The sequence below is a fragment of the Ascaphus truei genome, chromosome 9 (assembly GCF_040206685.1).
Source record: "Ascaphus truei isolate aAscTru1 chromosome 9, aAscTru1.hap1, whole genome shotgun sequence".
Classification (NCBI taxonomy): domain Eukaryota; kingdom Metazoa; phylum Chordata; class Amphibia; order Anura; family Ascaphidae; genus Ascaphus; species Ascaphus truei.
The window spans coordinates 46,271,285-46,343,373 of NC_134491.1; positions in this window are offsets into that span (position 1 = coordinate 46,271,285).

Below are 72,089 nucleotides of genomic sequence, written 5' to 3' on the forward strand. Positions count from 1 at the left end.
AGGGACAGAGAGGTATAATCACATACCTAAAATCACATGGAGGAACTGGCAGTGAGAGTTTAGATTGGGATATCCCACTTCAGAGAGCAGTTTGTAAACCACAGGACCATTAATGTGGCAAAAATGCAGGGCAATCTCACATACTCTGCAACATAACTAAGCAGCTTTAAATCTGTGTGTGTATATATATATATATATATATATATATATATATATATATATATATATATTATATATAGCCCTTGTACACCCTCCCTAAGTGATATTGGGGGTTCTGCTTCTGGGGTAAACAGGAGGGCTGAGTGCTCCGCGATGGTGTGGGGAGAGCCAGGACAGGGGTGCAGGTTACCATTGATCTTCAGGGGTGCAGTGCCTCCAGTCAGCATAGATTCTCTGCAGGGGCAGGGGATGTCCCATGCTGACACCTTGTCTTCCTTTACAGCAGCAGAAAGTAATCACACTGTTTCTGATACAACTGGTTTTATTGCAGGCAGATGGTAATAATAGAGCAAGCACAGATGTATCCATTTTCTCTCGTCTCCTATGCTGGTCAGAGCTCTGACTCAGGCATTTGGCCCCTTTCAGGCCTGTTACACTTTCTTCCCATCCCCTGGTGGGATGGAGGAAGAGGCTCCTTGCTCCACAAGTGGAGGAGAGAGATCAACCAGAACTCTTCTTCACAGTTTAGGAGAGTGTCAGAATTTATCACCTGAGATTGGGGGTTGAAACCCTGCCCCATAACAGAACAGGTTGAATACTGATTGGTTCATCCAAAAGTGAGTGATCACCAATCGGTATCCTTCTCTGAAGCTGACACTCTCTGGTGGTTGCTAGGCCTATCCTTGGATACCTGAAATGTATCCAAGTCTGCAATACACACACAGAGCCTAAAGAAGGAATTAACCCCTCCACAGCCTGCTCCTAACAGGACTGACACTGGAAGGGCCCAGGAAAAAGAAGTAGCGGCCGGGAGGCTATGCTATATATATATATATCTCACAGAACATCAGAGACATGGCTGCACTCTCACAAGGTTAGTGCCCTACAAGGCAGATTCCCTGCTTGATAAAAAGATAATTTAGAAGAAACAAATGAATACCTTAAGTAATCATAAGATCAGCACTGGGCACAAAAAGATGATTAAAGGTGTTTATCGACCCATAGCACAAATGGTTACCCGACATTCCGGTCCCCAGGGGGAATCACCTTCTTCTGTCCTGTTATAATACTATGATTACTCCGGTTTCCAATATATATATGAGTTCGAAACCAAACAAACGTCTGACATCATCAGAAGGGTGAAGAAATTAAAATGGCGGCGGACATATCGAAAGCAGAAATGACTATTGTTGGTCAAAGATGGTACAGGCATACCCCGTATTAACGTACGCAATGGGACCGGAGCATGTATGTAAAGCGAAAATGTACTTAAAGTAAAGCACTACCTTTTTTCACTTATTGGTGCATGTACTGTACTGCAAACGTCATATACGTGCATAACTGATGTAAATAACGCATTTGTAACAGGCTCTATAGCCTCCCCGCTTGCGCACAGCTTCGGTGCAGGTAGGGAGTCGGTATTGCTGTTCAAGACGTGCTGACAGGCGCATGCGCGAACTGCCGTTTGCCTATTGGGCGATATGTCCTTACTCGCAAGTGTACTTAAAGTGAGTGTCCTTAAACCGGGGTATGTCTGTACTCGACTGCATTTCAAGAAAGAGAATATATATATATATATATATATATATATATATATATATATATATATATATATATGAATTTCTTGATATTTCCATTGAAAAACTTATTAAAGACCCCTAATCGTCAGAACTTGTCATGTCAAAATGCCTTCCTTTTTAAATACAGATTTTTTTTCCTGTCAAAAAGAACATTTAATCGCCTTTACCGCCGACTATAGTTAATTACTTTTACCTCTTCTGATGTCATATTGAAGCTGTGGGATCATTAAGGTGATACCAGACATAAGATGATTATTTAAGCTAATTAATCAAATGCTTACGACCCCAACTCCCAGCACGCTTTTTTTTTTTTTTGCATCATTTTTTGCGAAAAAGTTTTTTATTGTTTTAAATCGTATTGCGCAGGTACAAACCAACTAACTCGGTTTTAAGCAACGATTGTGCTAAGTATTTTAAGGTGAGAGTGAGCGGGTCAGACGCCGCCCGCGCTAAGGAACCCAAAATGACCTGCATCACCTTTTGATTTCGTTCTTAACTCCTTCTCTGCCAGGGGCACCAGGAAGCATCGAGAAGGAGCACAATGCTGGGCGCTTTTGTGGCATACCGGGTAAGAGGCCAGAATCAGATACACATAGTGAATTAACAAGTGAAAGCACTTGCCCATGAGACAACATCTGTCATAATCAATCAAATGTATTTAATTGCTTTGCAAATTTAGGGCAGTAAAAAATAAATTACATTAACAACCATGGAATCCACATTATCTATGACATTCATTATTATTCATTATTATTATTCATTAGGGGCTGATAGCTAACTAAGGAAAACATGAATCTGCATATTCAAAGATAGGATGTTGAGAGATTAATTAAGAGACGTGCCGAAAAATGTCTTAATGAATAAATACGTTTTTATAATGGTTTTACACCAAACATTTTTTAAAATGTAAAGGACGTTGCAGACCCAGAAGTCATAGATAATACCGTATAAAGCATCCTGTGCAAAAAAACTATTGGGGCATTAATGAGACTGGAACTTCAAAGTAGTGGCGGACACAAGCATTTTACCGTCCAGGAAATAAACAAGCCAGAGCGAGGAAATATACAGCGTACCTCCAGGGCCAAAGACGGATTTCCCGGGGGCCACAGACGGATTTCCTGGGGTCCCCACACGCTGTCGGTAGCCCTGCGTACCTGGGCATCCCATATATAAGACCTCGTATGCTCATAATGTGTTGTTTTAAATGATTTTGGATGCATTGCGTCATTTTAAATAGCTGACTGATATCATTTAAATGTAAAAAAGAATTGCAGTATGTGTTTTTTTTTATGTCTAACAAATATTAGTGAGTAAAAAGGAAAACGAGTGCAAAAAAATACTGTGAATATAAATAAGGATACTTATAGTCCCGAATGAGGATATAACAGGAGTTGATGGGTGCAGCAGAGGGTAATAAGTGGGTTCTTCAACCACTGGGGGTGGCGTAGAGTAGGAGGATCCAATGCGCACTCACATCCAGATAATATGAAATAAGAGAGAGAACACAATACAGGCATACCCCGGTTTAAGGACACTCACTTTAAGTACACTCGCGAGTAAGTACATATCGCCCAATAGACAAACAGCAGCTCACGCATGCGCCTGTCAGCACATCTTGAACAGCAATACCGGCTCCCTACCTGTACCGAAGCTGTGTGCAAGTGAGGAGACTATAGAGCCTTTTACAAATGCCTTATTTACATCAGTTATGCACGTATATGACGATTGCAGTACAGTATATGCATCAATAAGTGGGGAAAAGGTAGTGCTTCACTTTAAGTACATTTTCGTTTTACATACATGCTCCGGTCCCATTGTGCACGTTAATGCGGGGTATGCCTGTAGTGTAATTCTGTATGTGATCACTATAGGTGAAGGTGGTAATGCACTCACATTTAGTAGGGTAAAACAGGCATCTCGGTTAATCAGTTTAACCAGACTTGTTGAAGAACGTCTGATGTCAGGACACTTCTTATGGTATATATAATCTCTGACGACAGGATACTCCCGATATCTCCCAGGCTCACAGGCAGCAGGATATTATGGGGATATAGAGAAATAGACACACATAGTGTAATACTGTATATGTAGATATATTCTCTAGCTATATAGTGTAGCCAGGTCCCCTTTGGCTCCCCGGTTCACCTGTGATAAGGCAGAGAGGCAGGAAGGCTCTCTAGAGGTCGCGCAGGCACAGTTAAGCATAGCGGCGACCATTACAGCTTTGCACAGGCGCAGTAAGGATTGCGCACGCGGACCCAAGTCCTGAGTGGACTACAATTCCCAGCAGCCTCTGGGGGTTGCCCTTTCACCCACATCACGTGCAGCCAGCCAGCAAATAGGGTTTTGCAGCTTCTCCTGTGGAGGAAGGCTACAATGTTGCGGGGACCACGTTTGTCAGTTGGAGCTGGGAGCAGGAAGGGGAAGGAAGGGTGTAGGGAGCAAGTGGCTCCTACACCAGGTAAGGTAGTTCCCCAGATCCCAGGCAGGCCCCAATCCCCACCAGGGTAGTGGGTAGGTACTGAGGGACGGCCCCTAGGTTAGGGACCCTGCCCTTAGGTGCGTGTGGTGTGCAGTCTTGTCAGTGTCACGGCTGTCAGTGCTGTGAGTGCTGACAAAAAGACACAGTGTGTGCAGTGTAGCTGAAGGTACTGTACCAGGTTGTGTGCAGTGGGTTGCTGCAGGTACAGTTAGTGCAGTGGGTTGCTACAGGTATTAGGGAGAAGTTAGTGAGAGGGGATCCGGGAGGTGAAGGGAGAGGTAGTGTGGGTGCAGGGGCTCAGGGACCCGCCTGCATAGGACAGTTCTTCCCCGCAGGCCCATAGGAGAATCCCTGAAGTCACCGTAGGTTGCTGTGCTGCAGGGACGCCCTATAGTGGTAGCGAGCATCACCCTTACTGAGTACCAGTTAGGGACAAAGCACAGAGTTGTGGTTGTGGCGAGTCGTTTGGAACCAGACGGCTGGACATTGAGACCCAGGAGGCAGGCCGCTGATTCGTCTGACCCTTTGCGAAGTTGTTGCCGGTCACTGCCGTGACCGGAAGGTATTATTACATCAAGTGCACAACACCGGTCAACAGGTGCTGATCCCGCCTTAGGCATAACTCTTTGGGGACACTAGCTAAGTGGCCAAAGGACTGAGCCTATACCAATATAGTACTATACATGACACGGTGTGTGGGGCACGCGGTGAGGGGACGGAGACGTTACTCCTGATGAGGGTGGCCGAGCTACTAAGGTTATATGAGCGTTAGAGTATAAGTGTGTAAGATATATGTTATGTTCAGTAAAGCCCTTTGCTATTTCACATCCAGTGTATGTGTTCATTTGAATGTGTCCTGCGAGGAACAACTCCCGCTCTGCTGGGAGCCATCGCAGGTGGAGGCGCTGCACCATATAGTAGTAGTAAGAGTAATTCACCCCAGGTTCCCCGTGGCGGAAGCTCAGCCCTCCTGGTTGCGAAACAGGTACAGCACCACACTGATAAGTAGTCAGATACACCTACCCACCTCAATCTCACTTAGGGTGGGGGTAAGAGGGCTACATAATATATCCACTCACATTGTGTGTACTGATAGTACGCCTTTAGGTTGTTAAGTAACCAACTTATGATGTCTTCTGCTCTTCAGTGGAGAAAGATCAGTAGCTACAAAAATCAGTAGCTATAAAACTGTTCATGTCGCCTGTCCCCCTTGGTAACATATCAGCAATTATGTGAAATCTTCAGAAATACCCATATAAAATAATATTTCTAAACCTTAAAAAATGTTACTTTTGTAATGCTTATTGAAGAACCGCCGTTTATTTCCGTCCGAGCCACGCCCACTTTGGCATGGCTGCAGCGTTCGATCCGCGGCTAAGTCTGCTCCGTGTACGGTAACTTCCATGGTACTTTTTGCTCGGAGGAGTTGGGGGTTTTCAGGCCTAAATCTGAAAACACTGCCTTGTTTTCCGCTCTGAAATAAACTTTGGATATGGTGTGGGAGGTGTTACATTTCACATCGTTGCAACTCCAATACATGTTGTTAACTGCACCTTTAATTGGGACGTTGGTTTGTTCACTTTGGCAGCTCTGAGTAAGAATGTATGTACATATTCAACAGGCGGGGTATATCACATTAGCATTCTATTAACCTCTTCTGTGCCAAGCTGGCCTGCAACACACTGCTGCTGTGTACACGGGTTAGCGTGTGATTTTGCTTAGGCCGGGGGTAGGCAACTCCAGTCCTCAAGGGCCACCAACAGGTCAGGTTTTCAGGATATCCCCGCTTCAGCACAGGGGGCTCAATCAGTTTCAGCTTCAGCACAGGTGAATCAATCAGTGGCTCAGTCTTCGACTGAGCCACTGATTGAGCCACCTCTGCCGAAGCTGTGATATCCTGCAAACCTGACCTGTTGGTGGCCCTTGAGGACTGGAGTCGCCCACCGCTGCTTAGGCCTTGCAGTGTCCTCTGGCAGAAAGGGGGTTGGAAGTATTGAGTGACCTCAGCCTGGCGTTTATACCGTGTGTCACAACACTGCACACATGCTCTGGGCTACAGCTGAAACCCAATCTGCGTTGGTGACGTGGCCTCAATTTGTTTCACTGTTCATTTATCACGAGCCGGAGTTACATGTAATGTTATCCGGCCTAAACGCACAGGAATGTTTTCAAAATAAACCCCCAATGCTCCCTGTTCCCCTCCAAACTCTCTCACACTGAAATATTACACCCGATTTAAACACTGGAAAAAGAAAAACCTCAATTAGGCTGGGCAAGATTTTTTGCTGGGATTTATTTATATTTACATGGTATTATAACTGCGGCCTTGTTATTGTATCCTGCGTTCAATTACCTTCCCAGCTTGGCTGGTAACTGTCGCCTGAATAAATACACAGTACCGTGGAGCAGACGGACGGAGGGTTTAGTATAGAGGTCGCCCTGTTTCAGAAGACAGATCCGTTCTCCTCAGGATTGCAGACTCTGCCGTCGCATACTTTGCTGCGTGCTCTATAACACTTCGCAAACACGGCGGATGCTTATCTGAGCAGAAACTTCCGTCACGTTGTTGCAGATAAGAGCAAACCTTGTAGCAATTACATGGGACACGCGGTATTTCTACAGCTTAACCCGGGGTCTAGGAGTCAGGAGGACACGTGCGCAACTGGGACAAAAAACAGCAGCAGCAGGTTTATCATAGAACGTAGCCTCGCTACTGACAAGTTGAGTAAATCTGGTGCTGTTTTGCTGCAGCGTTGCACCTGTTCTTCAACTAGGAAGTCAAACAAGGAAAATATCCCTAACCATGCTGGAAGTTACGGGGTTAATAACTCAGCTGCCACCGCAGATTTCAATAGCCACGCTCTCCTAAGAGTGGTGATCTCCCTCTTGCACATGTCAGACGTTACAGTGGCACTCCTGGTGAAGCAGGGGGTCTCTGGAGCTGTACGGTGTTTATTTGAGCTCCGGGGATCCCCTGCGTCTCGAGATACTTACCTTGGAAGGGGGTGTAGGTAGCAGCCCAGATGGGGCTATCGAAATGGCGGCTTTAAATGTCCCGTGTTCTGCTGGCCAATAGGAAGCCGTGACTTCATCCCTTGTGGCTTCCTATTGGCCCACGTGATGCGGGGTATTTAAACTGCGCAGAGATTAGTAAATATTTCAGGAAGGAGGGGGTATCCGGAGCTGGAATCAACACGCTCCAGCTCAGGAGACCCCCTGCTTCAAACCTATATAAAAAAAACATAATGTGTTCCCGGGAGGGCTATTAATAGCATCCTGCTTTTAAAAGTCAGGCTACTTTTCGATATAAATACAGAAAAAATACCACATTCAAACAATTCTGTCTTAATTATGGTTTTTATTTCATAAAAATAAACTGCTTCTCCCCCAAAGAGCCTTTAACGCTATTTAATAAGAATGCATATCCTCGGTGAGCAGTTAAGAGACAGATTTTTTTGGCAGCGGTAGCAGATTTCTGATTTAAAAGGGTAATTATTCGAGTCTTACTTAGGAAATGGATCGGGTGTGAAGAGCGAGTTGTGGGTGATCCTCTCCAGCGATCAGTCCACTTAAACGCCACATTTCTCATTTTAAAAACCCTGTACAATATGCTGCAAAGACGCCTCCCCGTGCTGGAAAAGGATTCAGCTCCATGGGACCAAATTCTTCTCTTTATATCGTACTAAACAGGCGCCTATGGATGAGAGGGTTGGGATAACATCGAAGTCATTGATGTGTGTAAGTGTGCAAGCCCTTTGCAGTCTCTGGGTACCGCTGACGTGTAAGAGGGTTATGGTCAGAGTTGAGCAAATTTTGGGGACAGATTTGGACCCGCAGAGAATCGTCCGGTTCCTTTGGTCCGTGGATTTTAGCGGCTCAATCTGAAAAAAGGCGAGTCACGTTTTTGCAGATTTTTTATTATTATTACCAATACAAGTGGTCCTCGGTCCATTTCCCATCGAATGGCTTCCCGCGTGGTGCAGAAAACAGGAAAAAAGTTCCCGCGTGGTGCAGTCCGCTGGACGCATTATCCGAAGTCGGAACCACTTACCCGATGCTCATCGCCACGGATTAACAAGGACCGCCTGTACACTCCACGGTTACTGCAACCCGTGGACAGATTTGCAGAATCCAATCTGCGGATCCAGCAATCCAGCCGCAGCTTGTGTCCAATTGTGGTTTTTCATGAATCCACGAGGATTGAAACCGCTCACAACTCCATTTGCGGATTTAACACCACTTTTGGGGGTAACATCAGCGAAAATCTGGGAAACGGATTTTGGCGGATTGGACCATTTCTAGTTATGGAATTGAAGTTTATTAGGGAAACGTTCTGATTGCTTTAACACCGTGTTACGGGAGACTGCCTAACCCGTGTTGTCTACTTTTATTTAATGTATTTGTCACGTGCAAAATGCACAATAACAATATTCAAGGCAGCATATCAATTGCAATTATCCTCTGTCTAATTTTAAAGCCTGTGACCAATAATTGTCCAATAATCTCCACGGGGTGTTGATATTGTTTAGGGAATAAATCAAATCAGATATGCCTACTGGAGTCAGAACTCACGAAATCAATGATATCGCCCTTAGAGTCAATGGCAATAAACAATTAGAAAATGATGACTTATTGTTTTTTGAAACAGAAGAAAAAAAAGTGAACAAGCTGCAGAATACACAACACACAACACACAATGTGTGTTTCCACTTAGGAAGTATGCAAACACGGGAGGAATAAAATACTTTCTTGTTCACTCTTTGCACAGGAAATTCTGACACACGATTCCAACTCTTTACAAGAGAACCTTCAACGTGCTGTTAGCGTTTCTTCTTCTAATTTAGTGCTTATTGGACTTCCCAAAATGATGCAAACACAATACTGCACCGACACACTTTATTCGAGCAAATACCCGGTATGTACCTGGCAGATACCTGGAATGCGCCGCTCCTCACCTCTGACAAGCCCCGTTGCGTTTGCCTTCCCAGCCTGGGTTCATGCCTGGCTGACGGGCGGCTGATCTGTTAAATGATAATGATTAGGATTTAATAGGCTGCAATGCTTCGCGTGTCTACCAGATGGCATAAATTCATGAATTGTAATGCAGTATATATATATATATACTGTGCAGTATTGCAGCCAGCGGGAATAAAATGCTTCAATCCCTGCCTGGAAAATAACTCAATGCACTCGGGCAGAAAACAGTCACAAACCTCAATACACCCGGGTATACCCGAATTCGTGGGACTAGCCAAGCTCGAATAAAGTGTGTCGCCAGTGTACACCGGGCTATAGGGGACCTTCCGGTGGAATGGGAGAATTGCTTGTGGTCGTCTCCCTGCGATCAAATGACGGCTGGAGTTTGGCCGCAGACGGACACCCGGGGAACCCAAGGGTTGAAAAACACTGATGAGCTTCCAGGTAATATGAAACGTCTTAGCGAATGCGCCTCATTCTTTTCCGTGTCTTCATTAGAATTAGACACATACTATAGCTAACGTCTTGATGTTCCTGTCATTCTGCACTCCCTGTAGCAGCATGAATCTCTGCCCTGCGAGGGCATCTTTAATAACTTGCTTCTAGCTAAAGATTTATTGAGTATCCTTCTCCTCCACAGGGATTGGGGACTTATAATTAATTTTAGCAGCACTTTTGCATTCAGTGAGGGAAGTTCACTCATCACTGTAGGAGTATGAAGGCCTGCATATGACTTTCAACATGAAATGGATATACCAGTTTCATCTCTGCTGCTGTCTACAAGGGATAGGATGGGAGTTTGCTTGGAGCTCATAACAATACCTTGTCCTCTGTATTAAAAGTTTGATTTATCCATATTCTAGATCTCATAAAAGTTAACCCTGTAACAGCTAAACACACACACAGCGTTTCTTAGGTGCTGCAGAAGGTGCAAAGATGAAGTGATCAGGGATCGAGGGGTGAGAGCTGTTTACTTGTTCTTAGAAAGTTGACACTGAGGTTGTAACAATAAATATTTGAAAAGCATGGAAAGTAAACCTGAAGGTAATTTGTGAAAAATACACACCGTACTATATCAATATTTTCTGGATTAAGCGAGACGGCTCCATTAAAAAGATGTTAATATTAAACGTTCAATCCCTCCCAAAAGTGTTTGTTTAAAAAAAAAAAAAAAAACACCTCAGGAGAACAGCCTATTATTTACAATATCTGTTTTTTTAACCTTTCTTCTGTTTTGTCTTTTTCCACAAATGTTAGCTTCCTTTGTTATGATGTAGCAGAGATAAGAATCAGGACTGGTGAATGATGATAACAAAAGTGTTTTTTGCATACCACAATACCATGGATTGTACTTTTACCCCCGCAGTACACAATACACCTCACACACTACACACCTCACGCACAACACGCCTCACACACTACACGCCTCACACACATCACATCATGCTAGATGTATCAGTGGAGTTCTCTGTCTTTTGTTTATACATTACACGCCTTTCTGCCACTCAAGGGTTAACAGGCATTTTGTCCGGATTTTCACGGATACATCTGCTGTTTTTAATTATCTCATCACTACTAGTGTAAACATTTCCTGTCTGGGATGTACAGGGGAAATATTACAGCAGAGTTATATGCCATGGGGAAAATGATGGATCTAAGCGGGACTCTAGACCTCTTAAGGGCTATGTGAAGAAAAAGCTGCCTACCTAGCCTGACCCATGCTCCCCACCCAAACATCAACAAAAGCCCTGCATTTTGGGGGGAAAGGTCCACAGCTTTTATTGATCACCACTGTTAGCAGAATCAATAAACGGGGGGCTTGCCAGGCTAGGTCAAACCGAACCCGAGCCCAGGTATACTTTGGCTCCCACCTGATCACCACTGCAGACCCAACCAGAGACAACGTCATTATCCCAACGGATGACCAACCCCAACAGGGGAAAGAACCCTTCGGGCCAGGGGACCCAGACAGACCCGGAGCCCTTTCCCAGTTCATATCCCTAAGATCCTGCCAAGTTGAACATAGACCTTAAAGGTCTGCTCCACCCCAACTACCGCCCCAAACAGCAGCTGTGACAGACATCTCTACTGTACCACCCAAACCAACCCTCAGCTCAACCACACTGAGACAAACAATAAACAACCTTCAAAACCCTTGTTTCACTTTCTCTTTTTTCCTTTTAGTTGTTTCTTTCAACTTTTTAATATATTTTTTTTTATAAAGGCGTGTACAATATATTACAACAAAATTATCCAAACACAAACCATGAGGGAGGGAATTACTGCAGGGGGCACAAAGGAAAGGTGAGAGCTTACTCCCACACACTTCCTGTTATTCCCTCGCTTTACTAAACTCTCCCCCCTTCCCTTGCCAAGGACAGTCGCCACAGCCTTCCTGACACACACCTAACCCTTAACCTAGTGTTTTACAAAAGGGGGTTCCTAGGAAGTAGGACCCCATGGGTTCCTCGAGCGTCCCTAACGGTCCCTAAACCTAACGGTTTAATATTGTACCAAATACCGAAGAACATGTATCTGATCTCAAACGCTATTAGATCAGGTTGGGGTTCCTTACAATGTATCTGATCTCAGACGCGCTATTAGAGAGGGTTGGGGTTCCTTACACTGCATCTTATCTCGGACACTATTAGAGAGGGTTGGGGTTCCTTACACTGCATCTGATCTCGGACACTCTATTAGAGAGGGTTGGGGTTCCTTACACTGCATCTGATCTCGGACACTCTATTAGAGAGGGTTGGGGTTCCTTACACTGCATCTGATCTCGGACACTCTATTAGAGAGGGTTGGGGTTCCTTACACTGCATCTGATCTCAGACGCACTATTTCAGAGGGTTGGGGTTCCTTACACTACTTCTGGCCATAGTTATATGCCCTTTGCCTACAGTTTCAGGGGCTTCTCATTGCTGTAAAACGCTGTAAAATGACATCATGAAATATGAATTAACTTTAGTCCAATGATTTACAAGACCCTCCAACAAAGCAAGATATTAAAGCGCAGTTTTTATACTAATATCTGTGTTACAAAATGCAGTTTGTGAATGATTAGTAACAGTAGGAATCTTATATTAGACACCAGAGGCAATGAAAAGTTAAACCAGCAATTTCAATTAGTAAATAGAAAACTCAAAACAAAAATGAATTAGAGCATCTTCCAAAAACACATCTTAATGCAGAGTTAATGTAGCAAAAAATGAGTAAACAGCAATTGGTATTAGAATTATTATTGCTATTTTTTAAAGCTTGGGGTTCAACCGCTGATTGCCTCTTTACATCAATCTTTTTTTAACATGCCTCATTGCATAGAAAATCCTTACATTAACATCTAATTTCTCCCAATAAGTAGTGATCAATATATATGTATGTATTCACTCATCTGTTTATATTCTACAGTGTGAACACAAAAAGCAGAGGCTGCTATGAGAAGCTGGTTCTAGTTAACCCCACGAAGCCCCAGCGATGCATTGCAAATAAATCCTTGCCATGAATACACTGTCAGACGAGTATTGTGAAGAGACAGCTCATGTTCGCTGGAAATTGTGAGAACAAAGCAGTTGGGTTTCATGTATGATTTTCTGCTAGAAATATGACTTCGGTTTGCCTTCGTTTTAACCCGTTCTATGCTGGAAGGGCCTGAAACACATTGCTGACTGCTGGATAAGCAGAAGACAATCATTCCATCTAGAGACTAGGAAACATGACATGGGGGGAGGGGGGGGTGCGATGAAGCCCCTTCCTTCTTTACCAGAACCCACACATACAAATAACGACAGACTCGGTCTGGGGGTATTAAAGGGCTGCGGCTTTGTTTATTATATAATAATAGCGTAACTGCTAGTCCCTACCAGAATGCTCGCTTAATAGGTTAAGTGAAGGGTCAGACGGGCCTTGACCTGCTGGCCCCGCCGTCGCCGTATCCCATTGAGCCGGCCGTTGTGGCGCGAGGGCTCCCGGAAGTTACGTCCCGGTGACCCCGCCCACTCGCCTCTACCCCGGGGCTTTATCAGCCCCGAGCCCCTTCTGGCAAGGACAAGCATTTATCCCCCAACTGCCCCCGCGACAGAGGCAAACTGGTCAGACTGACCCCTCCCTTAGGAAATTCAGTACTTTCTGTTTGTAAAAAGTATTTTCGGGTTCACCCTGAAAATAAAAAGGTACAAATGAACAGTACTCACAAGCAATATCAATAGCCCACAACCATAACGGTTTCTTCGACACGTTGACAAAACGTTTGCCAAAGACTAGTGTTGTTCCGGGTACAGTTTAAACAAAAAAACAAAAAACGGGTAACGGGTATCCGGCCAAAATCTAAAGGTCGACCCGGCCAGGTACCCGTCATCCGGTTGGCACTTACCTGCAGGGTGGAGGAAGACGTCCTGGTGCGGTGGCAGCATCCGAACTGTCTGCAGCCGACGTGGAAGCGGCGCGGATCCATTCCACAGCAGCAGGTAAGCAGTCAGTGTCAGTGTGAGACTTCTGCCACGTGACGGGAGCGGGAGCGTTTCTATTGGACAGACGTCATCACTCCTGGCTATGTCTTTTACCTCCACAGCTCCTCCCCTTCCCACTCCCGGCCGCGTCCGCGGCCAATCAGCTGCGAGGGAGGCATTGTCCCCTGCTGATGGCAGCCCGTCGCTGCTTGCTGAGTCATTTAGCAGTCAATGTAAGAAATATGGTAACCACCTTCATTGAGTTGGACCCAGCTTTGTTTCCCAAGAAGGATTCTGCCTTTTTCTGACCCAGTTTAATCTTTGTCTCAGAATGAAGGGAGAAAGATTATGGGCATTATGAAATGGGCACCCTATTTATTACCGGTCCAAGTCACGAGATGATTGTAGGAGTAACATACACCGGTGTAAGAGATACATACTGTCTGTGCTCACCAACCCCACCAGTCACAGCATCAGTCACTATGTAATCAGCTGCCTAATCTTCTTTACATGGTGACGGACACAAGTAGCCAAAACTCTGACACAGGCCTGCACAATTTGTTAAGTGAGAAGGGCCAAACTGCTCCAATGAAAAAAGATTTGGGCCGCACGGGTAAAATCATCATCATTATCATCATCTCTTCTCCAGCACCTCTCATCATCACCATCATCATCATATCACCCCCAGCACCCATCATCATCATCCTCATATATCTCTCCAAGCACCCCTCATCATATATTTCCCCCAGAACCCCTCATTATCAACCTTTGCGAGGCTCCCCATCTATCTCTCATACCCCCATCTCTCCCCCTCACCCACACAAATAATACTCCCCCTCCACATCAAACATAATACCCCTCTGCACACCACACACATGCCACCCCCCTGAACCTCAGATCCCTCTCCCCGCATGCACCTCACATACATCCCTCCCCCCTGCACCTCACATCACTCTCCCCCCTGCACCTAACATTACTCACCCCCCTGCATCTCACATCACTCTCCCCCCTGCACCTCACATCACTCTCCCCCCTGCACATCACATCACTCTCCCCCCTGCACATCACATCACTCTCCCCCCCTCGCATCTCACATCACTCTCCTCCCCCTGCACCTCAAATCACCACCCCTGCACCTCAAATCACCCCCCTGCACTCCAAATCACCCCCCCTGCACTTCAAATCATCCCTCTGCACTTGAAATCACCCCCCCTGCACCTCGAATCAACCTCCCCTGCACTTCAAATCACCCCCCCCTGCACCTCAAATCACCCTCCTCTGCACTTCAAATTGCCCCCCCTGCACTTCAAATCACACTCCACCCCCCCCCCCCCCCCTCCCTTTCCTACCTCGGTTTGCGATAGAGGAGGCGGCGGCAGAGCAGGCAGGACAGCATGCACGCTCTAGCAAGCAGCAGGCACGGAAGTGCCTCAATGCTTGAGCGCGCTGCTACCCTGCGAGGGGGAGAGCGGGCTCGCGGGGGTGGAGAGCGGGCTCACGGGGGGGGGGGAGAGCGGGCTCACGGGGGGGGGGGGAGAGCGGGCTCGCGGGGGAGAGCGGACTTGGGAGGGAGGGGGAGAGCAGAAAGCCGCTGCGAGCTGCACAGTGAGTGCAGGGGGCCGTATGTTGTGCAGGCCTGCTCTAACACACTTTCCCTGTTATTGCCCAGCTTAATCATGTCATTGTACATCTTGGACACTTTGTTTTCTGCATTTAAATGTACCATGTAATTATTTCTTAGGTTACAGTTTTATTCTGTTGTATCCCTGTCATTTTCTTTATATTTTAGGACAATTAACAATCGCTGGCTTACCTTAGCAAACACACAAAGAGAACACAATGCATTGTCCCTACAGTATTTAAATAAACACCGACATGCATGAGAGGCGGAGTGGGGGCAGAATAGTGCAGAACACAGACATTATAGCACCGCCATGTGTGACAATAAAAAAAACCTGGTGAAATGTTCAATATTTTGGGGTACATTGAGCTGTTAATTAGAGATTCTATCAGCTGTTTTCTGAGGATCACCAGAGGGAGGAAAGCCTGGAGTTTATTCTGTGTTTACACTGTCACTGCAGGGTATTAACAGGGCAGCAGAAAGGGATGTGTTTGCCCCAAAAGGAGCTGGAGGTGCATTACTGTTCGTTATATTGCCCGGTCTGTAATAATGTCAGTGACAGAGCCTCTGCTGGATTTACAGGGGCAAAAAAGGCTGTATCTGTTTATTGTCTGAACTGATTGCGCTTTTAAGACATCACAGTTTATAATTATGCATTTCACCCTTACCTAAGGGCTGGTCCCCGCTGGCTACTGCAATGCCCGCTGTGGCGGACGCTGCAGGGATGAGAGCCCTCCCCTCAATGCGCCGGGCCCGCTGCGAGGGGGGGCCGCAGCGCTGTGGCGCGAGTTGCTCCTGCTCTCAATAGAATTGAGAGCAGGACTCGCTACGGAGCGCTAAGTCACGCCCCCCGCGGTTCAGCCAATAAGGGTGAACCTGCCGGGTGATGTCATGGCCGCACCCCCGTCACTCCCCCGCCACGCCCACCCCGGTCTTTTGGTCTGCAGCTCCCTGCAGACCGGGGAATCGGCAGCACGCGCCGCCAGTCTTGCGGGCGCGCGTGCAGCGGAGGTACTGGGGCCTCAGCCTAAGGATTGTGCTTTGTTAGTGAAAGCCCAACAAGGGTGTTTAACCCCTCCAGTGCTGATTATATTAGCAGGGCTATGCAGCTGCAGTGTATTAACCCATTGATAACTATATACAAATATATTCGGGGACAGTACAAGGAGCTTTCAAAAGAACTATTCATCCCACGGGCAGTACAAAGGACTCGGGTTCATCTCTTAAACTGCGCTTATAGTGCCGGTAATGGCAACAGCAACGCAACGTTGTGTCAAAACAAATGCATTGCCATTGTTGTGTGCGCTTATAGTAAGCATGACTCAATGGCGCGACGGAACGACGGCTTGGTCGCGATCGCTGGATGACATCTCAATTTGATTTTTCGAGCATCCGCAGCCTGACGTCGCCGGCACTATAACCAAATCTTGGAGTCAGGTAGGAATTTATTTTTCCCCTTATGAGATATCATTGGATGATATGTCACTGGGGTTTTTTGTTTGCCTTCCTCTGGATCAATAAGTAAGTATAGATATAGGATAAAGTATCTGTTGTCTAAATTTAACATAGGTTGAACTTGATGGACGTACGTCTTTTTTCAACCTCATCTACTATGTAACTATGTAACTATGTAACTATGTAACTATGTAACTATGTAATGCGTTTCAGAATAAGGATTTGGTAGCAATGATTCAACACATTCAGGCCACGATTAAATTATTATTATTTTGTAAGCAAATTGAAAGAGTGCACACAAACAGTCATATAAAATCACTAGCAGCATATGTTTGTGTGTCATATTCATATTCCGATTCTTTGTACGGTGTGCGTCATATTCATACAGAGGAATGCATTAACAATTGTTTCCGCCTGTGTCCCTATACATATCCTCTGTCCAAGTGCGCCACCGACATGCAGCTCTAACTCCGCCCCTAGCGTCATTTTTTTCTTACTGAATTTGCATGAAATGATTACTTTTCTGTAAACGTGCCTTGCGCGACCCTTTATACGTAGACTCCCTTGTTGTCTCCCACACAAGTCACAGGCATAAGATATATTTCATGCATTTTTTAGTTTATAGTGTTGAAGGAGAATTAAAAAGAAAAACAGAAAATAGGGGGAAGTTGAAAATTATTTTTTAAAAAGTGCCTGAAATGTATCAACCCAAGAGAAATGGTTTCACCATTGTTTGTAAGGATGAGAAGCCACTAAACCACATTTCTTCCATGGTATGAACTGAAACTGGAAAAACAAATATAGGATAAGTCTAAATTTAGCATAGGTTGAACTCAATGGACATGTGTCTTTTTTTAACCTTATCTACTACATAACTATGTAAGTATGTAAGTATGTAACTATGTAACTATGTAAGTATGTGTAAGAAATGTGTGCAGAGGTATATTTAATGGAGACCGATTTGGGTGAAATTATATCTTGGATTTATTGAGCCTGTTCCTTTATCCAGGCAAAACATACAAAAACAACAAAATAACAAACCCCTATCCCTTTGTAAGGGCTAACTTACTTCCCCAGGCCCTATCTGCAAGATTGGTGGGATATTCCCATTACCAGCCTATCACCCCAAACTCTCAGGAGGTACCTTAAGCAGGTGGCCCTCCATTTCAGTCTCTGGCAGGTTCCTGGGTCCTCTTTGTCCAGGGAATATAAGTCTCTGGATGTCTTGATCTCAGCACAGCCTTTGTGTTCAAGACAGTGTCTGTGTGCAGGCTTCTCTGCTCTCCTTCTGTCAGCCCAAATGTGAGCTATGGAATCTCTCTCCTCTGTCTCACATGAGGCTTTTTACAGAGCTCTCATTAGTGCAGGTGGAGACTAATTAATTGAGTGGCTACAATTAACTATCTCTCTGCTGGATTCTCAGATGTCTGAGGCTGCTTTATTTAAACAGGGATATGCCCCTGTTACAGTATGTAACTATTTAAGTATGTATCTGTGTAAGTATGTAACTATGTAAGTATGTAACTATATAAATATGTAAGTATGTACTTCAGCAGCCAGAGAATTTAAACAATGTGAGCAATGCTGTGTCATGAAATTGCCGAGCCTTGTCTTTCCTCGCCACACATTCATACCATCGCATTTTGCTCCGATCACCAATGTGAATGACAGCAAGTTATGATGTTGAAACATAATAAAATGTATTTTACGAATAGCTTTGGGGAGTTGTCAAGGTCAAAACACAAATAGAAAATGAACTAGATGAGTCAGATTACCATCACTGTCTGGTTTAAAGATACATTTCCCTTTACTAGGGTAACATGGGCCAGATTTCTCATTCTGTCTTCATCGTCTTTATTGAATTCTTGCTTGTGAAATTCTCCACTCGTTTTTCATCATATGAAATGAACATCCTATTTTGCTTCCATAGCCCCCTATAGAAGATTTTTTATGTTGGAAGTAAGGTATCACCCTCTTAATGCTCAGGATCAGCCTCTTACATAAGTAGCTACCGCAGTCTTTATTTGCAGCTACTGTACCTCTGAAATGCCAAGATCATCCCTTCATCAGTCAATATATAAGGGGTTATACACAAGATGACACAATTTACTCCATAACATGGCGCTAAACATTTATTTGCATCATTGTTTGCTGATACAAAGTATCAGTATATCTATAAAACGTGTTATTGCTCACATTCCTGGCTCTTGATGAAACGTCATTCACTTACGAGGTTTTGATACGTTTTAGGGGACCAAACAAAAAAGAAAACTGGGTGAATTCTTAAATTAATTGCTAAATTCATTCGTGCCACAAATTAAATCACAATTTATTAAATTCAGTAGATTTTATGCTAAAAATAATGAAAAGGCACATAATGGCAGTCTATTTATTGTTAACTCATCTCCTAAATGTGTTCATCATAGAAACGTCTTCTTATCCAATATCTCCCACCACTTTCTCTTCCTACTGTGCTCTTTCCTGGGCCAGGAATCACGTGCAGGGGACAGCTGGGTTCAGTTCCAATCAGTGGGAAGGAAACAGACACAAGTGACATTTAAGAAGGTACAGGGAAGAATTGATTCATGTACACGAAATGTCACACACTTTGGTCCATAAGTGTTTGTAAAGTTTTGTAAGAACACACAGCAGGTCTGAAACATTCAGAGTTCACTTGGTAAAAGGTTCTAAGAACTTACTTGATACCAGTTAACCATGTTCAACCACAAAGAAGCAATGGACCACGTACAGTAGGCTTCTTGCTGAACTGTTGCTGGTAATATTTTATACTGGCAGGAGACATCATTACCAATTTGCACAGGTGATGCGACCAGCAAGGCAGGAAAGAAGAATGTTTTCTGGCCCCCATCTGTTTGATTGTTATACAGGATCACCCTGTATCTCCTTCTACCTGTGGCTCATGTAGCCGGGATGTTGTAGGTTAACCCCAGTAATGTGTAGAGAGACTTTATTGCATGTAGACTGTGAAGTTTACTTGGTTTCTGGGCAGGCTGGACTAGCCTGGATTGTCCAACACAGACGAGCCCTCGAGCTGTGATTGGCTGCCTTTCCAGCATCCACACTGGGATTGGTCACTGCCCTGAGCTCCATGATTTCCTATGGAGACCAGGACCCTAGAAACGCAGTGACCGATTTGAGTACCACAGACCTCTCGATGGTTGGCTTGCAGATAGACTAAGCGGTGGTCTCTGAGTGTGACAGTGCTCATCTACAATCAGGAAGCAGACCTGCGAGGCTGACATAGGGATGCAAATTAACCGACCAGAGCCCACCTCCTGAAGAAGCGTCATATGACGCGAAACGCGCAGAGGTGACGTTATCACGCAGCGGAGAGCGGCCGTGACGGGAGCTCGAGAGACTGCGGTGGTTCCTTCCCTCACCTTGCATGAAGTGTGGTCCCTGTTTACACTCAATGTAAGCTGTGGTAACATCTGACCATATCCCAGGACTTTTTAACACCATTAGACCTATGGGCTTTGATTCAGGGTAGGACTCTGCAACTGGGAGAGTGTGAGAGTGTGAGAGTGTGTGCGTGAGAGTGTGAGAGTGTGAGAGTGTGTGCGTGAGAGTGTGAGAGTGTGAGAGTGTGAGAGTGTGAGAGTGTGAGAGTGTGAGAGTGTGTGCGTGAGAGTGTGAGAGTGTGAGAGTGTGTGCGTGAGTGTGAGAGTGTGAGAGTGTGAGAGTGTGGGCTCATGTGAACCCTTATTTTATGTAATGTTTTGTAGCATGTCATTTTTAAGGTTTCTATAAAGGTTATTATCTTTATTAATTGTGTTTTTCCTTTTTGCGCTTTCTTTTTGTTTTCATTTTCCTGTTAGAGTATCCGTAGTCGGTAAGCAGGCAGGAGGTCAGAGCTGGCGGGAGTGGTGCAAAGTCCAGGCAACAGGCAACGGGTCAGGGCAGGTGGCAGGCAGCGGGGTCGGGGTCACGGTCCAGGGTCAGCAACAGGGATTACAAATGAACAGGCTAGCCCACGAACAAGGAAGGCTCAGCAACAGGCTAGCCACAGCAACAGGGAAGCCACAAGGATAGGCAAGCCACGGGGAAGGCTCAGGAACAGGGAAGGCTCACGAACAAGGAAGATTCAGTAACTAGAACCCAAGGTGGCCAGGAACACAGGGAAACATATACAATGCTCAGGCTGGGACTGGAAGTCACTGGCTGCTATTTAAGCCCTTGAACAGGTGCAGCCAATATAGCAGGCTGCCAGTAATCAATATGTCCACAGCAGGCAGGTAAGGGCGGGTTCCTGCCACATCCTGGACTGGAACCCTTAGGCTAAGGCCCCGCTCCCAGAGTCAGCGCGCCCGCACTGCAGACAGGCGGGGCGCTGACATACACAGACCGCGATATGCGGTCTGTAGGGAGCGGGAGCCGGAGCGGGAGGTGAGCGGGAGTGAGAGGTTTGAGCGGGAGGGGGGGTGTGGCTTGAGCAGAGGGACCCGCTACTCTCCCCCCCCTCCCTCCATGGCTCGGGTAAGTAAAGCAACACACACCGTCTTCACACAGACAGAGGCAGGCACTCACGCACTCAGGCACACACATACACACATACACACACACAGACAGAGGCAGGCACTCACGCACTCAGGCACACACATACACACACACAGACAGGCACGCACGCACTCAGACACACACACAAACAGGCACTCACGCTGCTTTCACTCTACACTCCTCCCCGCTCCCCGAAGCCTCTCCTCCTCCCGAAGCCTCCCCTCCCCATTGGCTCACATCCACACCACGTGACGCGTCAACGCTAGGGAACACCATTCTCTTGTATCCCATAGTGGCTGACGCGCCACAGCGTGTAGTAAGCTGTGCAGCCAGGGGGGACCGGGACCGGCTCCGCAGGATTCCCCAGCTGGTGGGGAACTCGCGTGTGGCCGCCCGCGCCACCGAGCGCAGCGGGACCGAGGCCTTAGGCTGCATCCATAGAAGGACAAGCAGGGCTGAGCCGCGCGGATGCTCCGCGCTGAGCCCCGGCATCCTCAATCAGGATGTCTTGAGAGGGGGCTCCCGCGAGCGTCCGCAGGCGTGCTCAGGAGTTGGATTTTTCAGCCGACAGCTAAAGCTGTTTTTCAGCGCGCTGTCGGCTGAAAACATCCAATCAGCGCGAAGCACCGTCAACGTCACGTGACATCGGCGCCGTGATGTTGATGTCGGTGCGTCGCGGGCTATTGGCCCAGCGACGTCACTGCCCCGCCTTCCAATCGCGGACGCTGGCTCGCCTGCATGTGCATGAAATCGCTCATGCTTCATCAGGTGAGCATCAGGAATATCCTGAAAACCTGACCTGTTGGTGGCTCTTGAAGACTGGATTTGGCTAACCCCTGCCTTTGATAAATTACAAGGTGTTACACCAGAGGCCATGATCCGTGGCACTGTGTAGACGGGAAGTTATACAGTGCAGAACATCGTCCCGTCCATATAGGCCCTCTCTGCATTGCAGGACTTCATATTATGTGTTAGAAACAAAATCCCCAAATAAAACCTTGTCTGCCGATATTAAATCACACACGAGAGAGGCGAAGATGTCAAAAGAGGATAAGCAAGAGCCATATAGGACATGAAAAGCCCGGGGCTGTGGCAGAAGAAACCTGTAGGCCATGAGAATGAAGCTAGGGAAAGATTATTGTTTTATAGCAGTATTAAAAATGTACCAAGACAAAAACACCATCATAGTGCTGAGTTCTTAGACTGTCTGGAGCTGCTCACGGCAGTTATCAGAGCAAAGAAGTTACACGCTGACTAAATTCATTTCATGCAAGACAGTTTTCAGTGATAGATGAAAGAAACAAGCATACAGTGAGTACGGCTCCCTCTTTTTATATTTTAGACGTCTCTATCATTATAATTTTTTCGTATATTTTTTTGTGGCCCATATACTGTATAGGTGGTTTATATACAGTAGTGAATTATTGTATGACCAGTTTCTCTGTACAAATCGGCATTAATCAGATCAATTGGTGTTGCAAATGGGAGCGATGAATGACTGGTTCAGCGAAGAACAGTGGGGATGTAAGGAGGAGGTTTTCATTGCTTGTGCCATATCCCTCCATTACCTCCATTATATGTTCCACGAATACAACAAGCACTTAGCTCTCCATTATCTTGAGGGTTTTTTCCTTCCCAATATAAGGCTTATAATACAGAAGCTGTAGTAATGTTGCCTGCTCAGTTATGGAAGCCAAGTGTGCTCAACGCCAGTCCTCAAGCACAGGTGGCTCAATCAGTCCCTGTTTCAGCACAGGTGGCTCAATCAGAGGTTCAGTCTTTGGTTGAGCCTCTGATTGAGCCACCTGTGCTGAAGCTGGGATATCCTGAAAACCTGACCTGTGCGGGTGGGGGGGATTTGAGGACTGGAGTTGTGCCCCCGGATATAAGCACGCAACACAAAACATTTTTACCAATGTCCTCTGACTTCTGAGGAATCCAGGAAGGAACTAACTTAAACACTACCTCCCAGCTCAGGTAGGACAAAACTTCTGTAAACCATGATTTACCTGTAAGATACTAAATTAGCCCACTCAGTGGCAATGGGCACATTAAAGGGGCATTATAGGAGAGCACTTTAACCGCAGTACTGGGGATAATGAGTAGTGATTGTCACTTTGAAATATATGTGACATAATAGCCAATAAAGAATATCCCGTGTGAGCACATTCATATATCTTAGACAGGTCTGCAACCCTGCCTTTCAACCATTATCACCTAGCATACTGTGCTCCCACAGCAGCAAGGGATTCTGGGAAATTACATGCAAATGCGCACACGTGTCACCTTTTGCCTGAAATATCCATTCACATGGTGCCCATTTAAGCTGATGCATCGCCGTTCACACAGCTTTTAAGCACAGCATGGGACTAGCAAAACAAGTACAAACCACTCACAGACATGTTTCAACCTTGATGGATATCATCAGTGTGAGGTTGGTTTATACTTGCTTTGAAATATTTCTAGGCTGGGTAGGTTTGGTATATGGTAAACCTACCAAGCCTAGAAATGTCATTTCCCAGAATCCCTTGCTGCAGTGGGAGCACTGTATGCTAGGTGATAATGGTCTAAAGGCAGGTTGCAGACCTTCCCTTAGCTCTCCCCGTTCCTATCCCCTCTCTCCCCCCTTCTTCTGTTCTTCTCTCTTCTCCCCCTCTCTCTCTCTGCCTATCCTTTACAGTACTAATATAAGGGGTTTGATCTAAGATCCTCCTAAAACTGTTAATTCTCCCGGACGGGATCTATATAGTAGAATCTAAATGCATAGGAGGTTACAAAATACTAGGGGCAGATCGCCTCTTCTCGATCAATCAACCTTGAGATGCTTCGGGTTGTTCACTTTTAAATGTATATGTTAATTAAGTTTACTGTCTATAAACAACCATGTGATGTGAATGTACCCCTGTCAGAAAACAATAAAAATGTTTGAAATAATAAAGGCAGGTTGCAGACCTGTTTAAGACATGTGAATGTGCTCACAAGTGATATTCTTTATTGGCTATATATATATACAGTGGTTGACAAATCACCAAAAAATCTACTCGCCACACAAAAAAATCTACTCGCCACCTAGTACCAAATGTTTGCTGCTTGGGCCAATATTTACTCGCCCAGGGGTTAAATCCACTCGCCCGGGGCGAGCAAATGTATAGGTTTGTCGAACACTGTATATATATATATATATATATATATATATATATATATATATATATATATATAAACACAAAAAGAAAAAGAAGGGTCAAAATAAGGAAGCACTCAAATAGTATGTAATAGAAAAATTGAAAAATGGACTTTATTAGCAATGCATCATAAAAACACAAGAGACAAACTCAAACACATACCACATGAAAAACTGCTGCAAAATATAATTAATAATAACTTAACACAAATCAACCCCCATCCTGGAAAGACCAAATAGTAAGAGTTCCAACAGAACATAACAGAACCAGGGGAAAGAGAATTCCCCTAGTAATGTAACAAAGATCGGCCGATCAAAGTGAGAACTCAAAAGATAATATAAATGGACAAAACAGAGCGCAGAAAAAATAGTCAAAAAACTGTGAATCAGATATCAAAGACGCTCCCGGAAGAAGCATTTTTGGCGAAACGGCCATAGGAGCGGAGCAGAGACAACCCTCTCACTACCCCTAGACTCCCAGACCCGTGTGGACTACACTGATGTTATTTTCTCTGTGCTGGGACTCCTGCAGCTGGTCTGTACTGTGCTGCTTTGTCGGCCTCCCGCTTGCAGTTCTTACTGATGCTGGGCTGCTAGCCCATGGGGACTTGCTGCTTTACCTGCCTTACTTGTCCTACATTTCAGTGCTCACTGCTACTGGGCTGTCAGCTTGAGGGGTCTTCCTCACTGCCTTATTTGCCCTATGCTTTAGTGTCCACTGTTGCTGGGCTGTCAGTTCTCATCTCACTACTGCCTGCTACTTACCATCAGCATTAAGCTGTTCCAGCATCTTTCACAGGGTCTTTTGTAAACTTACCCTTTTGGCTTTACCTTCATTATTTATTATTATTTTTTAAGCCATTTGGGTATTTTCTGCTGCATGTTACACATCTCCCACAGCAATTATTATTCTGTGACTGTTATGTTATTGTGTTATTCTGTGCTATATTTGTAATGTCTTTGATATCTGATTCAAAGTTTTTTGACTATTTTTTCTGCGCTCTGGTTTGTCCATTTATATTATCTTTTGAGTTCTCACTTTGATCGGCCGATTTTTGTTACATTACATGGGGAATTTTCTTTCCCCTGGTTCTGTTATGTTCTGTTGGAACTCTTACTATTTGGTCTTTCCAGGTTAGGGGTTGATTTGTGTTAAGTTATTATTAATTATATTTTGCAGCAGTTTTTCATGTGGTATGTGTTTGAGTTTGTCTCTTGTGTTTTTATGATGCATTGCTAATAAAGTCCATTTTTCAATTTTTCTATTACATACTATTTGAGTGCTCCCTTATTTTGACCCTTCTTTTTTCTTTTTGTGTTTATTAATTTATTTGGGTCGGTAGCACCGCCAGAAGGTTACTTTTACCGTGATATCTGGTTTTGTGTATTATTAGGTCTCTCAGAGTTGATTTGACTGCGGCACCATTTCTGTGTTTAATATATATATATATATATATATATATATATATATATTAAACACAGAAATGGTGCCGCAGTCAAATCAACTCTGAGAGACCTAATAATACACAAAACCATATATATATATATATAAACAAACAAACATCACAGCTTGCACTCAATGTACTGGTTCATATAGACAGGTGCTAGTCTCAAATAATAGAAATACAACATTACCATTCTCTCGTCCGGTAAAGAAAGACGGCACTCGGTTCAGTAATCATGCTGGGGGTGCACCCCTTTGGGAAAGGTCCTATTCCAGGACCGAAACGTCGGATTGGGGGATTTATCTTTTCTATTCAGATGCCCAATACAGATTTTCATGATTACTGAACCGAGTGCTGTCTTTCTTTACCGGACGAGAGAATGGTAATGTTGTGTGTATGTGTATATATATAGCATTGGATTGACCAGGGCTGCTGCTGGTGATATATATATATATATATATATATATATATATATATATATATATATATATATATATATATATATATATCGAGCTCTTCCCTACTCACCAAACCATTTAATATTATAAAACAAAGTAAACTCATGGCTGATTGCTATTTTCTATTCCTGCAGGGAGTTAATAATATTATAATATATTGTGTCCTTAAATATTTTTTTAGGGTGATAGTTAGATGGTGCATCATGTAAAACTCTCTATACAAAACAACCAACCTTGTATATAACACTCCACTTTTAACTTCACTTATTATAATCCGAGCTGCAGATCCACACGTCTTTAGTTTGAAAAGTGAGACATATGGGACAAATTAGGGGCTCAATTAATGAGTAGTGAGGGCTGCCACTTGACATCAGTAATGCTAAATCACAATCTACAAGACAGCAAGCTTTATTTGTAATGCCATGTATTAAAAAAAAAACTACTGCTTGAATAACTGGGCTGTGACATATTAGTACCCGTGGGTATACACTGTGTCAGAACTGTGTGTGCGATCGTGTTCTGCGTCCATGCAGTGCCTATAAAATGTATACACACTGGAACTACATAGTGTATATGTATGTATATATTATATATATATATATATATATATATATATATATATATATATATATATATATATATATATATATAGCAGACACACAAGACTTTTGCTAATAAATATTCATAGACTTTATACAAGACCTAGTGTGCCTACCTACCTTTCGCTTCAGTGTAGTGCCACTGTATTGCCAATATATATATATATATAAATATATATATATATATATATAGCCTTTACTGGTGCATATGTTGTAGGCCCCCTGAAGAGAAAAAAAACAAAAATATCTTATATTTATATAATTGCAGGTCCCTGAGTTTTGCCCTTCCCAGATTAGTCTATGTACAGAAAGATGTGTTATTCAGCAGGGCAGGTGCATGTGTTAAGGAAGCCTTACCTATACAGTATACCCAAACCATGAATAGTTGATGTCTGCAGTGTTCAGACTGTGATCGTTAGGATTCTGAAACAGTGAGCTCAATCTAAAAAATAAAATCTTACTTTATCTTAATAAGGACACCATTTGCAGCCACAGGGCCTGCAGAGCTGAGTAACAGGATACAATAAAAATTGCCCCTTTTTTTCCCTCTCTAAATAAATGAGTAACACAGATTTCCTGCTCGCTCACTTAGGCAGCGAGTGTATTACAAATGCATTTGTGGATGGGTTAATAGGCCTGGGCAACCTGGTATCATTATTATTTCGTTTTTTAATTAGACGATACTTGGTTAAAAATCAAAGGATTCTCTCTCTCTCTCTCAGGCTGTTCTGCAATGTTGTTTGATTTGTTGTAATAGAGAGAAATTAGATCCACAATGAGCGACTATTCCAAATGTAATTTACGATCTAATTATTGACGATTCACGTTGAATGACTGTATATTCGTGAATAATATTCCAAGCTATTTGAATAATTGACTGTTCACAAGGGATAATGCATGAATATGTGAATAAATAATTGGCTGTCCTATTCACATTTGCAAATGGCCAAATCAGGCTTTTCCAAACTGAGTAGATGAAGCTTTCTCTCTGCTGTTTTGCCCTCGGAATCACCTCCATATGTCTTCATTAGAGACATCGCTCTTCCAACAGTTGGTTGCAGAGTTCAGCAAGAGGCATTTAATAACATTTAATTCAAACACATGTAAGGAAATAGAAAGTGTCTGCAATTAATTAGCTACGCTAAAAACAGCCATAACTTTGCGTCTGCATTCCTATTCCCGTCCCATCAATGACAGGACAAGATTGGAGCAAAATGCATCTCTTTAGTTATCAGATTGTTGTTTTGGGGTGAAATTAAGCATGTACACTATCAGAATACACATAAATAAATATCTAGCTAACCAGCTTAAAAATTATGTATTTTGAGTATATGGACCAGATTCATCAAGCTTTGATGCGGGTTATTGCCTCATGATCCCTTGATTTGCATCAGAGTTTGGTGAATCTGGGCGTATGTATCTCATACTGTAAGTATGTAACGGTATTTTGCAGCGGTTTTCACTTCACTTAGAGAAGGAGTGGTCTCATAATGACTTATGTTCTCAGAGGAGAGGATTTCTCAGTTAATAGCCATTCAGTGACTTACGGAAATGCACTAGGGGCTAAATTCACAAACCTTCAAAACTGCATGAAATTTGTGTTATTGTGAAAAAAATGCTAATTTTATTGCCTAATTGATCAACGGATTATCGCATAAAATAACAGGAATAGAATGGCTTTTACCAATGTGATACTGTAGTTGTGAATGACATTTTTGTGGCAAACATGATTGAACAGGCAAATGATTACTTACCGCCTGATACCTGGTGATATCGGTCTGCCAAAAAACTATCGCAATGTGTATCACCTACCCCAGGCTAACATTAAGCTTATCTTGCCTATAATATATACATACATCTTACTATATATTTCTGAAAGCATTGTATATATGTATGTTTCCCTGGTGTGTTCCCTGTCCCTAGCGGCAATCTCATTGGTCCCTTGGCCCGCCCGCCCCCGCACACCTCTCATTGGCCTCACACACTCACACCACTGCTTCAGGCCCCCTTGGCCCGCCCCCGCACACCTCTCATTGGCCTCACACACTCACACCACTGCTTCAGGCCCCCTTGCAGCTCACCTTCCCCCCTCCCGGTGGCCGTCACTCTCCCCCGTCACCCGTACCGCAGCTCACCTTCCCCCTCCCCCCCCCGGTGGCTGTCACTCTCCCCCGTCACACGGACAGGCCCTGCACCTTCCCTGCTGCACGTTTCCCGGCGGCTCGAGGTCACAGGTGCAGAGAGGGGGCGCGTGCGCAGCGCTCCCCGGACGGGAGGAGGGAGAGCAGAGAAGGGCCAGGCGCGCGACAATCGGAGGAGCGTGGGAGAGAGGAGTGGTGCTGTGAGTCCTGGCAGAGGTGAGGGGGCTTTGTGTGTGCGTGGGGAGGGGGGGGACAGTGTGTGTGGGACACCGTGTGTGTGTGGGGGGGAGGGACAGTGTGTGTGTGGGGGAGGGGGGGACAGTGTGTGTGTGGGGGAGGGGGGGACAGTGTGTGTGTGGGGGAGGGGGGGGACAGTGTGTGTGTGTGTGAGGGGGGGGACAGTGTGTGGGGGAGGGGGGACAGTGTGTGTGTGTGTGTGTGTGAGGGGGAGAACAGTGTGTGTGTGTGGAGGGGACAGTGTGTGTGGGAGAGAGGGGGGGACAGTGTGTGTGGGACACTGTGTGTGTGTGTGTGGGGGGGGGAGGGACAGTGTGTGTGGGGGGGAGGGACAGTGTGTGTGTGGGGGGGGGGACAGTGTGTGTGTGGGGGAGGGGGGGACAGTGTGTGTGTGGGGGAGGGGGGGGACAGTGTGTGTGTGTGTGAGGGGGGGGACAGTGTGTGGGGGAGGGGGGACAGTGTGTGTGTGTGTGTGAGGGGGAGAACAGTGTGTGTGTGTGGAGGGGACAGTGTGTGTGGGAGAGAGGGGGGGACAGTGTGTGTGGGACACTGTGTGTGTGTGTGGGGGGGGGGGAGGGACAGTGTGTGTGGGGGGGAGGGACAGTGTGTGTGTGGGGGGGGGACAGTGTGTGTGTGGGGTGGGGGACAGTGTGTGTGTGGGGGAGGGGGGGGACAGTGTGTGTGTGTGTGAGTGGGGGACAGTGTGTGGGGGAGGGGGGACAGTGTGTGTGGGGGGGGGGACGACAGTGTGACTCCCGGGCAACGCCGGGTCTCTCAGCTAGTATTATATACATAGCAAGAGAGACTAGTCAACCTTGAATAGATAATAACATGCATAATATTAACATTGTGTTAGCATATTAATAGATTAACCTCTTAGTAGATCAGGTGACCAGCTAGTTATAGTCAACCCATGAACTAGCTGCTAAAGGCTCAATATTTGCATATAAACATACTCCAATTTTTGCATTTTATTTACAGGGTGTTTATTTTGTTTGTTGACACCTTTTGATTCTTTTGCAATGCATTGGTAGTCTCAGGTATCAAAGAAATTTCATGGAGATTGAAATGTCAGTGAATAAAGCAATATTTGTCAAAACAAAATAACAACAAAAAACCTCAAATTTAATAGTTTAGTGAATGGAAATTGGGGAGAAATAACAGGATAGTTTGACTTTTATCTTGAAATGTCCATTTTATATTACAAAGAAATCCTTCAAAACTTCAACCTGTAAATGCTTTGCCAACACATGATGTTAACATAGTCTGGAGCCGTCACAAAAATTGGCATCGGAATAAAAAAATGCATCCCAATAAAATGCCCCTTTCCTCCTAAGCCTGGAAATGTGAATCTGAAGGAGTTTCCTACTTTGAGAACTTCTGAAGCTTTTTGTTCCTTTAATGCATCAAAGTTTTGGACAGCAAACATATAGGCAGAAAACACACTTATTGACATTCATTAATATCTCAATCTAAAGGTTCTTCGTTAACCCTTTTCAAAAAGCGATGTCACCTTCTGTTACAATGACTGGATGTATATGTTGTGAGGCCAACATACATTTTTAATCGTACAGAAGGACAATATTTAAGAGGAGACAAAAGGAAGGAAACTACTCCAAGATTTCGGTAGAATTAGTGGCAGAGGCCTTCTATTGACATTGACAAACCAATCAACCTTCAGCTTTGTGGTTTGCGATGTCGCCAGAAGTCTTTGATGTAACCCAGTAATGTATCTATTACTGTACACAGTGTAACACAAAGCAGCCAGGCGCCAAATATGTAGCAAGTCCAGCAAGAAAAGTGTAACAAAGAATCCATATTTAGAAATATGGCATAGTGGGGGTTATGTTCAGCCTCTAAATAAGGCTTAGGAGAGCCTGGTCTCCTGTAAGAAACCGCCACTGCCATTCATTTATTGCCTAATCACCATCGCAGTGGTTTCCCTCTGCTTCTTTTAATGGAATTCCCCAAATGATACAATTGCAAAGAGGTCAAGGTCCAAGGACCCACAGGAGCGAGATCTGGGTTTCTGGGCCAAAAACAGAATTTTATTTAAAGAGCTCTGACGTCAAACATTGGTTGGAGATATTATACTACTTCCAATAACAGAGACTTGAGATTCTGCATCTTAACCCAATGTCAGGTTATAATGGGACATTGGGGTGGATCATCAAAGTCTCCCAGCTGGGGTCAAACACGTACACCAAATGTATCATGGAAATACACCACAGAGCTTCAACATAGATTTTCTATTTGATAAATTGGGTGATGTTTTCTTCCCCTGATTTGGCACAACTGGACACTGTAATGCAGGGGTGGCCAACTCCAGTCCTCAAGGGCTACCAACAGGCCAGATATTAGGGATATCCCTGCTTCAGCACAGGTGGCTCAATCAGTGCCCCAGTCATTCTGACTGAGCCACTGATTGAGACACCTGTGCTGAAGCAGGTCTATCCTTAATACCTGGCCTATTGGTAGCCCTTGAAGATTGGAGTTGGCCGCCCTGTTGTAATGCATCACTGCTCAATATTGCTGTAATGTCATCACAATTCCAGGAAACCAACAGAGCCCTGCTTTTGGTGATAGGAAAATAATACCTCTAGGGTTTATATGACACCTTGTATTAGTTACATGATGGAAGCAGATGTGTTAAGAACAAGGGGTTTATGCTTTTGGTGCTTTATATTTAATTAGTAAGTCACCTACTGGATAACAAAACAAGGGGCATTGAATATTACTAGATATAAAAGTGGTGACCCATTGGGTATGAAAATACTGTAACCACCATGTTTCATTGACCAAAACCATTTTTAAGTGCTTTGCCTCTGATGTGAAGAATAAGAGATTTGCTCTTGAAACCCTGTGAAAATGTTCTCGGTCAGAACAATAAAAGGGTTTCTAATACCACAACTGAGGTGTTAATGTATTATAATATCCTACTTCATTGTACAAAACTTGTGCTGTTGCCTGTTAACCCTTCTGGAGCTGGTGGTATCTGCAAGGCTGTGATTGATCAGTGACAGGATGTTACTTTGTGATTTGCTGCTCACCCCCTACATGTTAATCCTTCTTTCAGAAATGAGTTCAGAGCAGGTTCAGTCATGTTTGATTTAAAATAAAAAGTGTCTTGAATATCTATTGTTAGAAACCTTTTGTACAGAACATGACGTCAGATTTTTTAACCTGGTATGACTACAATGTCTTTTTGTACTAAGATCATGTAATTACTGGGAATGGAGGAGGGTACACTCTGTGTTTTCACTGACTTATTCTGGGCTTTTTGCATCTGATTTTCTTTCATTACTGCGCTTCCTTTGAGTTTTCCTTTAGAAGATCCCAGTTGTGTATGATATATTTCAATAGTTATGAATTGATCTTTATAATACAGTAACCTGCTTACCCAGGCATTTAATTACTGACCCCACAACCTGTCCGACATTTAATAGCTACAGCACCGTCCCATCCTGTGTTCTATCTTTCCTTGTGTTTGGTCTCATTTATAACCTTAAATGTTTTCTTCTTTTTCGCTTTTTGTCCCATTGGGAGAAAAATGCTATATAAATAGTTATTATTGCTATTTTTATTATTTGCTTAAAGGGCAGTTGTGTAGAGAAAGATATTTCATGGTCTGATCAAATTGCACATTTGGCAGAAAGTGCCCCTCAAATAATCACGGATACAGAAATAAAGAGAATGAAGGACGCCGTTTCAGTTTTAACAAATACTGAATGATTAATAATGAAAACCCATTTATTCCCCATTTTATTTGCTGCATTTGATAACACATCCAAAGAAAAGGAACAAAGGTCTATGTAAAAAAGAAACAATGAGTGTAGCTTTGCTGATTTTTTTTTCAAATCGTTTAGCAACGTAAATAGCATTTTAAGGTATTTCTAGTATACAAGTTGTTCAAGATATTGATAGGAACAAGCAGGCAAAAATGTTGGTAGATTTGTGAGAAACATTTTCTGCCGATAAGAAATAAGAGCCATTTGGGAAGAAAGGAACTCAATAATAATAATAATAATAACAATAAGAAGAAGATTCAGATAACTAAATGTTTTAGAGGTAAATGTACAACATAAAACCAAACTGAGGGCTTATTGAAAGAAAGCATCTGAGAGCTGACAGTTTGACCTGTGTCATATAGGACCAAAGTGAAGAGGAGGCTGACAAGAAGGTGATGGATGGGAACTGACGGATTACGAAGTGTGATGTGTGGTAGGGAGAAGGAGAAACAGAAAAGATGGATGTGATGGAAGATATCTGAAGACGTTTAAGGAAAGAACATCTCTTTTCACAGCATTCCTGATGCATTGCTGAGTGGGCTTCCACATTAGTTTTTCCAATGTGGTATAATGTCTATTCAAAGCATACCGGCCTTATTTACATGTCTCTACAAACAATGGAGACATTTTTTTAGGAGTAAGTATTGATAAATGCTTACATTAACTATCACAATTAATAGATTCTCCGACATGGCTAGCTAAAGGGAAGACAGACATAAAGGGTCATATTAACTAAGTTATTTACTCATAGGACGCCTTCCAACATCAGACACCTTGTGTCCCTTTGAAGTGACTGTCTGGTAAATATTGCACTTGTAAACCATATGTGATGTGTACTGTAACCATTGCCGTGTTCAAGAGAGGATAGTGTTTCATAGAAAAGTTCTAAGGACCTCCCCAAGGTCCACTCCAGCAGATGGCTGGGCGGCACCAGGGAAGGGCTAAAGGAGGGATTTGCAGCTTTTTAGCAAGGTGAGCAGAACGCTGGACAGCAGAATTGGCGCTGCCAGCATCCCGCTCACCTGGTCTGACGGTATCAGCTTTCCCTGCGATCAGTGGCTTACCTGAAGTTTCCCCATTCCATCTGCTACCCCCACTGTCACCAGCTGTTTCCCAGTTCATGGCCTGGCTCTCGGACTGCCGCCTATTTTCTCTGTGGCCTGCCTCTGATTTTTCCAGTTTCTTTCCCGTGCCCAGCATGGAATCTATAGGGCTCAACTTGCAAGCGGCAGAATGCTCAGCTCAGAAACCAGTATGAACAGAATCAGACGGCTCAGGGTTAGCTGCTGCAACTCCCTCCCCATCAGAATCAGTTGAGCACGCCATTTCCTTACCACTTAATTCAGAAGCATATAGTTCAGAAGAGAGTGCAAGCGATGACTTGGGCTCTGATTCAGAGGAGGTGTCACACAGCGAAATCTTACAGTATATAAGATAAAGAACTTGCCAGAGCATTAAGACATTACAAAATGTCAGGTGTGGAGGTGCTGATGATGTTACATACACTTGAGTAATTGACTTGTGCTCACACCTACAACCTGAACAGATGATTAGTGTAAATGCAAATCTGGCGGTAGGAAGATGGGGGAAGGAGGAGTGTGAGACTTCACTTAAATTCAGGGGAATTAGGCTACTGATGTTTGGTATATATCCATTGCTATTAACAAGCTTTTGTCTTTTCCCGTGAGCAATACGGGTATCCCCCGAGAGGTGTGGCTGGTGGGTCACTCATTCTTACACTCGTGTGCAAGGCAGACCATATGGTCTGCAATTAGGGTTACCACATAAAAGGAGACATATGCGTTGACTGGGTTAGAGGGGCATGTGCCCAGATACTCGCTGCAAACAGTAGCCGCGGTGCAGGCAAAATACAGTAAGCACAACGTGGTGTTTCTCCACCGGGTGGCAACAACCTGGGCATGAGAAAATCAATGGATTTAATGGTTCAGATACAGCGGGAGTGTGCCAAGCTGGTGGCACTTTGGAGACAAGTAATAATAATTTGGTCAGAGATTTAACAAGAAGGGAATGGCAAAACACCCTCAGTTAGGTGGGTATGGAAAGGGCTAGAAAAAGAGTAAACAAAACCAATAGCAGGTTCATCCTTTCATGTGGTGGTAAGGTGGTCTTTAAGGATAAAGAAGAAGGAGCCCAGTGCAAGAGGCTGTATAGAAGAGACATGGTGCACCTGTTAGAGGTGGGTCTTGGTAGGCCTATATTCAATGCCAACATTCATGGTGAATTCCAGGCATTCCAGAACTCACGCCTTGTGGTAGGGTTCTGGTTAAAAGGGTCTTGACGCGACCTCAAGGTGGTGGAATTGCCAGGCAAGCCGCAACAGGGATGCAAAGAGTGGCAGGCTGGAGGCAGAGTCTGTACTTCAGGCTAAACCACAAGAAGACATTAGGGGTCTGGAGGTGTCGGCTGTCTGGTCTGGCCAGCTTAGCCATAATTTGGGAGAATGGCGGATGCTGTGGTCCAGCTGTATGGTTGGGCCAAAGCAGGCACAAAGGAGTCAACAGTTTAAGGTATTCAGGAGGGGGGTGGAGGTAGGGTCTTGCTAGGTGGCTATCTGGTCATTAACACCACCCCCATACTCCTAATGCCCCATTGGCTAATTGGTGTTGCCCAGTGGGCTGGTACGGTGGACCGGTACTGTGGCTCCATGTGGCGACAGCCTCTGAAAAATCAAATTTGACCAGCTTCAAAAATTCACGCCGCCAGCGTCGCTCCCGTCGCTCCATCGTGTCGCACTTACTATAAGCACACGTGACGACAGCAATACATTTGTTTTGCTGCGGCGTCGCGTCGCCGGCACTATAAGCGCAGCCTTATGGATAACATCACCAACTTGCAGCAATATTCATCCTCCTGTGTGTGTCAGAAATTAAAACATAACACAGAATAATAACACATGGGAAAAGTTTTTTATAGTTACATGGCTCTGGCAGAAATGTGTTTATTTTTAAAATCTTATATAACCTATATTAACGGCATAACTGCCATCCTTTACTATCTGCAAAAATCCCTCTTGTATAAGGAAGGTTCGTTGCATTTAAATGCAGCCTTCTAATGGCCTTTTATACGAATCGGCTAAATAATATATTCATTTATTTGTGATGTCATTGCTTTTTCCTCTGACGTCATTAAGGAGCCATCTTGGAATGGTGATGTCATAAGTGAAATGAATGTAACGCTGCGGTGTAAACAGAAAGTTTTACCCTGCAGCACAGAAAGAAGCGAGTACATAAACTCTGTCCCTGTAGATACGCTATGAAATCTCCTTGACGTTCCTTATGTAACTCGCAGGTGTTTTTAATATTTCATAAGGACACTGACTGCTGAACACTTGCATCTTTCGCTCACACATTTGCTGAGTTTTGTCCCGAGGATTCCCTGTGAGTTCCATATCATGAATCTCAACTAAGATCAGTTTTCAGTCTCTATTTAAACATAACAGAAACATTGTATCGTGTTAATCGCACCGTTTGATCAATGCGACAGAGCTCAGTTCATAAGCAAACACATTGCAGGTGGTCCTCGGTGTCCGACGGCGCATAATGCAGTCTAAATAATGGGCGCATTATACGACGTCGGTACCGCTTATCCGACACTCACCGCCGCGGTTTAGCATGGACTGGCAATCCGACGGTCCGTTAGCCGACGGCGGTTTGCGGGACGGATTCCAGCAGATAAGTGAGGACCGCCTGTACAAGCTCTCATCCTCCCACCAGTACAGAAACCGGGCCTGTTATATTCAGAGTCTTTCAAAATAATAAGATCCGTGTATCTCGTAGTCTTGTTGTGGTTCTTTATTATTATTCATGTCTGTGTCTTAGAGGTCGCTAAAAGGTTACGTTAATCTCATTTTAACGTATCCATATCCGTAACGCATATCCTCAAAGCTGCTAAACGCTACCTTGTTCAGCAATTTACATGAAAAAATAAGGGAACTAAGCATTTTAACGGACCATAAGCTTCTTCATATGCAAATCATACGGTAATGAGGACTTTACTGACCACGGAGACCCTCAGACCTGTTACTGTTAACGTTATGCTAATAGCGCAGAGTTCTTTAGCGCCTGCTGAAAGCCGCCCTTACTCACTTCTAAACCCTGATAATCAGTGCGTTATTTCTACGAGTAGCCTAAAAGGGAAGGTGTTAAGTGGTACCCATATGAATGGACTGAGGGTAAGATTTAGCCCTTACATTACGTGTTCTACTAACATATAAATGTCTGAAACACAGCAACAGATGCATGTGAAATTGTGTCATTAAGTGCAGTTAAAATATACTAATCTCTAATTAAAAGGTCTTGAAAAGTATTTTTGGACATAACATACACATTATGACGTATAATAAAAATCATTTTGAGAACTCGGTAAATAAAGTTAGTGAAAATACATCTCCAACATTATTTGTCTTAAACAGGTCACAAAGTCCACTTAATTTAATTACCAGCCCCCATCATGCACATGTTTCAGTTCTTCCAATCAATATACATTTTGCCTAACATACACACCTATTAACCCCACAATGACTGCTTGAGTTTAGACAAATTAAGATGATATGATGCATGTTGAAATCAACAGTGGTGTAGACACATAACTATATTGTTAATACGTACGTAAATGCATATTATACTACTTTTACGTAAAGATGTGCAGGTGGTCCTCGATTATTCTCCAGAAACCGTCCTGCAAACCGCTGTCGGATTATGGATCCAATGTTAATCTGCGGTGGTGAGGGTCGGATAATCCTTTCCGACGTCGGATAATGTGTTCAGCGGGATGCATAATCTGGCATCGGATGATCCGTTTGATGGATAACGGACCGTCGTATAGCGAGGACCCCCTGTACATTATTATTGAAAGTCTACCGTTAATAACGCTCCTTAAAGTTTGACAAATACGCATGCGCGGTGTATTCTTTCAGGCTACGGTAACACCCGTTCATCCAGGTAACGTTACGTTGGTTGTTTTGGTAACAGACCTTACTTTTGCATAGTAGTAGTCTTGAGGATATCTGTTAATAAGGAGGAAAATAAGGTGTGTTACTTACTGTAATTAGGTAATTATATTCCCTTATTTAGCGCACTTCTGAGGATCTTCCCCGTATCTTCAGAAATTACGTTGTTAACTCTCTTAGCATTGTGTTACCCCTCTTATGTATGAAACCTGGCGGAGCTCCATAAATATTTATGATTATTATTAATCATACAAAATGAGTATGCATAAAAGCAATACATTAAAAAAAAAATACCAGAAAGATTTTTGTCTCTTTAGGGGGAAAACCACATCCAAAAACCTGAGCTTTGTGCGTCTGAAGTTTTCTTCTTTTTTTATTTTCTAAAGGTCTAAAGAAAACAGATATTGCATTTCTTGCTGGAAATGACAACTCCAGTTAATAAATAGTAACCTCAAAAGTCTGCGATACTTTGCCTCAAGGGAGAGGAGGAATGAGCAGAAAGGAACATTTTGCTGCCTTGAGGAGTGGGAAAGAAAGTTGAAATGAACCTTCCTGCGGTAATTCAGTTTCATAAAGATGTTTCTGACGGGACTTTAAAGTCTGGTTTGACCACATTGTAGTATATTATGTGCTGTATACCTCATCCATCACTAAAATCACACAGGGACATAGCATGTGTTACCCTATTCATACCAGTGAGGGGTTACATTTCAGCACTAGCCAATTGGGCAAGAAGAGACATTAGCGGAGGAGATACAATAATGCTTATTAATAGAGGACGTGTGATACAGTTGAGTACGTTCATGTTATTACATTTCCAATACATGTAGCCTTGTGGGACAGTGCTGTGACTGAGCTGCTGTATATAATTAGGGGCAACACTTCTAGTTCCTCACTTTGTATCTTGAAGTACGGAAAAAAAAAATATTTCATTGTGTCTGTGCAGATATACTGTAGCAAAAAGTCAAATACCTTTGGTTACATTTGATGCTCACTGTTTGACATACAGTAGGAGATTACTCCAACTCAGACTCTATCGACTCTAAGGTAAGAGGGAGAAATGACGAGCCGGGGGCAGCAGCTGTATTTATTGGCTGAAGCAAATCCTATCTTTTGGTCGGCTTTCCCCAAGCAAAAGCAAAATCACTTGTACTGTATTGTTCACAGTGATTCTAGCACTTCGGTGGGCAACTCCAGTCGTCAGGGGCCACCAACAGGCCAGGTATTAGGGACAGGGCCGACAACAGAAATATTGGTGCCCAGGACAATTTAAAGGAGAAGGCCCCCCCACCCTCCCCTGGGGGAAGAACGAGATAAGGGCCTGGAGGGGGTGGTTATGGACCGAAGGGAGGGGGGGGAAGATAGAGAGAGAGAGGAGGGGGGAAAAGAGGGACAGAGGGGAGAGACAGAGGGGGATACAGAGGAAATAGAAAGAGCGTTGGAGTGGGGGGGTGGAGAGAAGGAAAGAGTGGAGAAACAGAGAGCTGGTGAGAGATAGAGAGAGGGGGAGAGAGAGGAGACAGAGGGAGAGAGACAGTGATACAGAGAGATGTACAAGAGCCTACCATCTGCCCTGAAGGATTGAGGGAGCCTGTTAGAGGCCTGCAGAGCTGCCTGTCAGGGGAGCCTCTCCTCCACTGACCTACAGCTGGGGTGCACAAATTTCCCCCCCTGCGCCCCCCTGTCTGTACTCCCCCCTGCTCGTGTCCCCCTCCTTACCATGTCTGGCATGAAATGACGCCGCAGGGTCACGAGACATAATGTTGCCATGGCAATGCGTCGCTGGAGACAAGGTAAGTGAAGTTACAGAGGCCTCACGAAATACCCCGGCATGTAATTTAAATGCCTTGGGAAAGAGCGTGGGGCCTCTGCAACCGCTGTACCCCCCATGAAAAATCTTGCACCACCCAGTTTGTGCACCCCTGGCCTACAGCAGGTTGCCTTCTATAGGCACCTCCAAGGACACCTTCCAGGAGGCCCCCTCTGGGGATTAGGACACATGGTAGGTTTGCCGGCAGGAGGCCTGGGCTCCTTTACCCACCGGGACAGGAGTCACAGCTCCCTCCCCTACCCCCCATCGGCGGACCAGATTAGGGATGTCCCAGCTTCAGCAGTCGATGACTGCGATGATTGAGCCATCTGTGCTGAAGCTGGGATATCCCTAATACCTGGCCTGTTGATGGCCCCTGCTCTAGCGGCTACGGCTGGTTTATAGAAGAACTAGATTGTAGCACTATTTAGGCCTTATTTATACTACGATGTTATACTATCTTTAAAGGGGACATTGAATTGTTAATTTTGAAGAAAAAAAATCATTATACTAAAAATGAGTATTACTCTCTATCCTCTACTAATACCGCACATCACCCACTGCGGGTTTATTTAATGGGAGAGGGACTGGTTATTATCAGAGTCTTTATGTTCAGAAATGTATTGTCAGGTGGGCTTAAAATTGGAGTCTTTCAGCGAGATTTTGATGGGTAGTTAGTTAAGATAGAATTGGTGCAATCCTGAGCCCTAATGTCCTTTTAGTGGATTAGAATGTAGGAACGTTACAAACCTTGTTTAAAAGTTACCAAGTGTGTGGGATCTTGGGCTAATGGACACATGGTAATACAGGTACAAATGTCACCCTAAATGACCCTTACTTATGAGAATACAAACATTGAAGTATGTAACTATGCATTGTCACATTGCATGTAGCATTGGGTATCTTTGTCTATTGTTGTTTACATTCGGCCACGCCCAGTAGGAGCAGCTTAGTGGACATGGAGATCTCCTTTACTCTTGTGTTGCTGCTGGAGTCTGTGGTACAAGGTTTTGGCCTGTCACGCGAGCTGGTGGGAGGCTGCACATGCTCTCTTTACCCCCTGGGTGTGATTTGGACGTTGGAGCCAGTGTCGGATGACATTTGCATACTCCAACCACCTCCACAAGGAAGAGGTCTGGACGAGCGTTCCCACGCGGTCCCACGGACGGCTTTGCAGCCTCTACATTGGTACTGTACCATCTAGAGTAAAGATACCCTTATGTGAATTTTATTCTCTGTTTTCTTGTAAGTGGGCATTACCTTATTTTATCCTATAATAAATCCCCCATTTTCGTAATGCACTAAGGTTGTGCGCTGTTGTCTTGTTTTTTGCATATATATATAATAAGGTCGGTGCTGGGGTTAGAGTTTGCAGGGATTGTGTGTTCACAAATATGGAAGCAGCTGTTCAATTATTTGGGGGGTTTACAGTAAATCTCCAGCGTACAAAGTCTGTTTTCATGTATTTTAAAGTACCAGAGTATGTTCAACACAAACACCATTGGCAAATGTATTATAGACACACTGCTGACCTCGGCATCATGGTTTTATAGCCATGAAGTGCTTAAGAGATCAGTCTAGTACATGAAGTAAAGCCAACAATGATATTATCAGATGGTAGACATAATGTATTTAAAGAAAAAGCCCCAGACTCACATGGATACACCTGCAGTGTTCACATTCTGTCCCGCTCACTGTTTCGGTGCAATGGACCAAACAGTAAAACACTGACAGGATCTGTAACGATATCATTGCAGCTCTGAAATTCAGCAGCTGTATTGATCATAGAAAACGTCAGAGTGGATTCCCGAAGCTCCGATGAGGGTTATTCACGTCAATGGCAGCTAGTGCCGATCAAGCTCTGAGAAACCTTATCGGAGCTACGTCAATCCCCATAGCAGGTTTTTATTCTAATGGCTCAACAAGAGCGCTGTCATTGGTTTAATATGTACAGAACGTTGCAGACCTCACAGGCCTCTTCTTTGGCAGAAGATATTAAGTAAGACGTGAGATTTTGAAAGCTGTCAACATACTCTTACATCCTTTTGGGCCCTTTAAAGATGCTATAAATATACCACAATCTAACAATATTATTACTACAGAGTACTGACTTTGTAGACAGTAGTCTCAGCGATTCTACGACTGTAACGCTCCCTGCCTAATGTTGATGCATGGTGCAGTAGGGGATAAACTGATTTGAACACAGTGCTGGCGCTGGCCCAGTTTTTCCCACACCCAAGATCAGCACCTTCATTACTAGGTCACTCCACCCTACACAGTTAGCACAGGAAGTGTATCCACAGAATTATCATCAGTTAAACGTTACCACTTTATGGTAACATGTGGCTCATATTTATGTGGTAACAATAATGTTGGAATAATACATCTAATAATAACATGAAGATATTTTAGCTTCCAGTGGGGATTACTCCTATAAGTCTTTTAAGTACAAAATGGAACCAGATTATGGACACGGCAACACTATATGGCCAAGGAATCCCAAAAGGTTTAACCAACTCTAATGAGAAACTGCTCTCCCATTATAGAGTGAACCTGATACAAGATGGTGTTACTTTGTCTTCAGAGGGAGATATAAATCTAACATCTTTGGAACTTCACCAGTAGAGAGAGGAACTCAGGCTAAAGCCGAGTCGGAAGTCTGGGTTTCAGGACACTGTGTGAGAAATGTCTGGCTTTGCCACACCAGAGATTTCTTCTAGTGCACATCCTGTATTTTGGAACAGGAGATCGCAAGGCTCGTGTCGAGAACTAAAAAGTCGGGGATGAAATGTAAAATTAATTGCACAACATCCACTCAATCAGAATGTTGCATAGATGCAACCGCCTCCTCAGAGCAGCTATCGTCATCATGCCCAAGTCTACCTCTGCTGTCTGCCGGCCACATGTCACTGTGTCAGCAGTACACCTACAGTAGCAGACAAGCCATTAATAATGTTAAAGTTAAAGGATTGAACAGTCTGGTACTGAATGAGGGAGCAAATATGTGAGCAGATGTTCAAACGTGGGATTGCTGCAGTGAAATCACAGCTTATACAATCTGGTTTTGTCCATATTAAGATGGCAGGGCCTGGGCATTTGCTGTTGGACACAGAGTGGGTAAAAAGGCTTGATGTGCTTCCAAAGATTTCAGAGGGAGCTGGGAAAGCGTTGAATAGAGATGTGAGAAATATATATGTTTTCTGAAGTTCACAAATTAGATGATTTTGTCTATTTCTCCCATGAAAAGCTCTTGAACATTGTCAAGCTTCGAAGAATTTTGTTCCAGAAGCACTAAAAGTGAGTGAGCAAGTTAAGGTGACCCCTTTATTCCCCGTCATGTTTTATAAACTCTGGCAAAAAGTGGTGAAATTGATCAAATTGGTCATACTCATAACTCATAAAAAGATTAATATTCACAAACATTTAAAAAAAAAACACACAAAACTTTAGAAAAAGAAGTTGAAATGTCATGAAGTAAATTTGAAGTCATTTGCACATCTCCAGAGGGAAGGATAATATATATATATATATATATATATATATATATATATATATATATATATATATATATATATATATATATATATATATATATATATATATAATTCTGTGTATATCTAATTGCATTCTAGTTTTTTCCCCCAAGGACAGGTAAGAGAGAAGTTGAATAAAGAGGTATTGTAGATATTCTTATATCCTGCAAATAAAAATATCACTTGTGAGCACATTCCCGTTCCTGTATCCTCACACTAATATCCTGGAAAACACCAAAAGATCTTGCTTACCCCTATCTGTTTTTTGTTATGCACTTTCAATTCCTGAAACAATGTGGCCCATATTTACCTGAAGGTCCACGGTGGTTTTTTTTCTCTCTTCATTTTTTTAATATAGGATTGGAGCAGGGGGTCTCTGGAGATGAACCCTGTCAATTTAACCTCCGGGGACCCCGTGCTTCCAGAGATACTTACCTCTGAAGGGGGCGCCGGTATCTCCTGCAGTTTAAAGTCCCCAGTCACATGGGCCAACAGGATGTGTGACATCACGGCTTCTTATTGGCCTGCAGGGCCCGGGAGATTTGAAAAGCAGCCATATAGTGAAGCCTGGAGTGGCTCCCAGCACCTCCTGCTGAGGTAAGTATCTCTTTAAGGCCCATTTAGGTGTATGTCTTCAGTTGATAGGTACAAACATTCTGTTGCTGTATACTATCTATAGATCTTATACTCACGGAAAAACCAGCATAGAACGTTTCACATTGCTAAGAAGCTGCAGTGATGTATGTATGTGCGTATGTATATCTATATTTATATAGTGCACACAGTGTTCCCCACACTTTACAAGAGAGACAATAAGGTACAGGTAATTATAGTACAATAACACGCAAAATCAGACAATAGGAAAGAAAGTCCCTGCCCCGGAGAGCTCACAGTCTCTGGTGGCTTTTCTTTGTCGTCACTGATGGGAAAGTTGGCTTTTTTCTTGATAATTGTGAGGGTTTTTTTTCATTATGTCCGAGTGTATAACTATATATATAGAAAAGTCACAGTGCCACCAAAGTAGTGAAATATTGGGGAAGGAAAGAATGGGATGAGGAAAATAAAAAAGAGAATGGGAGAGGGCAGAAAACGTGTTGGAAGGGAGCTGGAGACGAGGTGAGAGGTGAGAGAGGAGAGGTGAGAGAAGTGAGAGAGGAGAGGTGAGAGAGGAGAGGTGAGAGAGGAGAGGTGAGAGAGAGGAGAGATGAGAGAGAGGAGAGAAATGAGATAGAGGGGAGAGAGGGAGAGATGAGAGAGAGGAGAGGTGTGAGAGGGGAAAGATGAGAGAGGTGAGAGATGAGGTGAGAGAGGAGAAGTGAGATTAGATAGGCAAGGAGGTGTGAGAGAGGTGTGAGAGGTGAGAGGAGAGCTAGACATGTGAGAGGAGAGAGAGGTGTGAGAGAGGACAGATAGAGTGAGAGGAGAGATTGAGACAGGTGAGAGGAGAGAGAGGAGATCAGAGTAACAGTATCAGAGAGAAAAAAGAAACATTGAGAATGAATAAGGAAAGATTTTGTACAGTATATTAACATAAATAATTGTATGTAACATTGTCAAACAGGAATAATCTGGTCACGATTCTGAGCCAGATGTGTTTCTATTTAAATATACTGCACATGCCACTGGTCTGGTCTTATTGCATCCAATATGGCCTGTAACATGTTTACGCATCTAGTCCCAATATTATACACTGGTATACTCTCTGCCTAATATGCTGACATGTTATAATGTAATTTATTATGTAGTAGAAGTCCCAGACTTTGGCAAGCTGGGGTTATTCAGACAGCCATTTAGTTATTTTAGTTTCTCAGACTAGAATGTCAGTAGAACACTCAATGCCATTTGCTGGCTCAATACACCGAGATGGGGATAGGTAATCCACTCTTCATAATTTATTGTGAACAATATATAAATTATTCCCCCTTAAGTTCAGCTCCTGTGCTTCTCGTATGATGGAGTACCTCTAACTCAATGTGTCAAAAAAAAACCCATGACCTGCTCACAACTGACACCAGAATTGTATTAAGTACCATTATATTTCAGGATAGAAAAGACTATGCACAATGCCTAGATATTTGCACACAAAATATAAATTATTCCAACATTTTAATAAACGGTGGCGAGAAAGAAGGGATAGGAGAAATGTGACAGATGTCTGGCATTAAGGTGAAATATTTCCGCCAGACTTTCCCTTTTCTTTCTTTCTTTCTTTCTCACTGTGCACTGTAACTTCATGTATAGATTGTTGAAAAGAAATGAAGTTCTGCACCTCACTGCATCGTACTATGTCACGTCTGCATAAAGTCTCTAATCCAACCAATATTTTCTGCCTGCTTTTATTTAGTATTTACTTCAAGCCCAGTTCCATTTAGCAGCATACATTGCAGGGGTGGGCAACTCCAATCCTTTGGGGCCACCAACAGGCCAGGATTTCAGGATATCCTTGCTTCAGCACAGGTGGCTCATTCGAAGAATGAAGCAGGGATATCCTGAAATTCTGACCTGTTGGTAGCACTCGAGGACTGGAGTTGGCAACCCCTGCTATACTGGGTAACCAGACAAAATGGAAGCAGTCATGAATGTTACACATTGTGTAATGTTCACGTGCAACCTAGAACTAATCCTGCAGATTATGCAGAACATGCTGTTCCCATTATGTAGGAGCAGGTTCTGGGTTACAAATCCAAACTTCAAAAAAGTCAAAGCTTGCTTGGGAGCTGGAGACAAATTTCGGAAAACAAATTTTCAAAATCCGTTCGAAATTCGAGCCTCTCCCGGAGACAGGGTAATCCCGAGATTCCTTTGTGTTTGTTTGTTTGGTTCTTTTAATAAACTTGGTGAAGCTGTAAGATCACGAATTTAAAAAAAAACAGCAACGTCTTGCAAAAATATTGGAAAAGTTATCAAAATCCTGTATAAAAATAAATAAATTCCTGCCTGATTTTTTTTTTTTTGTTCCCATCATTTAAAATAAAAAAATTCCAAACTAAAACTAATCAAATTCTGGCAAATCCAAAAAGACGAACATTACCCCACCAAATGGCGAAATAATGTTTATTTAAATGAGGTTAGAACGCAGCGATGATTTCAGTGTTGCAGTGTGTTCGAGGCAGTTCATCGACAATCGATAGCACTGACCATATTTAAGTCTCCCTCCCCTAAATAAAATAATTCACTCGCATCCATATTTATCTGCATTACAAAATTTGACGATAATTGTACAGTTGTTTGGACATAAATTAAAAAGTAAGTGAAATGTATTTAAAAAATATCGTTTTTGAACTTTCTTGATGGAACTGGTTAGAGATATGTGAATTATTTGGAGACATTCGACTTCATGGTGAATATGGCGATTTTGCATAGGGCGCACCTCCCCCCCACCCCGTGTCGTAATTCAAAGTTTTTGTACGGTTTATTGGATCCTCAATCCAGTAAACAGAATCGAATATTCGATCGGCGAAGGTATGAAACATTTAACGCCTCCGCTTGCATACGCACAAAACCAAGTGTCAGGACATTTATAACAAAGGGAGAGCATGGCAAATACAGCGCCGGGATTAGGTATATTCGCCGGAATTTTTCGATGCCAACTTTTAGGTCGCATATTTAACCGCGAATCAAATTTACTGACGAATTTGCGGATCGAATTTTGACACATTTGCCTATCTCTAGAACTGGTACTTTAACCGATTGGATGCTGAGGAAGCGGTTAATGCAGGGGTCCTCCACTCCAGTCCTCAAGACACCCCAAAAGGTCAGGTTTTCAGGATATCCCAGCTTCAGCACAGGTGGTTCAATCAGAGGCTCAGTAGAAGACTGAGCCACCCATGCTGAAGCTGGGATATTATGAAAACCGGACCTCTTGGGGGATCTTTGAGGACTGGAGTTGAGAAGAGAGGGGCAAATTTGTGGGCTGGATTTGGATCCGCAGTGGATTGGCCGGATCCTTTTGCTCCGCAGATTTCAGCGGCAGTGTAATCACCTCTCCGGTGCTGGAATTCCCCGTCTGACTACCACGATCACGTGGAAATGACGTATGATGCCAATGTCCACAGCAGTAACTGCGCGTTCGTAATACACGGACTATTGAACTATCTAATGTTCTCTGGAGCCAAACACTTGATCCGTAAATAGATATAGCATATAAAAGCATTAAGATAAATGCACAATAAAAGATGTATAGCTATACTCGTTCTGTTCCTAATGTGGGAACTTCATCAGGGGTATCGAGGGGATAACACTGCCGGAGCAGCACCCGACTGAGCAGAGCAAAACAGCACTGCAGGAGTTAAGAACAGAGGATTCCAAGCAGAGAGGGAGCCAGTAGATCTGTACACTGCCTGTATGTGAGGTGACACACACACACACACACACACACACACTGCCTGTCTGTGAGGTGACACCCACCCACACTGCCTGTCTGTGAGGTGGCACACACCCACACTGCCTGTCTGTGAGGTGGCACACACCCACACTGCCTGACCGTGAGGTGGCACACACCCACACTGCCTGTCTGTGAGGTGGCACACACCCACACTGCCTGACCGTGAGGTGGCACACACCCACACTGCCTGTCTGTGAGGTGGCACACACCCACACTGTCTGTCCGTGAGGTGACACCCACCCACACTGCATGTGAGGTGACACACACCCACACTGCCTGTCTGTGAGGTGACACACACCCACACTGCCTGTCTGTGAGGTGACACACACCCACACTGCCTGTCTGTGAGGTGACACACACCCACACTGCCTGTCTGTGAGGTGACACACACTCACTCTGCCTGTCTGTGAGGTGACACACACCCACACTGCATGTGAGGTGACACACACCCACACTGCCTGTCTGTGAGGTGACACACACCTACACTGCCTGTCTGTAAGGTGACACACACCCACACTGCCTGTCTGTGAGGTGACACACACCCACACTGCATGTGAGGTGACACACACCCACACTGCCTGATTTTATTGGCTATGCTGTAAGTAGCCAATTTGCTATTTCTATATAAAGTTGCCGTTTCAGACTTCACTATTTCGGCCCTTTTTTCATTCTCTTTAGGATCAAAGAAAATTGGGACTTGATTACTACCCCGAACACCTTCCCGTGACACATTGTTTATTATTTTATTAATTACTGATATTTTTATCTGCATCCGTTATTCATTCTGTATGCTTTATATATGTTAACCTGAGTGTGAGGTTAGGAATTCTGAGGCAGCATTTAATTATCTGTATTTAATTACTTATTTTGATATCGTTGCGCATCCATTTTTTACATATATATATATATATCCCAAATTTAGACTCATTCTAAATCAAGTTGTACTCAGATATATAATGTAGATGCAGCACTGGAAGGTTACCCCACCACTGTTTCTCCATTACATACTGTAATCCCCTTTAAGGGGGTACATAACAATTATCCAAAGTGGATGTTTTGGGCTGTCTTTGGCCAAATATTCCCATTGACTTGGATTGGGAATTTCAGCCTAAAACAACACGAATGAACACATCGGACAATATAGAACAAGACTTTCAATTGGGTCCATGGTGAGCTGAGACAAGCCACGAGAGGTTTCATTTCCTCTGGCTGCTCCCTTTTATCTCTCAACTCCTCTTATCTTTAACGCCTTTCTTAAAAGGACAGGCAGGTAAAGCTAACCCTCACCTATGCCGAGGCCCCTAACCAATTCAATTTACAACGAATTTCCCAAAAAAAAACTCAAGCAGCCAAACCTTTGCTTTTAGCACGTGTATATTTGTCTAAGGAAGCCAATTAGACTGTTAAATTAGTTGGAAAAGGTCATTTTCTGGCTGGCAATGTGAGATATGTTCCACTGCTTGTGGAGGGGATTTGAGATAATTAGCGCTGAGCAAGAGAAGGAATAAGCGTTGGAAAGAAGAGTTAAATAACAGTGCAGATTTATGTAGCTGCGCCTGATAACGGCACAAGGACATGATTCATCAGAGAACTTGCCAAAGCTTCATTGCAAACATGTTGTGGGAACCGGCAGAACCTGCCGCAGCACTTTTTCTTTTGAGTTCCATGACCCACGGTAATTTCATGAGACAGGAACAAGCGGAACGGCCTGCTGGCCGCGCTTGGCTTTGGTTTGCGGGCACAGCTAATTTGGGACAGTGCGGGAACTCGCTCGGCCGTCTTGTAGGGGCAATAAATTAATTGGCTGCAGCGTCGGTTTCCTAGAAATGTGAGGCGTTTGCAAAACTTTGGGACTCTTCTATTGGGTCGGGAGAAGTTTGGATTTTATACAATGCGCGAAATCTTGTCCCTTTTCCTAAGTTTTATTTTGTAGATTTTTACAGGGAAAAGAAGCAGGTTTAAATGATCCCCCTTTTTGCTAAAAAGTTTAGCACAGTTTGACACAACCCAGAAGCCATCCTTGCGGGATGTGTGAAAGGTTTACTGTTTTCTTAGCTATGCTGCTGAGAATAAGGAACAAACAGAATCAATGCATTAAACATGCACTTAGGGCTTTAAAAATTGTGTTAATATAGTTCATTAACATATAACATTTTAACATCAATATATGGTGGTAACTTCACCCCACCTGCATTAGCAATTACACAGGTTGTGTTTATGCCTTACAATGTAAACGCTATGTAAATAATTTCGGGAGCCATTATTTGAGGCCCATACTATTGTCTATTTTCCTGTTTCTCTATCGTTATAATTCAATGAGAACATTGTCTGAGCTGCTGTTAACCCGTCTTCGATCGCATAGAAATAACTTCCTGCAACCCACTGTTTTCATGTTACACGCCGGTTTACAATAAATAATTGGAGGGGGTAGATGGGCTTCGGGTTGCACTCGGGCTTCAATTCATAATAATGAATTGTGGGTCAATGTTTTCAAAGTAGAAAATGCTTTAGACAAGGAGTGGCCAGCTCCAGTCCTCAAGGGCCACCAACGGGCCAGGTGTAGGGATATCCCTGCTTCAGCACAGGTGGCTCAGTCATTGACTGAGCCACTGATTGAGCCACCTGTGCATAAGCGGGGACATCCTTTAAACCAGACCTGTTGGTGGCCCTTGAGGACTGGAGTTGGCCTCCCCTGCATTAGACAAATACAGATCAGGACTCAGGTGTGATTCTCGACAATATTGCAGCCTGCTCATTTTTTTTAAGGAACATTTCCAACACAGGTTTCTCCTTTTAAACCTGCATTACCTCTGATAACCTATTACCTCAGGTTCTATCAAAAACATCCTTAGTCATTTCAGGCACCACTGGAATCTGAACCCTGAATACAAACAGACCAAGGCAGAAAAAAAACCCCCATAACTCCTCATGATCCTGGTCCTGCGCCAGCCCCTTAGCATCAAAAGGAGAGAGCAGCATTTGTTAACAATGTAACTTCAGACCCATGAGGTTTTTATTTCTGGTGTGTTTCACTTGCCAAACCACAGAAAGTACTGGAACAGTCACATTTCTTGTAAGGGAAGATAAAGTATCATGATAATATTTTTCTGTTTCGAAGATACCGTTAACCTTGCTGCTAGAGTGTCATGTGTCATGGCGGCACGCCATTCAGGTCTAATCAGAGGCTGCATTGAGTGTGTGTCTCACTTAGATTGGGTGTATATATTGTTGATATGTTATACCCCATTGGGCATTCTTGGGAGTGGGGCCTAATAGATGTTTTAAGCTCTTTTCCCTGCGTTCCAGGAGGATTTGTGCCGGGATTCTGTATGTCTTCATCTCAAACAGATATTCCCAATTACAACTCATCATCATTCACATGCAACTTTATAGGGCATATATTCGTTATCTCAGTGAGATGCCCCCCTCCTCACAATTACTGTATAATGTCTGCTAAATAAAGCTCTCCATACATGGTTAGCATTGTGTAACTACAAATGTACATACAGATAGCGCAGCCTAGGGCTACAGTTCATGATCGTTAATGTATATTGCTTGATGTATCATGTATTGTCTCACTGAGATTACTGTATGTCCCTGATTGGGATGGCAGCGCCTCTATATTTGCCTCTGGCTTTTTTTCAACTCAAGCCAAAGACGATGCATTAGGTCTCATTAAAGACAAATGATGCTGAATACAATATACTGTGTACAAGAATTGATGTGTGCTTGCCGAAATACATAGAGAATTGATCTAGTTATATACTTGTACACGAGCCTGCAAGACGTCACAAGTCAGAAGGTTTACTAGCAGAACACGAGGAGGCGCGTGCAAAGTACATGAATGAGAACCTCTCATTACAATGTATTCCAGCCAGTAAGACGCCTACACTTCTCCATTCCAATAGGGATAATAAGACTCCTAAAATGTATGTGAAATTCTGCACATTTCACCCTGTGCGAGTCAAATGTAACCTTTCATGTATTATAAATGCCCAACGGTAGAAATCTCCAGTCAACACACATTTTATCTTGAATCTTCCTCTGTCATATTGTCGTTTTTGATCAAATTCCACGTACAGTAGCTTTTTCTTGGAATACTGTATGTGCATAAAACTCTTGTAGAAATGTCATTTTTCTGCCTATTTGGCTTTGCAAATACAGATGAGCTGAATGTCCCCCATCTCCGGCATAAACATTAAACGTAGAATTATTTACAAACATATTCATTTTCGTAAGGATTGAAGGGTGCTATGTACTGTATCAGGATTCATTTTTTGAATATGAATTGAAATAGTGCATTTTGTAAAAAAATATATATGTCACCTAATATCATTCTGAGCATATATTGTTATTCCTTAATTAAATTCTTGCATTAGGCGCCCGTTTTCTTAGTCTTTGTACGGTGTGCGCCATCTTCATACATATGATCGCATTAAACCTTGTTTAATTCAACTTGCATTGATCTTTTATGCCCAAAAAAACTTGACAGCCCATTTTGACACACATAAATGGCTAGTACTTGAAGTTTAATATGTCATTTAGTATATACATATGGGTGCCACAGACCTCATCCAAACTCCTCTTACTTCCACGTCATTGTTTTGTTTATGAGAAAGACGCGACACTACACAACAGACAATGTGGTTGTATACACTGACGCACAGAGATGCACTATTTTGCCATTCTTCTGTGCGTCAGTTTAATTTTCAAACAAAATCTCTTCAAGCGTCACTTAATGCATAGTAAAGTTATCTGTAAATAAATATCAAAGTTTCACAGGGAGAGGTTTACTAGCTGCTAAATATGTGCAGAGTACAACCCCAGAAACACCTGAAGCCTTTTCCAGTACAATATTGCCTGGTTTGTATGGGGGGGGGGGGAGGGTGGAGGGGGTGGGGTCTTGGTCTTGGTTTTAATTCTGGCCAGGATTCCAAAGTGAAGCTACACCATGTAAGTTAATGACAGGTTCACATTGCAAGCAACTGGTGCTTGAAATGCTTTTGCCAAAGGATTGAACTAAATGACCCTTACTTATGAGAAGAGAAAACGGATAATATTGAACGAAATCATTTGTCATATTAGATGTAGCACTGGGGCTTTGTTGCCTTTTGTTGTGTACATTTGTTCAGGGGTGCGCAAAGTAAGGGGCGCAAGATTTTTCAGGACTGCACCCAAGCAAGTCAGAATCCAGGTAATCAAAGAAATCAACAACGGTAAACAGAGGTGTGATTGGCGGCCTTCACGGAAGATTAACGAGAGAGTGCCGCGTGGAATACCGCAGACTTTACGAAAACGGCTCAGAGAAATGATCGGATAACGGCCGCTGCATCTGTAGGACTGTGTGTGTACTTTGGGGAGGGGTTATAGGAAGAATTGAACAGTCAATGTAATATTATGATGAGATGTATAATCATTTGCTTTGGAATGTTTGCTCATCTGTAAACAACTGTTTTCTATCATCAAACACTTCTATAGTGTCTATAGCTCTCTTGATATTTTCATACAGTAGCACTGCAGAGACATAAAAATAGCATCTTTACTATAGGATGGTCATTTCTAAGGAGAAATAAAGGGCAGTTACATCATATATATATTACAGAGCTTGAGAAAAGACCTAGGGGTCTGAAACATACGTCGCTCTGGAGTCTGTCTGACTCTCTGATAACCTTTTTTGATTAAATTATTTTATTCTTATTCGTGAGTGCTACGGATTCTTCTTTTTACTTTTTATATATATGTGCTCAAAGCTGTGACCATGCAGCAAGCTTAAGCCTATAGGGAACCATGTTAAAATACCCCACACTGTTAAAATCAACCCCACACTGATGAGACCCATCAAGGTCGAAACAGCTGTCTGTGGGTGGTTTTCTGGGTATGCACCTTAACCCTGGCTGTGCTCAAAGCTGTGACCATGCAGCAAGCTTAAGCCTATAGGGAACCATGTTAAAAATGGTTTTTGAGGCAAAAAGTGACACTGTGTGCTCATTTGCATGTCATTTCCCAGAATCCCTTGCTGCAGTGGAAGTGCTGTATGCTGGGTGATGATGGGGAAAGGCGGGGTTGCAGACCTGCCTAAGACATGCAGATGAGCATACAGTTGTATATATATATATAGATAGATAGATATATATATATAGATATATATATAGATATATATATATATATACTGTGTATATGTGTTAATTTACTAGGTTTGTTTCAAGGTGTTTTATGGCAGGATTACAGATTTAAATTCAGTATTTTATTAAAAGTTGCAAATAAGGAAAAGTTCTGTGCACAATTGCCTTGAACTAACCCTAGCAAACTGTGATATTCGTGATCCACAGGATATTGGTAGCTGGTGTCTCGCCAATGCTAATAAAAGATTGTGTCATATTATTTTTGGATCTGACTGACAAAAAATATGCAGAGAAATGATCCTGCCCTTCCTTCTATATTCCCTATTCTTATTGTTTTTTTTCTTCTTCCTTTTCAGCTAGTAACAGAGGAGGGAGGAGCGGGTATGATACCTTTTACTGGACCAACAAGTAGTTGATACAGTATGTTACAAGCTTTCAAACCCCTCAGGGTCCTACATCACGTAGGAGAGGTTGGAAAGCTTGTAACGTACCAACTACTTGTTGGTCCAATAAAAGGTATAATACCCCCTACTCCCTCTCCCTCCTCTGTTACTACCTGGAAGAAAGGACCAGTCCGGCTACACAACCATTTTTGCTTCATTTTTAGCTGAAATTGATTTCTCACCTGAGTTCGTACCAAGACTTGTATTCATTATGTGAGAGTCCCTTAGGTTCATGGCACTAGATATATTCTATGTAGGAAGATTTGAATACGGAGATTCCTAGGGGATTGTAAAACAAATATTGCAGGATGCATAAAATGATGTTTTCTCTTGAATCCCTCCTGGGAAGGCGAAATGGCACAGTGAAAATGCTCCCTGTTCCCTGCAGAATATTGTCCAATTTTACTGGAAGAAAACTTGTTTATGTGTGTGATTGTCCATTTCTTTTGTGAACGTACAGATATCTTGGACAAGAAATTGATTTTTGCATTTGTCATATTTAACAGACCTCATAAATCCCACAACACTAGTTTCTGGTAAATTCTGAAGATAATTTTATAGCAGCAGTAAAAACCAAACTGAATAACTTTTAACTCTTTACGTAATGTTGAAAGTATGTCATTTTTTTAAATCTGGGTCCAAGTTTTAAATGAAATTACCAGCCTGCCTAAACATGTAACCCTTTAAATCAGGGGTGCACATACTGGGGGGATGGAGGCGCGGCTATTGCAGAGATCCCACGCTCTTCCCCAAGGCATTTAAATGAAATACCGGGGGATCGCTTGAGGCCTCTGCAACTGATCTTACCGAAGTTCAGCCAGCTTCAGATGTCAACGTGGGGTCACATGACATCACATGACCCCGTGTTGACTCCCATCGCCATGTCAACGGGTCACGTCACATGACCCCACTGACGCCGACAGGAAGGTAAGGGTGGCGCGAGCACCTGAGGAGTGGATGCAGGGGGGTGCAGCAACAGAAGTTTGCGCACCCCTGCTCCAAATGACTAATATGAGATGATGTTTATAATGTTTCCGGCGCCTGAAGAAGTGATGCTTTGTGAAAAAAAATAGGGTCCCATGGTATGATAGTGAACGGGACACATGACTGCAGTGATGGATCTGACAAGGATAGGGTTAACGGTAGCTATTCTGTTTTGATTCAGAAGAATCAATTGTGATTGGGCTGGGGGATAGTGGGCATTGATATGAGGGATATAAGGTGGGAAGATTGTGTAGGGCGGTCAGCCATTATTGGGTAGGATTAGGGAACAAGCTTTAAAAGATAGGGTGCTTTGGCGGCGAAGGTAGAGGTTGAAGAGGAGCAGGAATCCATTTCTTTTGAGTAGGAAGAGGCAGCAGTAGGGCTTAAAAGGTCTAAGGCTCCCAACTAGAGAGAGCCCCAGATTGGTTCCCATCATGACTCGATAAAGGCAGTCAGCAGAAGGGAGTGTGGAGTGCAGAAGTGCACAGGGTGGAGAACTGCAGGCCCTTCACGGACTGGCTCCAGAAGGTCAGTGATGAGAAGAGTTGTGGAGGCGAGCGACAGGACTTAAATGGCCAGCTCGGGCAGCGGAGGAAGGAATGGTGAGCAAGGTCAGTGGAGGACCTCACTGGAAGCAAGTTACTTCAGGGGTTGTTGGGCCATCAGGCTGGGAAGGAGCATCAAGCCAGGGTCGGATTGGCTCCAGCACCAGAGGTCGGCACAGTGAGGAGGAGCAACCAGAAGGCCTGACCAGAAGTGGGCTGAAGGTGCTGCATCCGGAAAGAAGGATAAGCAGAACTGGAGGAAATGGAGAGAGAGAACACAAATGTTGGGTGAGTGGGAGGCCTGTGGCAGCTCAGTGGTGCCATGTGGCACAAGGACCCAGGAAGGAAGTGGCAAATATGGAGATTTGTGGTGTTTTCAGTGACTGGTTCACCAGGTTTCAAGACCCTTTTACCTGGAGAATGGTGTGCAGAGCAATGGCCACAGAGGTAGATTGAAACCTTTTTCCCCCCGAAGAACTTGGTGTTAATGGAATGGTTTCCAATTGTGGCAGCAGTGGAGATTTAGACTTCAAAAATAGAGGGTCTTATTTGAATGGACAATATGGGGATTGTCCAGATGGTTAACGGTATGGCAGCAAGTTCTCTACCAGTGATAAGGTCATTGTGGCATCTCGTTTTTTGTTGCGAAGAGCAAATAAATCTGGTTTAGGTCATCACATGCCTGCTGAGTTCAGAATAATATAGCCAATGCTTTATCTCACTTCTAGTAGATGACATTTTGGACCCAGCTTTGTAGGGTTGAAGTTGCCCACTTTACTTAAGGAGGCTGGTTTCATGGCAGTTCTAAGTTTGGTAAAATAATCGGTAGCTCCGGTAATTGCATTAAAGAAGGTTTGAAGTAGTTGACATGTGCACAGCAAGTAAACAGTATGGGAAATAATGAAGTAAGATTCAGGACATTGATTGTGTATCTTATCGGCGAAATAATATAATAACTTTAGTTCATATAGCGCTTTGTCCCAATAGGACTCAAAGCGCTTCACAATTACAATACAGTGTGCTGTAAGCTGCATTGTACAAAGGATTTCTCCTTCCGATATTGTGGCAGGTTGTTGCCTGGCGTGTGAAAAGCGATATCACCAGGACGCGTCCTTTTTGATCTGCTATAAACAGAACCGCGCTTATTTGCTCAGCAAGTAAAGGGAGGGTCTCCAATTTAGGGCTTTGCCATTCTTCCGAGCAGGATGTTTTAGTCTCGGATGATAACGTTACATTTTTGACTGGTAAGTGTAAGTCGGACACCAGATGAAAAGGTGCATGGGTAGTTGTAGTTGTTTGCACTGAACAATCAGTGTCGTCCTGTCGCATTAGTGAGCCAGTCTTTAGAGTTGTTTCCGGCGGGGGAAGGTGTCGTTATTAGTGCACGAGGATGGAAGACCACTGTATCAGTTTAATAGAGTGCTCAAGACGGGTTTCGGCAGTTTGAATGTGTGCCCGGAGGTATTCGGTACTCATACTTTCAGAATAGGAGCAGTGATGGAAGCAGCGCATTTAGGTTTAAGTGAAAGGGAGGTGCTGCACACTGGTCGTTCGGAATTTAATCGTTCCAATATCCATGTCTGTTCTAATAAGGATGTGCTTTATGTTTCTAAACAAGAATGGTTCTAGCAGTTTGGATTTTTTGACATTTTTACATATTTTGGGCAGCAAAGGAAGTGGAGAAGAGAATGGTAGGAATGAGGACAATCCGGGTAAGGTGGAGAGGGATTAGGGGCTTAGTTGGGACTCACTCGTTGCCTGAAGTTATTGAAAACCAGAAGGATAGTAAAATGGCCTATTATTTTGATAATTCATGCAGGAGGTGATGATTTGAGCAATTGAAACCAATGGAGCTACTAAATACCATCAAGTATGATCTATCCCGGATCTTGACTTGAAATTCGGATATCCATTTGGTTGGAAATAGTGCTGAGGTTTTTTTGGAGAGATGCTAAAAGTTGGGTGGGGACAGAGACATGCCATAGAAAGGTTAATTTGGTGGTTTCTCGCGTTGTGAGGTGTTAGTAATAAGGCACAGCAAGTTGGAAGGGGATAACCGCAATCTGTTAAGGAGTGATGGGGCTTATTTCAATCATATTGGCCTGGATATTTTTAATGTTGCTCTTCAGGACGGTATTGAGCGAGCGCTCTTGTTGTGTGGCGTGCGGAGTCCATTTTAGGTTTAAAATGACCTTGTTTGTGGCTGTGTGTCCTTGCCAGCTAAGGCGTATGATGGGTGATAAATATACGTGTTTCCCCTAAATAGGGCATGGGAAGGTAGGCGTAACGCCTTCAGCCTTGCGGTATGGGTTGCAATAATGTTTGGTTGGCAATGGTTTTACATAGCCACTTGGCTTTAGGGTCCGCGGCTGGCACTTATGGATACAAGTTGGTCTATGTTTATGGGTTATGTGAGCTGGCAAAGTTATGTTTATTAAATGCGGGTTTTGGAATCAAGGAATCTGGCAATCGTGAATTTGAATAGAATTTATCTTTACATTTAATATCAGATACATCAACTCAACAACTACACAGCGATTTCATAGACTAACATGTCGTTTTTGAAAAGTATCTAATGAAATAATGTTTTTTCCCAGCTAAGCGGGAGTCGTGGGCCCATGTTTTAAAACCTTGTATATATTCTATTTATACCGATATCTGAGTCAGTAATGTACCTTGGAAGCGTCTTTCATGTGTCACTTTTGGTGAAGTTGATAGCTTGGAAGACGCCGAAAAAAACATTCATACAAAGAGCTGTTTGTCTCCTGTGGCTTCTTTGTACCGGATGAATCCGTGTGAAATTCATTATCTGTCACAGTCAGTAAGAATTACTCACTTATTTCACTTATAATTTTCTGTTACATGTCACATCAAATCATACATCTGTATTACGCTGACTTATATTCTCTTGGTTGCTGCCGCAGCCAGTGGAAAGCCGAGTCCCGTGCTGGGTATTTTCCTTAGCATACAATAAAACAGTAAGTGGGTAATTTATCAAACTCTCCTGGTTGCAAAACTTGACCAAAAAACAGCACCAGATTTACCGGAACAAAACATTCCCACTGAAACCATTGGGATTTTCTCCTTTGATAAATCTGGTGCCGTGTTTTTCACTGAGTTTGACCTTTTTTTTGCAGATGCTAGGCTTTAATAAATGGTGTCAATTATCAATGTTTCCCAGCTGCCAAACTCGGGCAAATCTAGCACAAAATAACAGCATCAGATTTATAAAATGAATACATCAGAATTTTTTGCTTTGATAAATGTGATACATTTTTGTGGCTGTGTTGCACCAGGCTAGCAGTTGAAAGCTTTGATACATTAACACTGATATGAAGACCTCTGCATCAATGACTTATTTGGTAAGTGTATCTTTGTCTCTAGAGGTCTCTCTTTGGGTCCTTATTGCAGAATGCAATATTCATACTTCTGTTTAGGGAATGTGTGGTGTAGTGGTTAAGAAGATGATATAGATCAGTCGTTTCCAACCTTTTTTTGGTTAAGGAACCCTAGGTGAAAATCTGAGGAACCCCCAACCCTCTCTAATAGCACGTCTGAGATCAGATGCATTGTAAGGAACCCCAACCCCCTCTAATATCGCGCCTGATCAGATGCATTGTAAGGAACCCCAACCCTCTCTAATAGCGCGTCTGAGATCAGATGCATTGTAAGGAACCCCAACCCTCTCTAATAGCGCGTCTGAGATCAGATGCATTGTAAGGAACCCAAACCCTCTCTAATAGCGCGTCTGAGATCAGATGCATTGTAAGGAACCCCAACCCTCTCTAATAGCACATCTGAGCATTAGCGATGGCTTGTAAATTCTTCTGTATTTGGTACAATTTTAAAATGACCTAAAATTTCAAGGAATCCTCTAGGGATGCCGGGGGAACTGAACGGATCCGAGGAACCCTGGTTGAAACCACTGATATAGAATATAGAAGCTTTTGGGTGATTGCCATTTACCATTCTCCTTTGTGATATTTGTGTTTCAGGCATCAAAATGTTGATTATAATCTACCTGGGAAGAGTCTGTCCCTACCTGAACACTTGTATAGTATTATATTATTATTGTAACAGGGGAGCACATATTTATCAATAAAATATAAAACAATATTGGTATCATGATATAAGTATTATTCGTGATAAAACTCTTTAAACGTAAATGAGATACGATGGAAGTCATTTACTAGAGAAACTGGAGCTGTGACGCATCGTGCATTCCACATACAGAACTCCTACTGGGGCATTGCTCAGCTCAGCAGCCACTGTTCACACCTGGTTAAAGTAAGGCTACACTTATACTGACGGCGACGCGACTTTAGGCTGCGCTTATAGTGCCAGCGCCGGCGATGTCAGGCTGCGGTCACTGGAAAAATCAAATTGAGATGACTTCCAGCGATCATGACCAAGCCGTCGCTCCGTCACGTCGCTCTTACTTTAAGTGCACCCGATGGCGACAATGCATTTGTTTTGTCGCTGCCACCGTCGCCGGCACTGTAGGTGCAGCCTAAGGCACTGGTATCTGCAGTGCTGATTTCCTAGTTCTGTGGTGTTTGTTTCTCATTCTCTGAAGCGGGTGAAGCAAATGACTATTGCTCCATGTCAGGGTTGGCCAACTCTTGTCCTCAAGAGCTACCAACAGGTCAGTTTTTCATATTATCCCTGCTTCAGCAGTGGAACTGAAGCAGAAACTGATTGAGCCACATGTCTTTGACTGAGCCACTGATTGAGCAATCTGTGCTAAAGCAGGGATATCCTGAAATGATCTACCAACAGGTCAGGTTTTCAGGATATCGCTGCTTCAGCACAATTGGCTCAATCAGTGGTTCAGTCGAAGACGGAGCTACTGATAGAGCCATCTGTGCTGAAGCAGAATACAAATACAAATATAGAAATAAACCTGGCGCATAAATATACTGTATACAAAAATGTGAAATAAACAAATATGTGAAAAAAAACAAATGTGTATAGTCCATAAAGGATATAGGTGACTGAAGTGAGTTGAGTCTTTTCTACCAAAAATTGATGGTTACGAATCGAGAATAGACTCAGTTCTCAAGGGACGCAGAAAAGTTCCTCCTCACAGCAATTACTGTCCTGTAGATTGAGACATAAACCAGGGACACAACATTGCACAGTATTGTTTTTCAGCAATGAAGTCCTCACATATGAAGCCCAAAAGAATGCCCACTTACTAGAGGTAGGTAGGCAGCATGCGGTGGAGAGAAACTGTATATGGGGTCTTCCAGATCCAGGCGTTATCAGGGTAACACAAACCCCACGTGATGTCCCCGATTCCGATGGATACTGAAAGAACCTCCTTCTCAGAAAAAATGTCTCCTGAGTCTGTCCTAGAACTCCTGTATTATAATCTCCAGCAAGGGATATAAAGAGAAAAGGGGGATTGCGCAATATCGTAAAAACTTTAATGACGCCTCCAGAACTAAAACAGAAATATACTCACAATAAACTGTGAGTTAAAATCAAAATAGAAGTGCCCGACCCGGCCACACATCAACACACAGTCTCTGGTAGTCCTTGCCGGTACCGCGTGTAACTCGCGTTGTTCCGGCGCAAACGGGATGACGTCACACCTCCGTGCCCGATGAGTGATCAGATGAGTGTCCAGGCCAGCGTCTCCTTAGTCTCCTCCCTACGCGTTTCGTGACGGGGAACGTCACTACGTAAGGGGTTGTGGAGCCTCATCAATCCCGTGTGCTTAAATAGCCCCATGTTAACCCAATACATAATGGTGTACCATAGGAAATAGCAACGGTGAATCTACTGGTGCCATATAATGGCAACAGTGGGGTTAAAGACACCTCTGGTGATAATTATTGTGCACATGAATGACAAGGAAAATAATGTATTGGTTGCAGTTTTGGATTTAAATGCAGAGTTCAAATCTAATGTCACTGGCAAAAGTTATGACATCCAAACATTTATTAATTGTAAATCAAATTTTTGTGTTTATCTATTAGAATGCCATTGTGGGTTACAATATGTGGGTAGAAAAGGGAGACCTCTTAAAAGAAGATTCGCAGAACATGTATATAACATCAAAAAAGGTTTGGAAACATACAGTGTATCCAACCATTTCAAGATCCATCATAACATGTTGCCTGATGGACTTACCTGTATTGGTATTGATTGCCCCAAGGTCGGTGTTAGAGGGGGAGATAGATTACAGAGGGTCTCTCAACAAGAGACCTTCTGGATCTATACTTTAAAGACCCTCTCCCCTAAAGGACTTAACATAGACTTTGATTTGGTATCTTTCCTTTAGAACTCCCTGTTCTATCACCATGTGATTGCTATTCCTTTAAATGTAATTGCCACTTTGTTTCCTGCTGCTCAATTTATGTTTCCGGTTTTATTAGCAACTAGCTAAGAGACCCGGCGTTGCCCGGGATGTAATTTTGGGGGGGGGGGGGGCGTACGACAGGGTTAGGCTTCCCCCCCCCCTTGACAGCTAGGTGGGTGACTGAGTTGACTGAGTGTGTGGGTGACTGTGTGGGTGGGTGACACTTGACTGAGTGGGTGCATGGGTTGGTGACTGAGTGGGTGACTTTGGGTCGGTGACTGGGTGGGTGACTTTGGGTCGGTTTGACTTTGGGTCGGTGGGTGGGTGACTTTGGGTCGGTGGGTGGGTGACTTTGGGTCGGTGGGTGGGTGACTTTGGGTCGGTGGGTGTGTGACTTTGGGTCGGTGTGTGGGTGACTTTGGGTCGGTGGGTGGGTGACTTTGGGTCGGTGAGTGGGTGACTTTGTGTTGATGGGTGGGTGACTTTGGGTCGGTGGGTGGGTGACTTTGGGTTGGTTTGACTTTGGGTCGGTGGGTGGGTGACTTTGGGTCGGTGGGTGACTTTGGGTCGGTGGTTGGGTGGGTGAGTTGGGTCGGTGGGTGGGTGAGTTGGGTCGGGGGGTGGATGACTTTGGGTCGGTGGGTGGGTGACTTTGGGTCGGTGGGTGGGTGACTTTGGGTCGGTGGGTGGGTGGGTGACTCTGGGTTGGTGGGTGGGTGGGTGACTTTGGGTGGGTGGGTGACTTTGGGTCGGTGGGTGGGTCGGTGACTGGGTGACTTTTTCAGGGTCGGTGACTGGGTGGGTCAGTGACGGGTCGGTGACTGGGTGGGTCAGTGAGTGGGTAGGTGGGGTCGGTGAGTGGGTGGGTGGGGTCAGTGACTGGGTGGGTGGTTTTGGGTGAGACTGGGTGGGTGAGTGTGAGACTGAATGGGTGGGTGAGTGTGAGACTGAATGGGTGGGTGAGTGTGAGACTGAATGGGTGGGTGAGTGTGAGACTGAATGGGTGGTAGACTGAATGGGTAGGTGAGTGGGAGACTGAATGGGTGGGTGAGTGGGAGACTGAATGGGTGGGTGAGTGGGAAACTGCATGGGTGGGTGAGTGGGAAACTGAATGGGTGAATGAGTGGGAAACTGAATGGGTTGGTGAGTGGGAAACTGAATGGGTGGGTGAGTGGGAAACTGAATGGGTGGGTGAGTGGGAAACTGAATGGGTGGGTGAGTGGGAAACTGAATGGGTGGGTGAGTGGGAAACTGAATGGGTGGGTGACTGGGAGACTGAGTGGGAGAGTGGGTGGGAGACTGACTGGGTGGGAGACTGACTGGGTGGGAGACTGACTGGGTGGGAGACTGACTGGGTGGGAGACTGACTGGGTGGGAGACTGACTGGGTGGGTGAGTGGGAGACTGACTGGGTGGGTGAGTGGGAGACTGACTGGGTGGGTGAGTGGGAGACTGACTGGGTGGGTGAGTGGGTGACTGACTGGGTGGGTGAGTGGGTGACTGACTGGGTGGGTGAGTGGGTGACTGACTGGGTGGGTGAGTGGGTGACTGACTGGGTGGGTGGGTGACTGACTGGGTGGGTGAGTGGGTGACTGACTGGGTGGGTGAGTGGGTGACTGACTGGGTGGGTGAGTGGGTGACTGACTGGGTGGGTGAGTGGGTGGGTGAGTGGGTGGGTGGGTGACTGGGTGGGTGAGTGGGTGACTGACTGACTGACTGAATGGGTGGGTGACTGGGTGACTGACTGAATGGGTGACTGAATGGGTGGGTGACTGAGTGACTGGGTGGGTGACTGAGTGACTGGGTGGGTGACTGAGTGACTGGGTGGGTGACTGAGTGACTGGGTGGGTGACTGAGTGGGTGGGTGACTGAGTGGGTGGGTGACTGGGTGGGTGAGTGGGTGACTGACTGGGTGGGTGAGTGGGTGACTGACTGGGTGGGTGACTGAGTGACTGGGTGGGTGACTGAGTGGGTGGGTGACTGAGTGGGTGGGTGAGTGGGTGACTGAGTTGACTGAGTGGGTGGGTGGGTGACTGGATGGGTGGGTGGGTGACTGGGTGGGTGGGTGGGTGACTCGACTTAGTGGGTGGGTGACTGGGTGAAAGTGACTGGGTGGGTGTGTGGGTGACTGGGTGGGTGACTGGGTGACTGACTGGGTGGGTGACTGGGTGGGTGGGTGACTTGACTGACTGACTGGGTGGGTTTGACTTGACTGAGTGAGTGGGTGGGTGACTGAGTGAGTGGGTGGGTGGGAGACTGAATGGGTGGGTGAGTGGGAGACTGAATGGGTGGGTGAGTGGGAAACTGCATGGGTGGGTGAGTGGGAAACTGAATGGGTGAATGAGTGGGAAACTGAATGGGTGGGTGAGTGGGAAACTGAATGGGTGGGTGAGTGGGAAACTGAATGGGTGGGTGAGTGGGAAACTGAATGGGTGGGTGAGTGGGAAACTGAATGGGTGGGTGAGTGGGAAACTGAATGGGTGGGTGACTGGGAGACTGAGTGGGAGAGTGGGTGGGAGACTGACTGGGTGGGAGACTGACTGGGTGAGAGACTGACTGGGTGGGAGACTGACTGGGTGGGAGACTGACTGGGTGGGTGAGTGGGAGACTGACTGGGTGGGTGAGTGGGAGACTGACTGGGTGGGTGAGTGGGAGACTGACTGGGTGGGTGAGTGGGTGACTGACTGGGTGGGTGAGTGGGTGACTGACTGGGTGGGTGAGTGGGTGACTGACTGGGTGGGTGAGTGGGTGACTGACTGGGTGGGTGAGTGGGTGACTGACTGGGTGGGTGAGTGGGTGACTGACTGGGTGGGTGAGTGGGTGACTGACTGGGTGGGTGAGTGGGTGACTGACTGGGTGGGTGAGTGGGTGAGTGGGTGAGTGGGTGGGTGAGTGGGTGGGTGGGTGACTGACTGGGTGGGTGACTGACTGACTGACTGAATGGGTGGGTGACTGGGTGACTGGGTGGGTGACTGAGTGACTGGGTGGGTGACTGAGTGACTGGGTGGGTGACTGAGTGGGTGGGTGACTGAGTGGGTGGGTGACTGAGTGGGTGGGTGACTGAGTGGGTGGGTGACTAGGTGGGTGAGTGGGTGACTGACTGGGTGGGTGAGTGGGTGACTGACTGGGTGGGTGACTGAGTGACTGGGTGGGTGACTGAGTGGGTGGGTGAGTGGGTGACTGAGTTGACTGAGTGGGTGGGTGACTCTTGACTCGACTTAGTGGGTGGGTGACTGGGTGAAAGTGACTGGGTGGGTGTGTGGGTGACTGGGTGGGTGACTGGGTGACTGACTGACTGGGTGGGTGACTGGGTGGGTGGGTGGGTGACTGACTGACTGGGTGGGTTTGACTTGACTGAGTGAGTGGGTGACTGAGTGAGTGGGTGGGTGACTAAGTGAGTTTTTGGGTGACAAAGTGAGTGGGTGGGTGGGTTACTGAGTGGGTGGGTGACTGAGTGGGTGGGTGGGTGACTGAGTGAGTGAGTGGGTGGGTGACTGAGTGAGTGGGTGGTTGACTGGGTGAAAGTGACTGGGTGGGTGACTGAGTGGGTGGGTGACTGAGTGAGTGGGTGGGTGACTGGGTGGGTGGGTGACTGGGTGAAAGTGACTGGGTGGGTGTGTGGGTGACTGGGTGGGTGACTGGGTGACAGTGCGTGGGTGGGAGACGGTGTGTGACTTACCTTGACCCCGTGGCATCTGGCTGGGGCAGGAGGTGAGTTCGGGAAGCTGGGGGGGGAGGCAAGAGTGGCAGGAGACCCGCGCCGCTCTTCCCTTCTGTCCGGGAGCCGACGCACGTGAGGGGGAGTCCCGCGCCACGCTTCCCCTCCGTCCGGTAGCGGCGCACGTGAGGGGGAGTCCCGCGCCGCGCTTCCCCTCTCCGGTAGCGGCTCACGTGAGGGGGAGTCCCGCGCCGCGCTTCCCCTCTCCGGTAGCGGCGCACGTGAGGGGGAGAGCAGGAGGCCCGGCCCGCGCTTCCCCTCTCCGGTAGCGGCGCACGTGAGGGGGAGAGCAGGAGGGCCGTGCCGCGAGGGGGGAGGAGCCTGGAGTTTGCTGCTGAGCAGGAGGGCCACGGCGCACGGTGAGGGTGATGGTGCGGCTGGGGATGTTGCGGAGCATGGGGATTTGGGTGAGGTGGGGGGAGAGAGTGAGGGGCACCGTGAGAGGAGGGGTGTGGGGGTGTGTGTGGAAGGTGAGCTGCGGTCCAACTGACGGGGGAGAGTGAGGGTGTGTGTGTGTGTGTGTGAGGGGGGGGGGTGTGAGTGTGAGGGTGTGTGTGTGTGTGTGTGTGTGTTTTTTTGCCCGTCACTCTGCCTCAGGCCAATGAGAGGTGCGGGGACGGGCAGGCCAAGGGACCAATGAGATTGCCGCTAGGGACGCAGACATACAGTGCTTTCAGAAATATATAGTAGATTCATTTATGTATTTTATATTTTTATTGTATTTGTGCTCTAAGTTGATTCATGCGCACAATAATTATCACCAGAGGTGTCTTTAACCCCACTGTTGCCATTATATGGCACCAGTAGATTCACCTTTGCTATTTCCTATGGTACACCATTATGTAATGGGTTAACATGGGGCTATTTAAGCACACGGGATTGATGAGGCTCCACAACCCCTGACGAAGTGACGTTCCCCATCACGAAACGCGTAGGGAGGAGACTAAGGAGACGCTGGCCTGGACACTCACCTGATCACTCATCTGGCACGGAGGCGGTGACGTCATCACATTTGCGCCGGAACAATGCGAGTTACACGCGGTACCGGCAAGGACTACCAGAGACTGTGTGTTGATGTGTGGCCGGGTCGGGCACTTCTATTTTGATTTTAACTCACAGTTTATTGTGAGTATATTTCTGTTTTAGTTCTGGAGGCGTCATTAAAGTTTTTACGATATTGCGCAATCCCCCTTTTCTCTTTATATCCCTTGCTGGAGATTATAATACAGGAGTTCTAGGACAGGCTCAGGAGACATTTTTTCTGAGAAGGAGGTTCTCTCAGTATCCATCGGAATCGGGGACATCACGTGGGGTTCGTGTTACCCTAAAAACGCCTGGATCTGGAAGACCCCATATACAGTTTCTCTCCACCGCATGCTGCCTACCTACCTCTAGTAAGTGGGCATTCTTTTGGGCTTCATATGTGAGGACTTCATTGCTGAAAAACAATACTGTGCAATGTTGTGTCCCTGGTTTATGTCTCAATCTACAGGACAGTAATTGCTGTGAGGAGGAACTTTTCTGCGTCCCTTGAGAACTGAGTCTATTCTCGATTCGTAACCATCAATTTGTGGAAGAAAGGACTCAACTCACTTCAGTCACCTATATCCTGTATGGACTATACACATTTGTTTTTTTCACATATTTGTTTATTTCACATTTTTGTATATATTTATGCGCCAGGTTTATTTCTATATTTGTATTTTTATGTTGTTTTTGGGTAATTATTGAGATAGTTCCCATAGTAGAACACCGGGCAGCTTTTTTGGTGCACTGCACTGTTTAGCACATTGGTCTAGCGCTTGTTTTAGTATCCCTTGTGCTGAAGCAGAGACTGATTGAGCCATCTGTGCTGAAGCCGGGATATCCCGAAACCCTGACCTGTTCGTCGCTCTTGAGGACTAGCGTTGGCCACTCCTGCTTCATGTGATCCAGTTCATGTGAATAAGACTGTAAGCTCTTTGGAACAAATCTTGATCGTGTCTTTATGGGTTCATTGCATATAGTGAAGATTAATTAGTCTCACATAATACACACTCCCGCTGTAAGCTGCTTCAGTACATTATTTGTAGAAGCAAAGTCATTAAAACAGTGTGTATAAACAGCAAAGAAGAGCGCTGGGCGGTGATTTTGACTCTGTGAATGCTTCTTCTGCTCACAGAAAGAGGAGGCCCGCAGGTAACGCACACCTTCCATGATAGATTGCTTTAGAGGAGCGAGGTGACATGGAACACACACGAATATGTTTGCTATAAATAGGAGCTCCCAATCTGAATAATTACAATCCAGATGCTATGTATTGGCAAATGAACACACTGATGCATATGAATGATCTTTCTATGAATACACAGTATCAATACCTGACATTGCTGTGCGTTCCTTTGGCGACTCATTTTTTATGCTATCATCTCTCCCGTCCCTGCTGTTGGATGGATGGATTGCTCTTCTTATGTTTGATCATTTGAAACACTATGCTACTCCTCTGGGACCTTAGTGAAGTCACTTAGGGCCATATTTGCTAAGCAGTGCTATTCCAGAGCACCAAAAGTAATGAAGAAGAGTTCCCCAAGCAAGATACACAAGATACATGCCCCATACAGACCTTTCACCATGCGCATCAACGTTGCACTCTCCACTGCTCTTCTAAATAAGTGGAAGACACTACACTAAGAAACTTGTGAGTACCGAGTACCACTCTACTTTTGTACCTCGCTTGGGGAACTCTGCTTCATTGCTTTTGGTAGGCGTTCAGGAATAGCACTGCTTGGTAAATATGGCCCTAATTGGACTTCACTAAAGTCCCAAAGGAATAGCATAGAGTTCCAAATTAGGCCTGTCACTTCAAAGACTAGTCTTTACCATTTATTAGGTCACTCTTTGTCCCATGCTATAACTTACTTACTAACCTATTGAAACACCTTTGACGTAAGAGTAGCATTAGTATAATATTAATATTAAGCTAGCATTAGAAATATTAGATGATATTTTCACTTCAATTGCCAAAACACACACAAGAAGAAGGTTGGATTTGCATCAGCATACTCGTCATTGCTATATATTGCAGAATATGGTCTATGGTATATCACATTTGCAGTCAAAGGAGACAAAATCTCACTTTACTGTATCATCCTACTACTGTAGTTGCAAAGAGCCAGAACAGTTTGGTTTGTGCACATTTTCTAGTCCCAGGAAGGCCAGATGTCCGTAGGATGAGGCGCTGGAAAGTGATCAAAACACAATATGAAATAAACAAGTGAGAGTGTAATTCAGTTTCATCTTCCTCCTCCTGGCTCATTCTCTTGCCATAGCTGTCAGATGTTCTCCACAGCTGCAAAACACAATAAATACAAGGGAAGCCACATGCGTCGCTGGAAATGTGTCTGGGTGTGTGGGGTATGATCAGATATTGCATGCGGTCTGGAAAGTGTCCTTTCTAGCTATGTGCGTACTAACCAGCAGGTTGCTGGGATTCAGACCCGCTATGTTTTTTTCCTATCAGTGTGGAGGCAGGTTGGAGACAGAGTTTTCTGTTCTCATGACCTAGAGGTTAAATAGTTGAGCGTCACTGGGACAGAATCGCTCTCTTTCAGGGTATATGACACAACCACATCCTTTAAAGTTTGACCAGTTCAATATGTTCGTTGAGAGAAAAGTCCCACCCCTATGAGACGCTTTCAGTCTCTCCAGCCTGCTACATTGTGTGCTTTATTCTTCCACTTTGGAGTTGAACATTGTATTCCTCTGACACTACGGGTTGCAGCTACCATTTCCCAAATATTATTTAATCCTTGTACTCTCAAGTTTGTACGTTCCCTACAGAAGAAACCTTCTCCTTAACGCCATCTATTTCAGTAACAATGTTCATGGTGAAAGGGTGAAACATTGCGCATGCATTCTGATAAACCGTTCATACATACTCACAAAAAGGAATTTTACACTAACAAGTTACATTTCTGTTTCATTCTGGTTGCAATGGCTTTTCAGCCCTTCCAGCAGTATAATGAGTTAATAATATGTATTATTATTATATTTTTGCAATCAGATGCGTGCTTGTTTAAGTTTTAACTGCCAAAGAGGCCAACTGTGTTACTGGCCCCTCTAGCAGCGAAAGGGTTCATATAATTGTTTATAGATTGCGTTAGGCCAGTGTGCCTCTGTGCCCGTCACCATCACTTTTGGAGCAACAGCTTTGTGGTCTTGGTCTCGCCGTTTTTATGGCCTTCCTGAAACATTATGCCGGTGTTACAGTGTTACAGGGCCTAGGTGCTTTGCCGGGATAAAAGTAATGGAAGTTGATACAACTCCCTCTTGATCTAATCAGGTCCCGACTATAAATGACCAGGTAGAGACATAAAGGAGAAAGGGATATCATAGGACGCCTTTGAAAGGTTTTTTTCCCAGCTGAATCAGCCATTTGGCCAACATACGTAATCTGTTTAGCTGATATTTTTATATTGATCATCCACTTAACAAGTCACCAGTGTGACAACAAATTGAATTGCAGGTTAACTTGGAATAGAGGAGTCAGTACCAGCTGCTAACGTTTTATACATGAAGAAAAACATATAGGTGCCTTCAAATGTTCAGGGTTAAATTCTCTTGTAAAGTCAAACAGATTTGATGTGTAGGGAAACAAACCCTATGTCAGAGACACTTCTCTCAGAAAGTAGACCTCCCACGGGTATTATTTTATCTATGAGCATGAGTTATTTTACATTTTGGTCAGTATTGCTCATGAGTGAGGTTATAACCCCACTTACTAGAACATTACATTATAGATGTCCCAGGTGTAATGGAGAAGAGAGACTAATCTTCAGGACTAACACAAATGAACTCAGACGCCAGCAACTTGGGTTGCCCAAGCACAAGGTCAACAAACTGAAGGGCAGCTAGATAGGTTGCAAAGACAAAAAGTATCTTGGAATGAAGGTGCTTGCATGCACCGAACCGCTGGATGCTGCAGACTACTTTAAGTCATTAAAATGACTTTCATTTGACTCTACTGACTTATCCTTTATTTATTTTTTATTGTGCTTGACTTTTTTGCCTTAAGACAAATCTTCAGACCACAACAAATCTTTCTAGGCTTCATGCAAAAATTAAGCGGTGTCCATCTTAGGACATAAATATGGTAATTATCATCATATAATTGGCCATGTGAAGTCCAAAGAAGAAGGTATATTTGTCTATGTATCTTGGCTGAGAATCGGATGCAAGAAATAGCTCCATTTAGATAAACAAATCCCAGAGATAATGGAGTTTTCTTCTTAGATAAATCTGGTACTGTTTCTACAATACTTCACTGGTATTTCCCCATTTTGCAGCAAGAACACTTCGGGAAATAGCAGTATATTTTGATTACATTCAAGTGTATTGATAGGGTGTTACGTTCGAGTAAAAGCACTCGTAAGTAAGCAAGATAAAAAAGAGTGAGAGGTTAGTTCCCTACTCGAAGGGAGTTTGCCCACAACAGGGAAAGAAGACTGGTCCTCATCCTGCACTCTAACCTGAAGATATGGGAACCGGTACCTGGGGATCAGAGAGTTCCAAACACAAAGGGCATCACAAGATCCTTCAGCCATGAGAGGGCAGTAGGGAAATACAATGGTGCCTCAAATAGCAACAGAACATTGTGTTGTAGAGATTAAATCTCGCAATGTTCATCATCTTCTACATGCCTCTAATAAATGATTCATTTAAGATCAGATTACAGTGTTTCTCTGGCTTTAGCAAACAAGGGCTGGATCAGTTGCGTTGCACAGGTTACCTGCGCTTTTTTGTTTTTTCCCATTTTTTTTCCATACCCAAACTGTAACTTGAAATGGCTTACAGTATACACCCATCATGTGGAGTGCACATCCTTGAGTTCTTGAAACAGTCCATATGTGTATTTCCCTTCATGAAGGAGCAATTGGCTTGTTTTATCCTTCGGGTATCTACTTTATCTAAATGGCTAGACCTTGGAAATCTTAAATTACATGAACAGTGATTATGGGTTAGTCTTATCCGGTTTCATAATCATTTGAAAAATGTTATCTTCATTTAGCCTTGCCCATTCTACTGATGCAGATGACTACTTCTGCCATGGATTTCCCGGACAAGGCTTTAATGATCTAATTTGTCCTTTACTTTTGCACTGAACTCTGCAGCAGTGTCAGTGACTACCTACAACACATTGAAGCAATA